The sequence below is a fragment of the Chiloscyllium punctatum genome, chromosome 18 (assembly GCF_047496795.1).
Source record: "Chiloscyllium punctatum isolate Juve2018m chromosome 18, sChiPun1.3, whole genome shotgun sequence".
Taxonomy (NCBI): Eukaryota; Metazoa; Chordata; class Chondrichthyes; order Orectolobiformes; family Hemiscylliidae; genus Chiloscyllium; species Chiloscyllium punctatum.
Window position 1 is genome coordinate 61,730,684 of NC_092756.1, and position 72,089 is coordinate 61,802,772.

A 72,089-nucleotide genomic window follows, 5' to 3' on the forward strand; every position below is an offset into this window, starting at 1 on the left:
TCTTTACCGCCCTTTCTACACGTGACGCCTCTTCCCGTGAAATATGGACTTGTGATCCGAGGTCCCTCTGTTCCACAACACTCCTCAGAACCTAACCATTTACTATATAAGTCATATCTTTGTTTTACTTTCCAAAGTGTAACACCTCCGACTTATCTGTATTTAATTGCAGTTGCCATTCCTCAGCTCACTTCCCCATCAGATTAAAATCCCTCTATTATTTCTGATAATGTTCATCGCTATCAACGATACCTCCTATTTGTATCATCCATGAATGTAGTAACCTTCTTGGGAGTACTTGGAGTATGTTGTGCAGTTTTGGGCCCCTTATCTCAGAAGAGATGTACTGGCCTTGGAATGTGCTCAGAGGAGTTTCACGAGACTGGTCCCAGGAATGAAAAGCTTGACATATGAGGAAACTTTAAGGACTCTGGATCTTTACCCAATGGATTTTAGAAGGATGAGAGGAGATTTAATTGAAATATACTGAATAGTCTGGACAGAATGGATGTTGTGAAGATGTTTCCATTGGTAAAATAGGGTAGTACCCGAGGGCACAGCCTTAAAGTAAATGGAACAGCTTTTAGAACGGAGATAAAGAGAAACTTCTTCAGCCAGAGAGTGGTGAATCCATGGAATTCAATGCCACAGAAGGCTGTGGAGGCCAGGTTATTGATTATATATAAGACTGAGATAGACAGGTTCTTGATTGTCAAGAGGATCAAGGATTATGGCGAGAAATCAGAAGAATGGAGTTAAGAAACTTATGAACCATGACTGAATAGTGGAGCAGAATCGATGGGCTGAATATTTCAATTTCTGTTCCTATGTCTTATGGCCCTCATCATGCCTTGTATATTCACATTCCGAACATTTATGTAAATAACAAATAACAAAGGTCTCAGCACTGACACCTGTGGCACTAGTTATAGACCTCCAGTCTGAGAAACAATCTTCAACCATTATCCTCTGCTTCTTACCATTGAGCCAATTTTGAATCCAATTAGCTAGCTCTCTCTGGATCGCATGTCACCTAAACTCACTGACCAACCTGCCGTATGGGACCTTGTCAATCGTCTTACTAAAGTCCATATACAGATAATCCATTGTCCTACCCATATCTATTCTCGCGGTTATCTCTTTGAAACAATTTAAAAGATTTGTCAGACATGATTTCCCGCACACTAATCCATGCTGACTATTTCTAATCAGACCTTGGATTTCCAAATGTTGATTCATCCTGTCTCTCATTATCGTCTCCAACAACTTACCTAACACTGCTGTTCCACTCACTGACTAAGAGCTCCCTGGTTTGTCTTTGCTACCTTTCTTAAACAATGGAACCACTCCAGTGACAAACGATGAAGCAAATATCTGTGCAAGGGCCTGTGCAATTTCTTCCCTAGCCTCCCATAACATCAGACGATGGATATGTTCTTGCCCAGGGGATTTATTCACCTTATTGTGCTTTAAGGTAGCAAATGCCTCCACTCTGGTAATATGCATGCAGATCAAAACATTCCCACTTGTTTTCTTTATTTCTTTAGTATGTATCATTTGCTCTTGATTAAACATGGAGGAGAAATATTTATTAAACAATTTCCCCCCAACCTCTTGGTGACTCCACACAAGGACAGCCATGCTCTTCAGTAAGGGGACCTAATCTATCCTGAGTCACGCTTCTACTCTTAATATGGTTAGAGAACCTCATGGGATTATCTTTCACCTTTTCTGAGCGGTCCATGTCATGTCCTTTTTTTAGGCTTCGGATTCCCCTCTTAAGGCTGCTTCTACACTTTGTGTAGTCATCTAAGGATTGACTTAAGCCCGATATCTTATACCCAATGAATGCCTTCTTTAATGTCCTTACCAGATCCTCAATATCCGTCGCCATCCAAGGATCAGGTTCCCCCTCAACCACCGTCTATCTAATGAAAATAATCCTTATTTGTTCAATCTCTCTTCATGGCTGGCACCATACGTACCAGGCAACAATCTGGTGAACCTCCTCTGCATCCTCTCAAAAGCATCCACATCGTTTTGCTAGTGTGGCGACCAGACTGCATGCAGTATTCCAAATGTGGCTGAACTAAAGTCTTATACAACTGTAACACGACCTGCAAACTCTTATATTCAGTACCCGGTCCAATGAAGGAAACCATGCCGTACACCTTCTTCACCACTCTACTGATCTGCCGAGCCACCCTCAGGGAACAATGGACCTGAACATATAGATGTCTCTCTACATCAATTTTCCCCAATACTTTCGATTTACTGTGTATTTCGCTCTTGGATTGGATCATACAAATTGCATCGCCTCACATTTGTCCAAATTGAACTCCATCTGTCATTTCTCTGCCCATCTCCCCAATCTATCTATATTCTGCTGTATTCTCTGACAGTCTCCTTCACTGTTTGCTACTCCACCAATCTTAGTGTCATCTGCAAACTTGCTAATGAAACAAGCTACACCTTCCTCCAAATCATTTATGTATACCACAAAAACCAATGTCGAAGCAAGGGCCCCTGTGGGACACTACTTGTCACAGATCTCCATTTTGAGAACCTCCCTTCCATTATTACTCTCTGTCTCCTGTTGCCGAACCGCTTTTCTATCCATCCATCTAGAACACCCATGCAATTTCACCTTCTTCATCAACTTACCATGGGGAAATTTATCGAACGCCTTACTAAAGTCCATCTGTATGACATCTATATCCCTTCCCTCATCAATCAACATTGTCACCTCTTCAAACAATTCTATTAAGTTTGTAAGCCATTACCATACCTGCAGAAAACCATGCTACCTCGCACGGAGAAGTCATTGCATTCTAAATGGGTATATATCCCATCCCTCAGTATCTTCTCCAGTAGCTTCCCTACCACTGACGTCAGGATCACAGGTCTGTAATTTCCTGGATTATTCCTTAAACAAGGAGACAACATTAGCAATTGACCATTCCCCAGGGACCTCCGCCGTTTTCAAGGACGCTGCAATAATATCTGTCAAAACCTCAGTTATTTCCTCTTTCACTTCCCTCAGTAACCTTGGGAAGATCCCATCCAGACCTGGGGACTTGTCCTTCTTGATGTCTTTTGGAAATCGCACCACTTCCTCCCTCTTTCTGCAGACTTGACGAAGAGTAATCAAAGATCTATCCCTAACCTCAAATTCCAGCCTGCCCCTCTCCTTGGTGAATATCGATGCAAAGTACGCATTAAGAATCTCTCCCGATTTCTCTGCCTCCAAGCATATCTTTCCTGCTTTGTCCTTGAGTGGGCCCTTTCTCTAGCTACCCGCTTTCAAGTTATATGTAACCAAAAAGCTTTGAGGTTTTCCTTAATCCTGCTGGCTAAGGATATCTCATGACCCCTTTTCGCCCTCTTAATTCCTCACTTCAGATTGGTCCTACTTTCACAATATTCTTCCAAGGCTCCTATATCTTTCATTCACCTAGATATAATGCACAAATTCTTTTATGTCACAATATCACTTGTCATCCATGGATTCCTAACCTTGCCATTTCTATCCGTAATCTTCACAGGAACATATCTCTCCTGAACACTAATTAACCTCTCCTCAAAAGCCTTCCACATTTCCTTTGCGGATTTCCCTTCAAACAGCTGGTCCCAATCCTCGTTCCTCAGCTCTTGCCGAATTTTGCTATAGTTGGCCTTCCACCAGTTAAGCACTCTTCCTTTCGGACCACTCTCATCTTCCTCCATGTCTATTGTAAAACTAAAAGAATTGTGATCATTATTCCCAAAGTAATCCCCCACTGTAACTTCCACCGCCTGGGCGGGCCCAGTTCCCAACATCAGGTCTGGTATGGCCGCTTCCCGTGTTGAACTATTTCTACACTGCTCTAGAAAATGCTCCTGAATAGTCCTACAAATTCTGCTCCATCTAGACCTCTAACACTAAGTGAATCCCAGTCAATGTTGGGAAAATTAAAATCTCCTTTCACCCTGTTGCTCCCACATTTTTCTGTGATCTATCTACATATTTGTACTTCGATCGGTGTCAGGAGGCCTGTAGTACAATCCCAGCATTGTTACTGCACCCTTTCTCTTTCTGAGCTCTGCCCATATTGCCTCACTGCTCGAATCTTCAATGGGGCACTCTGTCAGCACTGCTGTGATATCTTCTTTGACCAGTGACGTTTGTCATCCACCCCTTTTACCTTCTTCTCTACCCCACCTGAAGCATTCATGTCCTGGGATATTTAGTTGTCAATCACGCCATTCCCTCAACCAAGTCTAAGTAACAACAAAAACATAATATTCCCAGCTACTATTCCAAGCCCTAAGTTCACCTGCCTTACCTACTATACTTCTTATATTAAAACGACAAGTCCCTCTGTGTTCATCCTCCGGTTCCCGCCTCCTCTTCCCCTCAGTCATGCTGATTTCATTAACTAGTTACTTCGGCTTTAGTTACTACCTCCTTTCTTTTCATTAAACAGATTTCTTACCCAATCCCCTGCCACATTAGTTTAAACCCTTCCCAACAGCGTTAGTAAATGCACTCCATCAAACATTGGCTCCAGTCCTACCCAGATGTAGACCGTCCAATTTGAAATAATCTCACATCCCCCAGAACCGGTCCCAATATCCCAAAAATCGGAACCCCTCCCTCCTGCACCATCTCTCAAGCCACACATTCTTCCTGATTATTCAATCATTCCTCTGCTGACTAGCACTTGACAATGATAGCAATCCTCCGAGGTCCTACTTTGTTAAGTTGGTTCCTAACTCCCTAACATTTTCTTGTAGGACCTCATGCCGATGGCACATTAATGTGGGGAGATATCATTCAGGCACATAAAGTATCAGGGATGCGATATTAGACTGATGAATGGACTCTGTAACTCCAAATTATAATGATCTTGTTCATGTTGATCATGTTTTTTGAATGTTCTGCGCATTGTAAACTGCACGCCTTACTATGTCCAAATTTATTTTTCACCCTATGATCTGTGCGTCCTTGCTTACTGTCATCTGCCTGTACTGCTCACAAATAAATCTTTCACTGGACTTAGGCACATGTGACAATAAATCTAATAAATTAATCATTTCTCACCCGAACAGTGTCTCTTTCAGAAATATGTGATCGTCGCTAATCCCCACGTTTCAGCGCAATCATCCCTCTTTGACTCCTAGCACGACAGAGTAAATACTCAGTTCCATCACTATCTCCTCATGGAGTCATCATCGCATGGATTAGACTGCTAATACTTGCTTGAGTTGTGCCTGTGTTAATGAGAAAGTGCCTTCCAAAGAAGATCATACCTCTTCACAGTGCCCCAAATACTCTCTCTCATCAAGGCCCTACAAAAACGGGAAGACGGCTTTAGTCATGCACTTTAATCATATTACAATGAAGGGCAGCATACAATATAAGATGCCAATACTTACGGCCTTGGATGTGCTATTTTTGGTGACTCATGATCAAGGACATTCAGGTCCTTTTGAGAAACAACACTTCTCAACCTTGTACTATTTAATCAATACAAAATGAGATGCATGCTGTTTATTTCTCATATCCAAATCATTTATATGCCTTGAAAATTGTTGTGCTTCAAACACTGAAACTTGTGATATCCCATGAGTAACTGCCTTCAGTCCATAAAAGTGCAAGAAGCACTGTATTGCTTCCACTGACCAATTCTCAATCCATGTGGTATATCCAGATCACCCCGACTGCAAGTTACCAATGTTCTCCAACTTCCTTTGCTCACTTGTTAGCAACAATGTAAAAACAGTATTCTGCAAATTCAAATACACCACTCGCACTCTTTCTCTCTTGTGGATGTATCAACTAACACAAACTCCACAGGTTTCTCAACGATGATTTCCGGTTTAATGTCTAAGCTGACTGTACCAAGTCACATCATGATTTCCCAAGTGTCGAGTTATAAAATTTCTCATAAAAGGTTCTAATATTTTCCTCAGACCTAACATCATGGTACCCATTCTTTTTTTCGTATCCCTCCCACTCCGGTTTTAAATATTTAGAATTACAATAATTTCTTTCCAGTCTGCAGGAACGATAAATTCCAGAGTCTAAAGAAATTTGGAGGGTAATCAATACTTCTTTCTTGTCGTTACAACGTTTAAAAGACATTTGGATAAGGACTTGAATAGTAAAGGTTTGTACGGATATGGGCCAAGCGCGGGATTAAGTTAGTTTGGAATTAGAATAGTCAGTATGGATTGGTTGGACGGAAGCGTCTGTTTCTGTCCTGTATGTCTCGATAACCCATTCACTAGCTGCAATGCCACTTCCCTGAAAACTCGGATAGAACTCATTTGGCGCAGTAACTTGCCAACTTTCAATTCAATTAGTTTTTGAGAAAGTTCACTTTATTAATTCTAATCATGTTCTTATTTTCACCAGTCAATCTGTCCCATATCATTTCCAGAAGATTTTCGGTACCTTCCATTATGGAGACAGGACGAAGGTATTACCCTCAGCAGCAGGCAGAGATTGATTCTGTCACTGTGTGAATACATCGGAGCACTGCAATTGGGAGATGATGGACGTGACACCCACTCCTGCTCAGAAAGTTCTAGAATCAAGTCAGTTCAATGGAACACTCACTTTCTGGTCACTGATAGCATAGTCCTCTCCCTCGTTTGAGGTTACAGGTTATAATGAAAGTCATGTTAGAATCAAACTGTCTTCAATCGTTGCACCTGGGATCGGTCCAAGTCGAGGTAAGAAAAAGTTTGTGATCAAAATATGTGTAACGAGAAGAGTTGCCAGAAGAAAATTGTAACTGGAAACATGTGGATGATGGTTTATTCAGAAACAGTGTTGAGGCAGAAGTGAAGACTGGGGATATCGTGAAGGTGGGAGTGGGATTGGGCAGGTTTTCTTGTAGACAGAATATTGAGATATAAATAAGTTCAGGATAAAATGGGGTAATCGTGGTTATGAACACTTCAGTTTCTCCTCAGATGCCTGTAAGCAAAGGATATGAAATTCATGGTAGAGAAATGGAAATTGTGATTGAAAGCGAAGACAATATTTTGGATCTTTGCCAAATATACACTACAGAGAAAATGATAACATTCACAACGGATTAGAGAATTAGTAAATGGGCAGAGATCGACTCACCAGGAATACCAACATTAGCGAGGATGTGGTAGTAAACTGCCTGAATAGACATCATTACACAGCATCAATCGAGATGTTGTTACTACACTGAAGTATCCTCCACCATAACAACTTCCAACATAAAATCTGCTTCTGGGCACAACTGCCCCGAACATACACAAGAAATGCGGATTTCCCTGAATATTACTCTCACAGCTCTTACCAGTTAATTGTTTGTCTTTTACATAAGGCAATTCTATAATCTGTTTGTAAAGATGCAAACATCTTATTGCACAATTTGTATGCATTTTCCTTTTGAGATGTTTTGTAGCCTTAGCGCAAAACTAAGTGTTATGTTTAAAATTGGCCTGTTTATTGGGATTCAAGGGTCAGACACAGTACGTATTTTTCATGGGTTAATAAACAGAAAGGAATAGAAGACAGTGGCTGTGGAGACCAATGAGGAGCAAAGTGACATCCCCACCAGTCCCCAATGTCTTCTTGACAGACAGAATAAAATAAAATGCAGTGAAAGAAACAGAATTTATTCGGAAGAAGGAACGGCAAGTGACAGTGCAAACAAAACAGAATCATTTCAAATGGAATGGCTGAACAGTGATTGGTGTATGTATGTGTCTGTGTTTGTGTCTGTGTCTGTGTGCGTGTGTGTGTGTGTGTGTGTCTCTGTGTGTGTGTGTCTGTGTGTGTGTGAGTATGCAGATAGATAAGATTGTTCATATGTGTGCAACATATTCAGAATGAACAAGAGAGGCATACTTAACAAACATGATGCATGTGATGTACAAAATTTATAAAATATTAATATGTTATTTACTCTTCAGCAGAGATATTTTGTTTCCCTTCTCTCAACGTCCCGTCTGCCTCCTGCCCCTTTCTGGCATTCCCTGATCTAATGTTTCATTCTTATCGAATGGCTGTTATAAATTCCTATTTCTGGTGTTCAACTTGTTTCAGTTAATCCATTTCCTAATAGGAAATATATGCTGTGTTCTGTCAACAGTTGGTGCCTGTCATATTGATGGAGATAAAAGTTCTGGCATCAAATCCAGGATTTCAACAGATTAATCTGTTGCACATATACGGCATAAAGGACCAATGCACACAGGAATTATCAAAACAAATAGGGAAGCATATCTAATTCTATCAATCATGTAGACGTCTCTATTTTTACATCTTCATGTCTATATTCTCTCTCTGTGTCTTTGTCTTTCCATCTAGTTAATAAATCCTCCAATTGTTCTTCGTGTCCCATGTCTCAAACATCCCACTTTCAGTTTACACCTATTGCTCACTTTTGGATGAGATGGCTTATAATTGAGTAATGTAACGAAAAAGACATGAGGGTGGCGTTGGCCAGAGTTAGTTGGGAGGGGAGCTGAATACGGAAATATGGTGAAGCAGCAATGACAGGACTTTCTGGAGATAATTCAGCAGCACATCAGAAATTCATCCCAAGTAAGAATAAAGATATTCAGCGGAAGACAAGGCAGCCGTGCGTGATAACGAACTCAGGGACAGCATAAAAGTAAAAGAAAATGCGCACAGTGTGGTGAAGATTATTGGAATTCTAGACGATTACGAAGCCTATAAATTCCAGCACGGATAACTAAGAACAGCAAATGGCAGCGGAGGGTGAAATATGATATTATGCTTCTTAATCATGTAAAAGAACATTGAAACAGATTTTTAGACAGATAACAAGGAAGACAGGGAGTAAAGAACAAACAAAGGAATGTTGGAAAATAAAGCTTGTATAGTTGTGGGAAGCAATGGAATGGCTGAGGAATTGAATTCATTGCAACAGTCCTCACGGTGGAAGACACCAGCAAAATGTCAGAACTTCAAGAGAGTCAGAGGGTAGAGGTGAGTATAGGGACCACCAGTAAGGAGAAGGAGCTGGGGAAGGTGAAGTTGGATCAATCAGGGAGACCAGTTGGAGAACACCCCGTAGTTCTGAAGAGATGCCGAAGGTGATTGTGGAGGCACTGCTGGTGAGCTTTCTGGAAATTTTGGAGAGCGGGGGGGGACTGGCAAATGTAAGGAGAGAGGGACACAGAAGACAGGACATTACAAATGTCCAGGCAAGTTGAAACTGTTGTATAGAACCTCTGAATGGATCCTTACGTTTATGAATAGATGTGTGGAGTATAAGAACAAGGAAGTTCTGAAGTATATTGGACATAGTGTCATTAAGCTTCAACATAACAAGAGTTCCATTTACAATGCTATTGCGAACAGCAGACTTGAAAGTACGGTGAAAACAAAGGAAATCATTTCGAAGCAGACAGGAGCATTCGTGACAAAGAGACTGTTTCCTTGACCCTGTAGTGAGACTGTTGACATACGCTTGTCAGTAAACAGCTAAAATAAAACAAAATGTATAAAATGCACAACAAAATATGTTGCTGCGGATATAGCAATCATATGAAGCTGAAAAAGCAGAGCAGGTCAGACAGCATCCTAGGAACAGGAAAGTAAACGTTTCAGGCTGAAAGCCTTCATCAGGACTGGGCCGGGGAAGGGGAGCCGGGAAGCAAATAGAGGGAGGGGCGTGGGGCTGAAGGAAGCGTAGATGGGATGACGAAAAGGGATGCAAGTAGGGGGATAATGTGATTGGTCAGTGGGAAGAGTATAGTGGATATGCGAATAGGAAGATGGACAGCTTAGGTCAGGTCAGGGAAGGGGAACATGAAATAAGGCTGTGGGTGGAGAGATTTTGAAGCCAGTGAAGTCAATATTGAGACCAGTGAACTGTAAGCTCTCAAGCTGAAAGATCAGGTTGTGTTCCCTAGTTTCTATTTGGCCTCACTCTGACAGTGGAGGAAGCCAAGGATGGACCTGTCACTGGATGAACAAGGGGGGTGGGGTGGGGCGGTGTGAGCGAGTAATTGAAATGAATGGCAACTGCAATGTAGGGTTGGTTAAAGCGTGCAGAGAGCAGATGCTCCATGACTAGGTCCCCGAAACTCCCTTTGGTCTCCCTGATAGAGAGGAGACCACATCGCGAGTTGGAGACGTGCTTGGTGGGGCAGGACCAGGCTCTGTATGGAGCACCAGTGCTCTGAACACAACAACCAACCCGATTTTCATTTACCTTCCATTTTCATTCCCCCTCCAACTCATCTGGGGACATGCTCATCCTTAAGGAGAAAGTGAGGACTGCAGATGCTGGAGATCAGAGCTGAAAATGTGTTGCTGAAAAGGTGAAGCAGGTCAGGCAGCATCCAAGGAACAGGAGAGTCGACGTTCCGGGCATCAGCCCTTCTTCAGGAATTCCTGAAGAAGGCCTTATGCCCGAAACGTCGATTCTCCTGACCTGCTGCGCTTTTCCAGCAACACATTTTCAGCACATGCTCATCCTTAGCCTGTCCACTGTCAGAGGAACACCACCTGAGAGTTTACCTTTGAAGCTGATAGCCCAATGGCCTGAATATCGACTCCAGAAGCTTCAAAATCCCTTCACACGCAGCCTTATCCCATGTCCCTTCTCCCTGACTGGAACCACCTGTCCATCTTCTCACTCATATATCCGCTCCACCTTTTCACTGACCAATCACAGTAACCTCATACCTGCATGCATACACCACCATCATGCCAACCATTCGCCCTTCCATATCCCATCACTCCATTTCTGGGCTCCCCTCCACCTCAACAGTCCTGACGAAAGGTCCAATATCAAAATATTGCTTTTTTGCTCCTCTGATTCTGTCTGGTCTTCTGTGTTTCTCCAGCTCCAAGTTTATTAACTCTGGCCTCTCGCACCTGTAGTACTTACTCTCTCCAAGTTGTGGAACTATGTAGTCTTCATATAAGAGGAAATACACTTGGACATTTGAAAAGATCGTTAACTTTTTCCTCATTTCTTAACAACCCTACACATACCTTCCAGAAGAAGCAGCATTTCACTTGTAGTCTTTCAATCCAGTCTCCTGTCATTGCTGCTCACAATTCAGTCTCCTTTACATTGGGGAGACCAAACAGAGACTGCACTGAGGAACACTCCCATTCTGTCTGCAGGAAGATCCCTGACCGTCTCATTGTTTCTCATTTCAATAACCTACCTTGCTCTCATGCTAACATTTCAATCCTGGGCAGCTGCAATGTTCCAATGAAGCACAACCCAGGCTCGAGTAACACCTCATATTTCAATTTGGTACGTTACAGCCTGTCGGAGTAGGTATTCAATTCCATAACTTCACAGCATGACGCCTTTATAGCTGTTCTCAAGTCTTCATACATTCCTTCTCTTGGTCTCCCAATGAACTTGCCCTGTTTATGAATCGTTTGTCTTGCACTCAATTAAGGAACCCAATGCCCCCCTTTACAATCTAATGTATACTTATTTTACATTTGATTCTCTTTTACCACAAACAAAAGTCCATTCGTCAGTGGCATTGCGCCTCCACACTGTTTCCCGTCACCCCTCCACTACCTCTAGCAAGGGATTAAAAAGCCTTTTTCCAATCCTTTTCTGTTCTGAAGAAGTGTCACACTGGACTTGAAACGCTAACTCTGTTTCTCTGTCTCTGTAGATGCTGTAGATCTGCTGTGTTTCTCCAGAAATGAACAAAACACATTTTCAATTTAACAAATAACTGTTGATACCGGAAATCTGAAACCAGAACAAAAAGAGAATCTGTGAGCCTTGAAGAATGATCACTGGAACCAATCATTAACTCTACTTTCACTCCACAGGTGCTGCCAGACCTGCTGAACTTCCCCAGCAATTTCTGTTTTTCAAAGATGAGTGTCAACGTTGCTCAAACCCTCTGTCCAACCTGGAGCGCCATATACCGGGAAGTGCAAGAGAACAAAAGATGCACAAATTCATTGGTTCTGAAACTATGTAAGGCTGGCATCACTGACACTACAGAGCTTTTACTCTTAGGGAGAGAAACAGCGGGATATGTATTCACTCTAAACACAGAAGGTCGCACATACTGGAAGGGAAATGATTCAGATGAATATATTAAAGCGTGTTAAGGAATGTGAAAAACTATAAGTGTGACACCCTGGAGAATATAATGAGAATATAAAATTGGACGTGTACCACATCAGAAAGCAGAGTAGGTCACTGAGTACATGGCTGTTGGATGAATGGGTCTCGGTGTGAACTGGGAGACAGGCAGCAGAACTGTATGAGAGATATTGCAGCTCAAACCGTGTATTCCATGTGGTGCTGTAAACCATAGCAACAACAGAAGCAGAATTATATAAAACTATAATCTAACTTTTGGCCCTGGATAATCCCTCAGTCTACAATTACCATCAAGCTGAAGTATGGTTCAGTGACGCATGTGGGTAAACATGTCAGGGTCAGAACAATGTGCTTCTAAAACTGATAAGAACCTGATAAAGCGACCACACTTGACTGGTTACATTCCAAACAGCAGAACTAATATGTGATAGAGAGGACGCAATGATCCCAAGACGAACAGATCAGATCGAAGCTCAGCAGCCCTGCCACACCCAGTCATAAATGGATTAATCAACTCGCTGCAGGACAGGGTCATACACATGTCCCTATACTAAATAATGGAACAGCCCTGCACATCAGGACAATAGACAAGGATTCCTACCTACACCATACTCAGCCACAAGTGTTGAGTATATGATTCAATTCACCTTGTCAGAATACCCACAGAATCACAGATGACAGTTTTCAAACAATTTGATTCGCTCTATGTGACATGAAGAAACAACTGAACACAGTAGGTACGACTTCGACAATGTACGACAAGCCGTGTACCTGTGGAAGCTATTTCATTCCATTTCCAAGTCTGACATCTATGTGACAATGTCGAAAATTATTATGACAAGTCTTTTAAGAGGAAAATAATTACAGTATGACCAATATGACCCCCTCAACTCCATTACGACAGTCAAATGGGTGGGAGGTCTTTTTGACAGAGCCGTGAAGCAGCACAAAAATTACCTGCTCAGTTTGGTTTCCGATAGGTCCCCATGTGGAACTGATGCTGTTGTGGAAATGTCACTGGATTACTAACCCAGACCAATCAAAAGCTCAAGCAGCTGGTGGAAGTTAAAAGCAATTAATAAAATGTCGAGGTCTAAAATCTGGTGTCAGTAACAATGACCGTGAAGCCAATGTTGATTGTAACCACCAATTGCTTCTCCAATATACTTTCAGGAAGTGAATCTCCCGTGCTTTCTCGGTCTGGCCTAAAAGTGACTCCAGACACACAGACATGTGATAAACAATGGTCTCTGAAACAGCCAAGTAAGACACTGAATTGTATAAAACTGCTCCGAGGTCTTAAAGGATAACCCGAACAGAACACCCGGCACCAGCCTCAATATCGGAAAAGGGAATGGGAAACACAGTCCTGTCGACCCTGCAGAGGCCTCCTTCCTAACATCTGTGAGCTTGTGACAATATTTACAGAGCATTCCCACAGATTACACAGAAACCTCAGGAAAGGAGTATGTCATTCAACACAGTGAGCCTCCACGTTCTCATTATGGCCGAGGATCTCCTCAATGCGTTTCTCCGACAGCAGACTGAGATATATTGCAATTGATTCATTCAACCAAGTGTTTGAGATGTTTGCAAATAGCATGAACCAAGGACATATTCCTGAGATACCCCACGAGCCTTCGTCTCCAATAAAATGATCCTTTTAATCCAGTGTTTCCGGTCCAAGGGCTGCTTTGCTGGAGCTTGTGTACTTTTACATGCTTCCTTTTTCTTATTTTCTCCCCCACTTTTCTTTCTGTAACTTACTGACCTCAAGCTGGGCCCAGGGTTTGGACCTCAAGCTGAGCGCAGTGCGGAGGAGAGTGTGTCCTTACTTACTTTTCAGGAGCAAGCACAGGACCTGGAATTGACAGCTGCGACATCAGCAGAGGCAACGTGGGTGAGATAGGACCCAGCAGCAAAAGGTGATGCCTGAGGATTAGAGACTTGTTGCTGATTGGGTCCTACACTGGTGGTGATGAAGCGGATAGTGGAAGGCCATCATGGTAACATCAATGATGTGGGTCTAGCAGTAAGAGACATGTCTCTGATATTGGGGCGGTGTGGCACAGGGGGCAACGAGCCGGTGATGGAGGAGTATCTGCCCAGTGGCAAAGATGATGCCTGAGGATCAGCATCTTCAATGTTGCTGGGGTCTGGTGTAGATGGTGATGTAGCTGTCATGGAGGAATTGGTTTGCAGCGGTGGTCGATGGTGAGGGGCTGGCTCACAATGCATCAGGTCTCTTCAAACTGAATCCTTTTTAAATTCCATTTTCCTCAATTATTCAAAATGGCACCACTTTGTGGCAACACATGGACGCTTTTCGCTGTATTTTATTATATTTATCATGTAAAATACACCTGGTCATAAAATCAAAATCAAAAAACTTTGACTCACTCTTTCCTGCCAGCTGTTCCTTTCTGAAACCATGTCCAAATATTCGCCACAATCCCATAAGATTTGATTTTGCACACTGGGCTTGGGACTTCAGCAAAAATCTTTCTGAAAATCGCCTTCGTAATCTTACCCTTCCCAATCACCTCTCCCTCAGTCTTCTGTGATCCAAAGTAAACAACCCGAGCTTACCCAGCCTCGCTCCATAGCTGATATGCTCCATCCCAGGGAACATCCTGGTGAATCTCCTCTGCACCCCTCCAATACAATTACATCCTTCCTGTAATAAGGTTTCTGGAACTACACACAATTCATCTTGGCCTAACCATAGACTTTATAGCTCTGACAATGTATATGTTGATGAATGAAGGCTGTGCCTACTGTTCCCGCTGCCTTCTTAACTAATCTATTAACCTCAGTCAAAAAGTGTTTTGCTGGAAAAGCACAGCAGATCAGCCAGCATCCGAGAAGCAGGAAAGTCGATGTTTCGAGAATAAGCTCTTCACCAGGAATGTGACCCATCATTCCTGATGAAAACTTTTATTCGAAGCGTCGGCTCTCCTGCTGCTTGGATGCTGCCCGACCGACTGCTTTTCCAGAACTACACTTCGTGATTCTGATCTGAAACATCTGCAGTCCTCACTTTTTCCCTAACTTGTTAACCTGTGCAGTCACATTCAGGGATCTGTGGAGAAACACCCTCTGAGCTTCCGAGTGAGCTGCCATTCACTGGATACTCCGATTTTTGGTTCCTTCTTCCAAAGTACATCACCTCATATGTATCAGGGTTACTATCCATCTGACCATCTGACCATTCCATGTGTATCTTCTTGTAACATAAGGCCTTCCTCCTCACTGCCAACCATCCGGCTAATCTTTGTATCAAATACAAACTTAATTATCACACTCTCCCATCCCCCTACACATTCACTTCTGGATCATTTATGAATGCCATAAATAGTAATGGACCCAGCATTGATCCCTGTGGTACACCAGGGGACACTGGTCTCCAGTCACACAAACAGCCTTTTGCATCCACCCTCTGTCTCCTGCCAATAAGACAATGTTTGATGTCACTCACTAAGGTACCCTTGATATCATGACTTTTTAAAAAAAAATCAGTTTCCCATATGGCCTTTGTCAAAGGCCTTACTGAAAAACCATATAAACAATAAGCTCGAAAATATACAATAACATTCATTTGGTATAACTTCCCTCTGATGATGTCATGCAGTCTATCCTTAATTAAACCTTGCATCCCCAAGTACAGATCAATTTTCTCCTTTCCTATTTTCTCCAGTACTTGCCCTAACACTGATATAATACTTACTGGTTTACAGTTCTCCGTTCTATTTCCACCATCCTTCCTGTAATGTGGGACCACATCTGTTGTTCTCCAATCATCTGGCAGCTTCAACTTCCCTGTGGCCAGATTCGATTTAAAAATTTGAGTCAGGGCCTTTCGTCCTTTGTCTCTAACGGCAGCCTGTGATGCAACTCATCCAGACCTGGCAATCAGTGCAATTTTGTACCAGCAATAGCCTCCGATCTCTGCTCACATCTTATATCAGTCTGTTTAAGAGCTTCCCAATCCATCTTCTTGAATTCTGTTCCTGCAATCTCCTTTTTCGAAGTAAAACAGATATAGAGCTCTCATGTAGCAATCGATCAATGTTCTCCAGCTTCACACACAGAGTGCTCCCTTGGTCTCTAATGGGCCCTAGTTTTTTTCTGGTTATTCTGTTCTGATTGATGTACGTGGAGAACATCTTGGGATTCTCCCTAACCTTGCCTGGCAACACATCTCCCTGCCCCTGTGTCAGTCCGTCTCTCCGTGTGAACTTTCTAAGCTTCACTGCGTTCTCCTTTCATTTTGGCAATCACTGGAGAACACAAACTGAGATTCTCCATCAGTTAATCTTGTCTCTAATAAGATAGGCATGAAAGCAACTGTTTAGTTTCTCTGAAATTTCCTAGTTCTCTGCAAGGAATTATCTTGTGTGGATATTCCCCATTCCACACGTGTCCTTGCCTTCACATTCCCATCAAGTATCGAGAGAAGCGTTTGATCATCCTTATGCTTCTTGTTCGTTTGCATTCTTTTTAAAATTTCCTTATCAGTTCATTGGCCCTCAAATGTCTCTGAACCCATGGCTTACAACAATATCTGGCATTTTTCTGAGCTGCTTCGTTTGATCTAATGCAACCTTTAACTTCTTTTGTTAACTATTGTTAAGTCACCTTACCCCCTTTGCTGTTTGAACTGTGGTGGAAATGTGTATATTGTACATTTTAAGGTGTTTATTTAAACAACAACCATTGCCTGTCTTCCAGTAAATCTTTTTCATGTACTTCTCCAATTCAATGAAGCTAATTTGCGCCTCATAGTTTCCTGATTTGCATGACTCAGGTTTATGACCACAATTATAAAAAAAACTGTTTTGTATTCAGACATCATATAAAATTAAATAAATTATAATTACTATTCCCGAAACCTCCTTTTCAGCAGGGTTTTCAATGAGATCTTCCGATCACATTACATCAATGTCAAAACAGCCTGACCTCCACATCAGTGTTCAACATACTGTTAAATAAAACCATCTCAAATACGCTCACGAAATCCCTTTACCCTGCATTATTATTCACGTGGGTTAACACAGTTTAGCTGTAGCTTGAAATTGTTCATTATTACTGTGGTACGCATAGACCTGGGTATCTAATTTCCTGTTTTATAACATACCCAACTTTTGTATTGCAACTTTCACTTTCATATATAACTCCCATCAATCTTTGCTTCTCCTTGCTGTTTCTAAGCTTCACCTTACCAGAGTCTGTGGAATCTGACTGATGCGGTCTCTGGGGAGATTAATGGTAGGTTCATATGAGATATTTGGTGAAACCTATTTGGACGTTGAGATCATCTCGTCACGTTATTCATTCTTCCCAAGTGTTATTATGACATTTTCACCAGCTCTCCCGTTATGCTGGTGGAGTAGAGAAGTACAATGATCTTTCAACAATTCTATGCATTCCCCCAGACAGCTGAGAGTGCTTTAAACTGGGTGGGAACTTTATATCAGGTTGGTAAATTGTTGCTGATGTTGTACACGATCATAATCAGATCACATCTGGAGTAGTATGTACAGACTTCATCTCCTCATTGAAGAAAGGATATTGTTTTGTTGGAAGCAGCTCAGAGATGCTTCGCTCAACTGATTCCTGCAATCAAGTGTTTACCTTATTAGGAAAGGATGATCAGTCTGATCCAATATGCATTAGAGTTTACAAAATGAAAGATGATTTTTTTTTGCATAGAACACCGGAAAGAGTCTGCAACAGAAACCAATTACACAGCCAATTCCATTTCTCCAGCCTGTTACACAGGAACAGCAGAAGGATATTCAGGCCTTCGAACCTGTTACACCAGAACAGGACAAAATAATTCAGCCGCTAGTGCCTATACAGTTACATGAGGAGGTCAGTCAGCTCCTTAAGTCGATAACGCTGCACGCAGAATAGGCCATGAGGCATCAGTATCCTGTTATGCAGTAACAGGATCAGTCCATTCAGGCTCCTCAAGTCTATAACACAGGAACTGGAAGAGATTGGTACACTAGAATAGCATGAGGCTATTCAGCACGAGAATTAAAGAAGGAGATAAAATTATTTGAGACTTGTTATGGAAAGGTGGAGGTAATTCACCCATGTGTCTGTTGTGTGGGAACAGGAGGAGACAAATCACTCGTTCGAGCCCATTTCAGGGATGCAGGAGGATATTGTTCAGTATCTCGAGCCTGTTGTGAAGGAATATGAAGAGACCCTTCAGCCCCTCAAATTGTTATACAGTAACAGGAAGATTCCATAATCCCACAGGCTTCTGACATATTATCCGGAGGAGAAGCAGATCTTGAATCTGTAAATCAGGACATTCCAGCCATCGAGACTAAAATGTAGGAACACCATGGGGAGATTCAGCCCATTGAGCGTAGAAACCAGGAAATGAGTGAATCCATTCAGACACTCATGACTATTACACAACGATTGGAGCAAATCTTTTAAAGCTTTGTGCCTGTTACACAGGAACATGGGAAAGGGAACGTAGAGTTTACAAAAAGGGTAGGAATTAGGATAATCACCTTCACTTGTCAATAAAAGGTTGTGAACATAGTGTTGGGAATTAAAGGAAATTGTGAGAATCCATTATTAATTTTTAATAACAGAGGATTTGCAAAGTTAAACCAAATACATCAAAATCAGCATTATTTTTAAAGAATTTGTTTGCTCGAGTTCTTAAAAGATGTGAAAAGCAAAGTAGACAATTGCGATCCTGGAGAAGGAAAGTACCTGAGCATTGCAAAGGGACTGATTAAACGCTGCCCAAAATATTAAGCTGTAAAATAAGAGGACATGGGTTTGGGAAGAGGTCATTCGCCTGCATAGAGGGCTGGTGAGCCAACAAAATGCAGAGAGATTGAATAGTTGTTTCGTTAATGGTTGGCAACTTTTGGGATTGCATAGAGTTCAGACCACATGACCCGAAAATTTACCATTTCTTGTATCATTTGGATGAGAGTTGAAAAGTGTGGTGCTGGAAAGGCGCAGCAGGCCAGGCATCATCCGAGAGGCAGGAGAATTGACGTTTCGGGAATGTAGATTTCTCCAGCTTCCTCATTTCCCCTCCTCCCACCTTTTCTCAGTCCCAACCCCCGGATGCAGCACCGCCTTCTTGACCTGCAATCCTCTTCCCGACCTCTCCGCCCCCACCAGCTCCCCGGCCTATCACTCTCACCCTCACCTCCTTCCACCTATAGTATTCCCAGCGCCCCTGCCCTAAACTCCCCCCATTTACCTTTGATCTCAGCCCGCTTGGCACAGCAGCCTCATTCCTTAAGAAGGGCTTATGCCCGAAAAGCCGATTCTCCTGCTCCTCGGATGCTGCCTGACCTGCTGCGCCTTTCCAGCACCACACTTTTCAACCCTTGTCTCAAGCAGCTGCAGTCCTCAATTGCTCACTTGGATGAGAGGAGAGAAAACACTAAAACCACATTTTTAGCTGACACTAAAACAAGTGGAAAAGTAGGGTGATGTAATGAAGATGTAGAACATTTACAAATGGATATGAACAGTTTAGATGAGTGTGCCACATCTGGCAACTAAAATTTTATGTGGATAATATGGGATTAACCATTTTGGTCAGAGGAATCGAGCATGTTATGGACACGGAGAGCAACTTCAGAGTGCTTATGTGCAGAGGCAACTGGGTGTCCTTTTGCAAACCACAGAAAACTCACATGGAGGTACAGCAGGGAATGAGAAAGCAAGTGCAATTTTAGCATTTACTTGTAAAAGTATAGAGTATAAAGGGAGGGAGGAATTACTGCAATTCTGCAAGTTATTAGGGAGACTGTAACTGACATACTGTGTTCAGGTTTGGTGCCCTGATTGCAGAAGGTATGTAGTTACAATGAAGTTACTGATAAATTAATTAGATTGATTGCAGAGATGATTTTTTTTTCTTTTAAAGAGCATTTGAGCTGTTCAGACCGATACTCTCTGGTGTTTAGAAGACTGAGAGGAGACCTCATTGCGGTCTGGAGCATGTTAAAGGTGATTGACCATGTCGGTGTCGAATGGACATTTCCTATTATGGGGCAAACGAAAACAAGAGATCATAGTTTTAGGATAAGGCAGAGTAGATTTAAAACAGGCGTGAGGAAAACTTACTTATCTCAAAGGGTTGTGACTCTGTGTAATTCACTACCCCAGAATGCAGGGGATGCTGGGACATTGAGTAAATAAAGGGGTATGAGAGTGGGCAGGAACGTTGGACTGAGACCGCGGTGATGTCAATCATGATTGTATTCAATGGTGGAACAGACTCAAGGGGCTGGATTGCTGACTGATGCACCTCGTTCTTATTCAGCCCTTCGACGTTATTACACGAGAATGGGGGAGGACTCGTTATCAGACAGGAAGCAGGCACTACGGATAAATCTGTCTTCATCAGTTCCACAGAACGTGACCAGTGTTGACACACAGTGACCAGTGCAGTGTCCTCAACTGTTTATAATAGATATCAATGATCAAGATGATAGAACCGAGGTGCTGCTACTAAGTTTGGTGATGACACTAAGATAAGCAAGACATTAAGTTATCAAGAGAATGTGGAGAGTCTGCAAATTGATATGAAAGGTAAAATCAATGACTAATACTTTGTCAAGTGGAATACAAAATAATATATAACCTGTCAGCTTTTATTAGGAAGAATGGAAGGCAATATGTTTCTGAAATGGAGAGGGATTACACGACATAGTGATACAATGTGTACTGGAGAGTTCACTCTGACCCATTCAGACATGGGAAGTGTTGCTCCATCTCCCTGATGGTCTGCTCCCTGGCATTCCCGGTGGACCCATTGCTCTCAGTACATACGGGATAGTTTGATGTGGTTAGTTGGCGGTGGGGAGTGGTCAGGGGGAGGCTGTTTTGCGCTGTGTACCAAGGGGACAGCCGTTATCAGAAAGGCTATCCTTTCTTTCCGAATGGAGACTCAAAGACGATGAGAATGGCTGACTGTTTCTGAATGAAGAGGCAGTAGCTGCCACCAGGACAGTGGGTATTCACCAACATGCTGTACTGTGCATGGGCACACTGTAACATTAATGAGGTTAGAGTTCCTTCAGTTCCTGTAGCTCTTCTCATTAACATGGGGACCCCACAGAGCCATGTACATCATCGGGAATCCTGCTATACTGAGAAAACACGGATACACTCAGCAATTCTCTGCTGAGAGAGAAAACACTCACCTCATTCAGCATATATATCCTCTGTCATCAAATGGTGACATTGATGCTGAGATATTGGGAGATGATGGATATGTCCCAGTATGCCTGGAAAGTTCTGGATCATAGAAGCTGACTGAAACTGTGACCCTAACAGCCCCTGGCAGCACCATCCTCCCCCTGATGTGAAGCTGCAGGTCGTGTTGAAGGAGGCTCTGTGCCCAGCTCCTTGTTCAGTCAGGGACCCCTCACACTCTGCTCCAGAGTTAAGTGGAGCATGGAAAGCTGTTCCGGGAAAACACCTGGTGGATTCAGCAGACCCCTTTCCCCACACACACTAACTCCGTAGTTTCTGAGCTTCCCCTCTCTGCAGCCTCTGCTTCATTTGTTGTTCATGTTACACACCCAGATGTTGTAGCTACCGTCTCCAGGCTCCACACAGAGTTGGTTCACCAAATCCTCATGTCTCCCTGATTATCTGAGAACAGCTCCAGCAAACCATTCCCAACCCCTCCACTAACTTTTCAATAACAGGAGACAATCAGAAGCCCCGCAGCTACAAGTGTTATGGACCAGGCCAGACCACCTCAAAATATTTTAAACTGGCAGCCTCGATCTTAACTTTTCCTTATTTTAAGTGTCGGTGTGAACTGTGTGTTCCAGATGTGTTGCAACTGGTCACTCACTCAATGTGAAGCAAAATGCAATCCATTCAAAGATTCCTATTAAGACACAATCAAAGAGAAGAAAAATATGGGATAGCTTCTCTACTGGAATAACTATGTAAACAATAAATACAGTGCCTTCTACTAAGTAACTGTGCTAATACAGGAACATCCCATAACCAAACCCCCGGCATAAAGGTAAATTCAAACACAAAATCGTATGGGCAGTTTTCCAATCCAGGACGAAGCAACTATAAGAGAGTTTTCAGAGAGAATAGCAGCTGGTGATTAAGTTTTGAAACTTCCACCCCTTCTGGGATCCTAACCAGTTACTGAATGCTGCAGCTAAAAACAAAACGAGAAGACCTGGTCTGGGAGAGCTGGCCACTGCCTTACCATTGTTTCCAATGTTTTAATAAAACCTAAACACCATCTCAGTTGTTTACTTAAGCTGTTTTCAGGCGGAAGTTCGACATCTCTGCCTTTAAGACCTCTTTTCAAAAAAACATATCCCAGAGAAAATAACTTTTTTAAAGTGGTCACAACTAACCGTTTGAAAAAAACCCAACAATGTACAAATATGGCCTCATTTTACACCCATTATTCTGATTGGTTCAGTAGACTACTATATATATATTGATTGACACGAAGCATGCAAACATTCACAACTCCATTCTATTTTTGTTAGTTTACTTCTGCCACAGAACGCTTCTGTTTTTCTTCATCCAAGTCTCGACAACTTGTTAGCAAGTACACTTTCTCGTCCTGTTAATTGTATAACTTCCAAATTGAATGGCAAAAATAATAACTCTATCTGAACAGATTGGAAGTTTTCTCCCTATATTTCTCGAAAAACCTTCAGGCGTTATGATCACTATATGTATACTCGTCTCAGACACGTTATTGGCAATGTAAATGCTGAAATGTTGTAACGCCAACACCAAGCTCAAGGCATCCTTCCTAGTTGTGAAATATTTCTGTTGATGGTTCCACTGGACACTCCAACCACACGTTACATAATGGAGCACTTCTCATCTCCCTCATAGTCCTTCTCAATGACATATCTCCTCATATCTCAGCTTAAAAGATTTACATGTTTCTGTTCCTCGTAATGCTGTAACGCCTTTACCTGCTACTCCTGGCATATGCCACGAAACCTTACGCACAGGTATACATTTTAAGATCTTGCACATTCTTCTCAAGCCCTCCCAGAAGCCAAACTTTGATTTATGGACCAACTGAAAGCCATTAGCCATTTCAGATTCTAATCATGCCATTTCAACTCTCTGCTCTTCCATATGAGTTCTCACGACTACAGGAAGTGAGTTTTTCTAACTCCTCCAAAGTAAGAATCTCTCTAAGAGTGTAATAATTGCTCTGTTATTAATACCCTGACTCACCTTTCAAAATTACTTTGTTTGATCCTTTCAAAATCAATGTACGTTTAACTAGGGACACAATTTTACATTCTAAAACACTGTCTGTCGGCTTCTGGCACAAGCTCATATTCACTTCAGATGGCTTTCTTCACTTCCTCATACTGGCTAGATACCTCTTTCGATAGGAATGCTAATATCCCACTCCTTATACCTACCAGCTTTATTTGGATCAAATAAATCGACATGGTCAGTGGCCATTGCATTCGTGTAGCCACTTTCTCAAATGAAGTTGAAAAGACTTCTACATCATTCTCATCAAATTTAGACAATGCCTGTACATATTTAAACAGATCCCCATCAGGCCGTTGGCTGCCGTAGAGTTGCTCATCCTCACTATCCTCCTCATTCAACCCACCGTCTACCTACATCTCCACCCTGCTAAGTCGACTTTCCTTTCAAGTTGCTAACTTTTGAAGTTGAACCTCTTTCACTTTATTCTTTTCTGCTTTCTTTTTTTGTCTTTCTTCTTCCTCCCCTCTTCTTTTAATTCTACTTTTAATCTTATTTCAAACTGTCTCAATTCCTTTTTGTGTTCAAGCTACCTCATCTGCAATTGAATTCTAGCCATTTCCAAAGATTCTGATGGTGTTTCCACCAAACTTTAAATGACAAGCTACAGCTGCAATTGTCACTCCTTTTCTCACAGAAAAACACAAACCCAACTCCAGCTTCTCTGCCAATTCTAAAAGCATTCATTTGCTCACCTTTAGTAAAATCTCCAACATTACTTCTTCCAAACCCAGAGTACTCTTCGAGACAGAAATACACATTACTACACAAATCACTGTACAAGCCAAAAGAATTCAACACCCAGACCAAAAGACACTAACAACTGTAAGACGCTGCCTTTGAGTCCAACAATCTCCCTGTGCACATTCTCTCCGTCCCCACGTCCGTTTTCTCCAGGTAGAACAGGCCTTATGGCCCAACATGTCCACTCTGACCCACCGAAGACCAAACCACCCAACCCCAATCGCCTACCCAATATTTTCGCCTAACTAATGCACCTAACACTATGGGAAATTTAGCATGACCAATTCACCTGACCTGTACATCTTTGGATTGTGGGAGGAAACCAGAGCACCCAGTGGAAACCATGCAGACACAGGAAGAATGTGCACACTGCACACAGTTATAAGCGGGAATTACACCCGGGTCCCTGGTGCTGTGAGGCAGCAGTGCTAACCACTGAGCAACCATGTTGGTCCATTACCTTATAGTAAATGTAGATGTGAAATGGGTATTCCAGATGTGATGCGGCTGGTCAAACAACTCAACTGTAAGCAAAACACAATTCATATAAACACTCAAATAAAAATGCATACAAAAAGAAGAGGTGTTTAGAATAACTTAACCACCGGAAACCTTAAGTGAATAATAGATACAGTACCGTCTTCTAATGAAATATTCCCATGTACTAACATTCCATAAACTCATCCCTTGGCAGAAAGACACATCCAAGGCCAATCAGTCGTGCATGCAGTTCTCCAATCCACGAGGACACAGCATCAAGACAGATTTCAGAGACAATAGCAGCGAGAGATCAGTTATTGAAGCATCCAACCTACCTCCTACTCCAAGCACCTGGTGACAGTTATAGCTCAGAAAAACTGGAAAGCCTGGTCTATGAGAACTGGCCATTGTAATCAATATTTATATAAAAGAAAATCTAAACGCCTCCTATGTTATTTCCTTCTGCCAGTTGCAGTAGGCAGTTCGGCCTTTAAGATCTCTCTTTAAAGAAAAGGCGACAATAATCTTTTTTTTAAAGTGACAACATTGTCAGTGATGTTAGATACCTAGTCCTTTACAATAATTCTCAATGGGACTCTCCATGTTACTGACCACACGATCAACTCAGAGGGACAGGCACAAAAGTCAGACATTCAGTGGACAGGCACAGACTATCTTCCAAAGACGTGAGTCAAACCCGCTGAAATCCCTATCCAACATGGTGCACCACATGGGATACACCGGGAAGTGAACAACAGCCCGAAACACACGCCCTTGAACATGGAACACCGCATGGGACACACCGAGAAGTAAACATCCGCCCGACACACACCCTCACTTCCGACATGGAACATCACATTGGACACACTGGGAAGTTACCAACACCCCAAGACACACGATTTCACTGTTTCTGAGCTTCACACTGTCAGCACTCGATACACTAGGGAGACGAAAACCAAGGCCATGTAAAGATACAGAGGGACAGAGAGATTCACATTAAATACAGAAACAGACAGTTAAATAACTGAGAACATGTTGTGGAAATATGGTGAAAAAGACTGGATAGTGGGACTAACTGGACCCCTTAGAGAGCAAAATTACAAGAATGAGAACATTGAATAAGGGTATTTTCAGAACAGCTGAAATGGTTTGTTACATCAAATTCTGAATTATTTTCACAGAACACTTCAAACAACATAAGCTGGGAAAAGGTGACAGACCAACATGGAGCGCTCTGCGACTATGCTAGTGCATTGCACAATAAACTGGTTTGTCTGCCCAGTATGGGGAGTATTGCAAACCTTTACTATCACATGGGAACGATACACAGATCAAATACACACCGCAGGGGAAGATTCCTATCTCCATTGGACTAGCATTGTGTGTGTGTGTATGTGTGTGTGTTGGGGTATTGAATGTGAAAAATCATTGTTTGAGAGAAAATACACTTGAAGGAAACCAGGTTAAATATGAATCACTGGGTGGGATTTGGATAATCGACACAGAGAGACTGAGGGAACCTTCATGGACAGATGAGTTAAAGTGTTTGAGAATATTAAAATAAAGGCATTGCCAGAATCAATAGCGATATAGATCAACGTGCGCAGGAATGTCTGATGGATGGGATTTTGGGATGAGTTCGAAGTAGATTTGCTTCTGCAGGTTTCAATCCAAGAGTGACAGCAGCAGATTGTTGTCATCATTAAGTCAGTGAAGTATATTCTGTCGCAGTGAGTAGTTAAAGTTAATAATGGTCAAGGCATGGTGTTAGAGATAAGCTCATGGCCAAACGGATCACCAAAGTTGTGATTCATCTGTATAAACCACCACCTACAAGTTCCCCTTCAAGCCACTCACTACCCTGACATGGAAATATACAGGAGTTGAGTCAAACTCCTGGAATTCCCTTCGTACCGGCATTATAGGTCAACCGACAACAAGTAGATTGTAGCAATTCAAGAAGGCAGCTCGTCATCACCGTCTCATGGTCAAATAAGGATGGGCTATCAATGCGGGCCAGCCAGCAGTGCCCATTTCCCACAAGTGAATGAAAAAAAGAATTTGCCAAGGATGAGATGGAGTCCCAGGAAGGAAATGGAGTTTGTAAACATAATAGAGGTCAATGACCTCCACGGTCCCAATATTTAACTAACAAGGACAGTGAGACAATGGTTCACATCTGAAACTGAGTAGGTCAACATAGAGACCCATCAGTAACACTACCAGAAGCAAGGAGGGAGACAGTAATTGAACAAGTTCACTGATGCAGGTAGTCATGATCTACAGAGTGAATATCTGGATTCAGAGTCTCAACATGAACAGTAATAGTGGCAAGAAGTGAAGTATATATGAAGGAACAGTAATGCAGTCATAACTATATAAGAAATATGTGGACGGTGAGACTTACCAGGCACACCAACGATAGACAGATGAGGATAATAAAAACATTGAATATTGCGAAGAGTATAATCGATCCGTGAATATAATGACAACCTATCATAATATGTAGAAAGAAACCAAACATAATAGGATAAAATCCTGTCCATTGTTGGAACATTCCAGTTCAACCTTCTCAGATTTGGTTCCATTGTTGGAACATCCCAGTCTAATGGTCTCAGATTCTTATCCATTGTTGTTACATTCAATTCTAATATTCTCAGATTCTGATCTTTCCTCCACCCCCTCTCTGGAGCTGCTGATCCCTGTCAGTGCAGTGGGTAATGCTCCTACTCATACTATTGCATAACATATTGAATGGAGCCCATTTATCATTAGTGGATGGAAAACATACACCGGGATTATTATTATCCATGGAGACTGACTTTAATCACAGTCACTGAACAAACAGGTTCAGCTAACCCTTTCCTTACCGAACATTTTATATCACAATAAAAGGGAATATTTAATGAGACTGGATGGAATAGATGAGGGTTACTGACCGACGGACTATAAACCTTTCTTTTTTTTTTACCTTTTCCTTGTATGTGAGAGTATTGCCAGAGCACTGCAGGGCTGTATATGTCCCACTCTATCTATAAAGGAGACAAGGATATAATAACAGACCAGCTACACAAGATGTCTGGTGGGAGCTTTTCTGGATACATTAGCTAATGGGTGAAAGTGAGGATTGCAGAACTTGGAGATCAAAGTCGAGAATGTGGTGCTGCAAAAGCACAGGTCAAGCATCAGAGGAGCATCGACATTTCTTGTGTTAAGCCCTTCATCAGGAATGAGGCTTGTGGCCCAAGGGTACTCAGAAACAAATGGAAATGGGGTGGATTGGGGGAAGGTAGCTGAGAATTTGACAAGTAAATAAAGTTGGGTTTGATTGTGATATGTTGGAGAGGAGGATGGAGCGGCTAGGTGGGAATGAAAATGGACAGGTAGGACACTTCATGGGGGCAGTGCTGAGTTGGAAGGTTGGATCTGGGATAACATGTGGGGAAGGAAAATGAGGAAACTGGTGAAATCCACACGGATCCCATGTGAGTTCAGGGTCCCAAGGCAGAAGATGAGTCTATCTTCCTCCAGGCGGCGGGTGGTTAAGGTTTGGGGATGGAGGAGACCAAGGACCTGCATGTCTATGGCGAAGTGGGAGGGGGAATTCAAAGTGTTCAGCCACAGGGTGGTGGGGTTGGTTGGTGCAGGTACACCAGCAAAGTTCTCTGAGGTGTTCCACACATTGGCATCCTGTCTCCCCAAGGTAGAGGAGACAACATCTGGAGCAGCCGATGCAGTAGGTGACTTATGTAAGTGCAGGTAAAAGTCTGATGGATGTGGAAGGATCCTTTGGGGATCGGATGGAAATGAGGGGGAGGTGAGTGTGCAGGTTTTCCCTTCTTGTGGTGGCAGGGGAAGGTGCCAGGCATGGAGGATGGGCTGGTGGGTGGAGTGGACCTGACAAGGGAGTCGTGCTGGGGGAATATTCTTTACAGAATACAGGTAAGGGCAGGGAGGGAAATATATCCCTGTTGGTGGAGTCTGATTGTAGGTGGTGCAAAGGGCGGAAGGTAATGCCTTGTACCTGGAGGTTTGGTGGGGTGGAAGATGAGGAAGAGGGGTGTTCTTTCCCTGTTGCGTTTGGAGGGGTGGGAGTCGAATGCAAAGGTGTGGGAAGTGGATGAGATGCTCTGGATGGCATCATCGACTATATGGGAGGGGAAATTGCTGTCCTGAAGAAGGAGGTCATCTGGGATATACACTGCGTTCAGAGTGTGGTGCTGGAAAAGCACTGCAGGACAGCCAGCATCCGAGAAGCAGGAAAATTCGACATTTCGGGCAAAAGCCCTTTATCAGGAATCAGGCTTTTGCCTGATGCATCGATTTTCCTGCTCCTCGGATGCTGCCTGACCTGCTGTGCTTTTCCAGCACGACACTCTTGACATTAATCTCCAGCATCTGAAATGCTCACTGTCGCCTACATGCTATGTTCAGCCATTTCTGCAATAGAGTCATTAATTCTGCTCTCAATGCTATAGGAAAGAAATGTTGTTGTATTACAGGCTGGGCAAGGATGGTCAACATGGCTTTGTGCATGGGAAATGATTTCTAATAAAGTTGATTGCTTTTTGTAGAGGTGACAAGGACGATGGTGATGGCAGTGTGGTAGATGCTGTCCATATAGACTTCAGCAAAGCATTCGACAGGATTCCGCATGGCAGAAAGTTAGTAAGGTTGGGTCATTAATAGATCCAAGATAAGCTAGCCAATTCACTACAAAATTAGAGTGAAGGTAGGAGATAGAGAGTAGTAGAGGACTGCTTTTCAGACTGGAAGCCTATGACCAGCGTTGTGCCACAAGGAGCAGTGCTGAATACACTGGTTTTCATTATTTATATCAATTATTTGAATGTGAATATTTGCCTGTTTATTGTTTACAGATTACATTAAAATTGGAGGAGCAGTGGTCTGCAAAATTTACCTCATAATGCAATGGGACCTTGACCAGATGGGCCAAGGAGTGGCAGATGAAGTTAAATTTAGATAAATGTGAGGTGTTGCATTTTGGTAGGGTAAAACATGGCAGGACTTATGCAATTAATGGTGGGGCAATGGGGAGTATTATTGAACAAAAGTGTGCAGGCTCACAGTCCCTTAAAAGTGGAGTCACAGGTAGACAGGTTGGTGAAGAAGGGTTTGGTCTGCTTGCTTTTAATAATCAGTGCATTGAATATGCGAGTTGGGAGATCATGTTACGACTGGGCAGGATTTTAGTGCGGACCCATTTAGAACACGGTGTTTAATTCAGTTCCCTCTGTTTCATGAAGGATGTTACACTTGAGAGGGTGCAGAAAAGCTTTACAAGGATATTGCCGGGCATGGAGGTGTTGAGATACAAGAAGAGGCTGGATAGACTGGGGAATGTTTGCTCTGGAGTAGCGGAGGCCGAGGACTGACATTATAGAGGTTTATAAAATCATGAGGAACATGGATAATCTGAATGGCCAAAGTTTTTCCCCAGGGTAGGGGATTCCAAAACTATCGGACAAAGGCTTTAGGTGAGAGGAGGAAGTTAGTAAACTGACAAAATTTTCACACGGTTTGTAATGTGTATATGGAATGAGCTGTCAGAGAAGGTGATGGAGGCTGGTACAGTTACGTCATTTAAGAGGAATGTGGAGTTGAGTATTAATAGGAAGAGTTCAGAGGGATATGGGCCTAATGCTGGCAAATGTGTTGAGATCAGATTGGGGTGTCTGGTTTATGTGAACAGGGTTCTCTGCTCTACGACACTGTAAGACAGATGGGGAGAAATTCTGAATGGGCCTTTTGAGTGGGAATTCTCTTCCTCAGAGATGTGTGGTGCCTTTTTGTTCACATTTATTCAAATTGAGTACGTTAAATAATTGACCAAGATTGAATCATGGACAATGGGAAACAGACAGGAGAGTGGAGCTGAGACCACTAGCTCATCATCCACAAACTTAGTGCCTGGTGTAGAAGGTTCATAGCGTCTAATGATCTAACCCTGCTCCTGAGTCCGATGTTCTGATGTTTCATTCAGACCCTCCAACTTGCTAGATAGAAGCAGTTGGAGGCCACTTACTGCTATAGCTCCTATGACTCTGGAATAGAGAATTACTGACATTCACTACCTTCTGTTTGAAGAACGGGTCTGCTCCTACACCATGACACATTGATATGAGCGACAGAGGTGAATAAAAGAGCTTAGTAAAGAGCGACTGGCCCTGATATCAAGGCTGTATTTAACTGAGGATGACATCAAGAAGCCTAAGCAAAATTGCACTTCATCAGAATCCATCGCAATCTCTCTGCTGTTTGGAGTCATTCACAGCACAAGGGAACGTGTTTATCATTGGAGGGCATCAATCATCTCAGCCGTAGGACACATCTGCAAGAGATCCTCAGGGTAGCTCCCTCAGCCCAGGCATCCCAGTTTATCAATCGGAAATCCCTGCTGTGAAGGCGCACGCCATTCATCCCATTGAGTCCACATCGGTCAGAAGTGGAAATATTTACTATATGTTACACAATATTCTGCAAGCTTCATCATCGCTGACCTCCTAATGCAGCCTGTGTCCATGTGCAACAAGACTGAGGCAACGTTCATGCCCGTGCAGTTAAACTGTCGGTAACATTCTTGAAATAGTTCTGCACATTTCCACAGTAAACGGAGGAGTTCACTCAGTACCTCAATCTGGCTTCACAGGAATATGGGAAAGTCATTCAGCCCATCAAAACTACTGGACAAGAAGAGGGTCAGCCATTCAATTTCCCCGGCCGTTCACAGGAAGACAAGGAATCAGCTCACTCCCACATGTCACTTACACAGGATCAGAAAGAGACCATTTCCCACCCCAATGAATTACAAAGGAACAGGAAAAGGTCCTTCAGCTTCTCAAATCACTAACACTGGAAGAGGAAGATGTCAGAGATGCTCCAACGTCGCAAACAAATGGAGCAGGGACTGCACAGATGGACTGTTCCATGTTATTCCTCGTGGCTTCATTATTTATAATCCATCCGTGTTATGCTAGCATGCCTTTCTGGCAGTGGGAATGAAGCCATCGTTTATAATGAGTCTCAAAGGCATCTTCCATCGCTGAGAGAGCAGACCTACTTCTCTCTGGAATTCAGAAGCTGGTGGGGAATGGCTAACTCTTTCAGAATAAAGGTATTGTGGCTGCTGACAGGATTATGGACAATGTAACTACGAGTGGAGGGCCACACAATAACTGCACATTACAGTGTTCAGAGTTCATTCGGAGACTGTACCTCTCTGTAAATCGAAATGAGGTCTATGCACTGGCACGTAAACTATTGGGAATCGAGCATCCTATGGAAAGTACGAAATTTCTCACCTTAACAATGGCTGCTTGGGACAAAATGAGTGTCTGTCCGTAACCGTCAAGTTTCACCCTCGTATTCTCTCACAGTGCTACAGGTTAACAACATACTTACCGCTCTCTCTCCTGATGGTACCATCATGCTAGGGTTCAGTCTGGTGAAACTCCTTTGCACTGTCTCGGTGACGTGGTGATCATTATTTATGAAGTAGACTCATCCTGTACATAATACCCAAAATTCTCTTTCAACAGGATGGCATGGTGGCACAGTGGTTAGCACTGCTGCCTTCCAGCGCCAGAGAACTAGGTTCAATTCTCGTCTCAGGTGACTGCCTGTGTGGAGTTTGCACGTTCTCCCCGTGTCTGCGTGGTTTTCCTCCAGGTGCTCCGGTTTCCTCTCACAGTCACAATGTTGTGCTGGTCAGGTGAACTGGCAATGCTAAATTGCCTGCAGTCTTAAGTAAGAGGTGGCAGGTCGGTGTGGACTTGTTGAGCCGAAGGGCCTGTTGCCACACTGTAAGTAGTCTAACACAACACTACCACTGCGTAAGGTATATTTACTTTGGTACTTCAAGTATTTTGCATGAAAGGCTAGATGTGATTTTCAGGTATAAGTACTTACTGTCCCATCTGAATTCTGTTAGTGACTTATAACCAAGGACATCCAGGTCCTTTTCAACAACAGAACTTCCCAACCTTTCACCATTTAATAAACTTAAAAGAGAATCATTATATTTGTTGTTCCCATTCAATCATGTTATGCCTTGCGAACAGCTATTGCCCAAACACTGATCCTTCTGTTACCCACAAGTCTTCCACCCAGAGTAAAACACTACTCTCTTTATTTTGCCCATTATCCAATTTTTGATCCATTCTGTGTGTTCCACCCCTACCTACCCATGGACTCTAACATTCCCCACTCACCAGTATTCAACCGTGTCAAACGCTTCCTGAAAAATCTAATCCTCTTCTCCCAGTGGTTGTCAATTTTCGATGTCACAGTGGACAATCTCCACAAACTACATCAGGTTTATCAAAGATCCTTTCCCTTTCCTGAATCTAGGTTGACTCTACCAAATCATACCATTATTTTCCAAGTGTCCAGTTGTCATATTCCTTATAAAAGGGGGTTACAATGTTTTTTCTCACAGCTGACATCAAGCTATTTAGTTTTCTCTGTTTGCCCTCTCCGTCCTGTTTTAACTGTTTAGGTTTACAATAGTTGTTTTCAAGTCTGCAGGATCCTTTCCAGGATCTAACCAGCTTTGATGAATAGTCAGAAATTCTTTCACTCGCTCTGTTGCCACCTTCTCAATACTCGGGGATGTAGCTCATCCGTTCCAGCAACATACTAATCTTCAATTCGATTAGGTTTTCAAATGATATACTCTTCATTATTTCTAATTTCGTGCAGATCCTCATTTTCACCAGGGCGCCTGTTCCTTAGTATTTCTGGAAGTTCGTTTCTGCACCTTCTCTTGTGGAGACAAAACCAATGTGTTCCTCTCAGCAGGCAGGTGACCCCTGTCAGCTAGTGGTATATCGGAGGACTGCACTCCAGATATGTCGCTCACACCTGCCTGGAAAGGTCGAGACTCAATCCAATACACTTCGTGGTGATGGATATGTCACCCACACTGCCTGGAAAGTTCCAGAATCATTCCAGTTCACTTCATGGTAAATGTCAGCACAGTCCTGTCCCTGCTGTGAGTTTGAAGGACGGTACACAGCTCAGTGACCACCTCATCTTTGAAAGACGCTGGTTTCACATTTTACACTTGGAATGGGTCCGGTTTAGCCAAATGGTTCTGGAAATTCCTGGTAGGAAAATGCAGTGCCCTGGTTCTCCCTGTATACAGAGCTTCCCTTCTGTGTAGCCACGATTCCATGTGTTTATCATGAACCCAGAACACTCTGTAAATGCAGTGCTCATATCTCGTCCAGAGTGGGGTCACCATACCCTTGGGTCTCTCTGAGCTGATAACACAAACCAGTGAAAAGTATCTACAGAACGTCTCTTTACTGTGTAATTACTGGACCAAGCCAAATCCCCCCACACACGGTGCACCCAATCAGTGTTGAAAATGTTTCTGTTCTTAGCAGGAAAAAGCAGTTACATCTCTGCACAGCCCTACAGTTACAGTTCCGTTCTCCAAAAAAATCAGTTGACAATGTGACATTCCGTTCCTTTGTATCCAGCAACTATAAGGGCGGCACCAGTATTACCGATGGAGTTGATCATCACACTCAGAGAAGAAAGACAGAGGGAATATAACTCAATGTAAACAGGGACACATCTAAATTCACATGATATGCAGGAATATGGGAAAAGGGGAAATGTTAGAATAAGGTCCCATGTTATTTTCCTTCTGGTTCTTCATCAGCAGTTCCTATGTTTGCTTTTCATTTCTCTCTCTCTCTCTTTCTCGCCGGCCATTTCGATATCCATTCAACTAACTTCCCCCTCACACATCCGACCGTCCCTGTTATAAATAACATTACTTCCCAGTTGCTTTCAGTTGTGGTATAGGGTCACTAGATTCGGAACTTTATCTGTTTTTTTCCTGACCGAGGCTGCCATACTTGCTGAGATTCTCCAATATGTTCTGACGCAGGGGTATTTTATTTCAGATCTCCATCATCCACAGTTCCCTGGTTTAATTCAACTTTATTTCTGTTGTTTCACGAGATGTCTGCATGACTGGCAAAGGCAGCATTTGTCATCCATCACTAATTGTGGTTGACCGCGAGACCATTTGTCAAGATAATATGGACCCAACCTTTTTTTTGTCACACTTGGTTTCTTTACAAAGGTTATCAGTGAAATAACAAAACAAATCCTGATGGTTTATCGTTGCCGTTTGTAAAATGAGGTTTCTTTCCAATTGTTGCCATTTGAATTTAAGTTCTATCGTTGGTTCTGGTAGAATTTGAAACAATGCTTTTAGAGTCATAACACGGCAAGTGACATTATTATTCAGATTTGAGGTCCCTATTATGAAATAACTGGAGAGACAAGTACAAGATTTTAGTAAAAATATTTGTAACTGGAAGAGTGGTCAGAAAAGCCATGAAATCTGAAGTTAACAAGAGGGCAGTTGATAGCTTATTTTGCAACAGCACTGAGGCACAGCTGGAGACTGGGGATATTATAGTGGTGGGTGTAGGCAGGGTTGATAACAGAGACAATATAGAGACATAAAACAGTTCAGGGCAAAAGGAAAACTCAAGGGTCTGAACAGACTTGCTCCTTCTTCGATGTTTATGAGTGAGGATTCGGAAATCGATAAAAATGCAGTGGAATTTGTGACTGAAGATAACAGGTTATGTATTTGTTAAATATAAATAACAGAAATAGCAATAACCTTCACCATCGCTAATAGAATTGACAGAGATACGCTTAACAGGAACATCAATAGTAGCGAGGATAGGATGGCAACCTGCCTGAATAATCATCAGTACGGCTCGTATCCGCAACTCTAACCATGCCCAATCCTAAGAAAGCAAGTATAGACCCAAGGACTAACTACTGTCCATTGGTGGAACATTCCAGTCAAATGCTCTCAGATTCTGATCCATTGTTGGAACATTCCAGTCTGTTGTTCTAAGATTTTCTTCGTCTCCCTCTCCCTGTAGCTGCTGAGTCCAATCATCTTGAGGATGACGCTGCCGCTGATACTATGGAAAACAGGTTGAAGGAAGCCCCTTACTAAAAGAAGAGGGAAACCCTTCAATGACACAGTTAATATCCACGGTGACTGACATCAATCACAGTCACTGTACAAACAGCTTCAGTTAACCCTTTCACTACAATCCTTATAAGTCACAATAATACTTTGTCTAGTTGGGATATAGACATCGCTGACTATTGGGCTAATAGCATCATCTCCACTTGTAAGGTTATAGGTGAGGCAGAGAGCTGACGCTTTCTATCCACTAGCTCGATGATCCTAATATGTTTTGGCAGGGTCGGAATTGTTGGGCTCCCAGGGCCGGCTGTGTCTGTTCACCAGGCCTGCTGTATCCTTTCGATTTAGTTATTTATATTTAATTTTGACATTTATCTTACCATCATTTAACGGCTTAGGTGGGGTTAGACATTTCTGAGAGGCTCATACAGTTCCATAAACAGCGTAGATACAGTCCATTCCTTGCGGTCCTTGCAGCTGCAGCCTAGTCCTTTGGAGTGACGGTCAAGCTGTCACAGAACCAGGATTCTTCATTTTACCTTCCCCCAGTTATTGCTGGGGTCTCAGCAGGAGTGGAAGGCTGGAAATCTCTCCCAGCTGCTACACTCTCTCTGAGATTTCTCTCAGAATTGTCTTTTGATGTTCTTTCCTCCTGGATTGGAGAACTGCATGTGAGACAATCTGTTTCCTGAATTTGCTCTTTGACAAGTGTGTGCTTATAGGATGTTACCATGTAGTAACAGTTATTGTTTAGTAGGTAAACAATCTATTACTCCGATTTTTTTGTCTTTTGTTGACAGTGGTTGAATGAATTGTGTTTTGCTCCATGTCGAATATTTTAACCAAGTGAATTGCATCTAAAACACAGCACCTCACATTTTTATTTAAAATAAGAAAATGTTCTGGTCAAGACTACCTTCAGCATATATTTTGAGATGTGTCTGTTTAGTTGCATAACAAAAAAGACAGATATTCACGTTTTAATTTTCTAATTACTTAATGAACAACATGTTGCAGAAACACGGGATTGGACAGCGGAATTCGCCATGCTGGAAGAGTGATAATTCTATCAAGAATTATATCGAATAGTGAATCCACCTCACAGATTCAGCCCAGACCGTATAAGGCGAGATGAGATATCTACTCAACATGGAGCACTGTGCAGACCAGGTTGAGTACAACCCAGCAATCAGTCCAGGATGGAATATAGCACAGGTCTCTCCAGTCCACTAGCTATCTGTTCAACACTTGGAGCAGTACAGTACACACCGATGCACTGATTCAGAAACACTGATGAAACGGTCTGTCCAGTATGGGGTGATATGCAGCCCACACCAGCGTCTTGCTTTATAGACGTGGAAAAGGCATCTGTACAGTATGGAGAACTTTGCAGTGAATGGATCTGAAACCTGGAACAGTTACCGTCAAAGCAGCTGTTTTCACCACCCCAGTACATTGCTCAGTAACACTGTGTTATATCACTGCCCAGAGTCAGAAAACTTGCAGCCCATGCTGGAATTGACAGGATGTGCAGCGTCCATGCATTTACAGCCCCATATATCCATTGTGCCATGACAAGGGGGTGCTGTGGGTGTGAACATCACTGCCAGAGAGAGATGGCGGGGGAAGCAATTTAAATATCAACAAACAAAATAATTTTGGGGAAAAAAGGGGAAAGGGAAATTGAGGGACAATTTCATGGAAGATCATAGGTTTTAGAAGGCTGAAATGAAGATATTTTGACAGCATTCTGCAACGTGAGCCAGTATTCCCAGGAATTGGTGTGAGTTCGGATTATGGAAAGTTTTGGGTGATCATTTGTTCTTCAGCTTTGTAACTGGGAGTGGAGTCAGCAGATTCTTCAACTCATTGGGCAGAAACGAATAATAATTTATCTCAGTGCCATTTTCATTGAGTGTGACCTGTACGAGGCCGAGTTCGTTTCCTGGTGCTACCTTATCGAACTCACTCATTAACTACCCACCCAACCCCACGGTGTCCCTATAATTTTACCACCCTTCATGGCTAGAGGTAAATACCATCGCTTGGATGCCCCATGGATAGTATGTGATCCCTGGCACTGGTACCATCTTTAAAAGGCCAATTGTCAAACGGTTGAGCTTTCTCAGTTTGGAGCTGCCCTGCACAGTGGTGGAAGCTCACCACCCAGCTCAGTGCAGGATCTGCGGTCTGAAGAAATGCCCAACAGTACAGGACAGGCATCAATAACTTTCCCCATTCTGCCAGGATAAGGGTCACCGTCTTCTCCCTGTTCCCACACACTATTGAAATGTGTTATAGCATCTACCCCCGAACAAGGCTCATGCTCCACCACTCTCACTGCTGCACGCAGCGCCTTTTCTCTTTCTCTCTTGCCTTTCCAATACACTCACTCGGTGATAGAACATTGTGGAGAATGTCGATTATGGGATGATCCAGAAAATGTTCCAAGTAATTTCCGGTTTCAGGAAAATGTCAATGCACCAGTATGTAACATATAATGGGAAGGAGTAGAGATGTATGTTATTCAAATCACATCCAATTAAAATCCATCATGAGGCCAATCAACCCTTCAAATGTGCTCTAGCATATAATAAGATTGCGGCTTATTTGATGTTTTTCTCAGCTCCATGTCGTAGGAACTTTCAGTTATTCAACCCCCTCGTTTCCTGTCACTGACCAGACGACATTCAGGCATTTTTACCCCGTTTTCTTCAGGCGCCTTTCGAGGGCATTTCCCACGGGGACGGACATTCTGAACAATATATTCCATCAGTTGTATACTTTTATGTAATGATAACCTCATTTTACACTGACTGACCAATATCTACACTTATTTTATGGTTATCGGTAAGCAATAACAAATAGTATTCTGGTTATTTCACTTGTCTCACCTTATTTTATTCAGTCAAAGACAGCTTCTAAACACTTGTCTCATTATAAAATACAATTTCGAGCCGAGAATATTTTTGTCCTCCGCCGTTATCTTGACCGTTATCTGAATTGTATCTTTTTCCGTTGTTATGAAAGTTTCTATTGTCCTTTGTCTGTGGCTGTTTCTGTCTGTAACAATTACACAGTCTCCCACTCATTTGGCTGGATGGCTGGTTTGTGATGCAGAGGGAGGACACCAGTGCAGGTTCAATTTCCCACACTGACAGAGGCTACTATGAAGAGGACGCTCTCTCAACCTCACCCTGACACCTTAGGTGTGCTGACCCTCATGTTGAACCACCACGAGTGGTCTCTCTCTCTCATGACAGAGCAGCCCCATGGTCCTTTGGAACTACATTCTATCACTTTTGCATTTTTAAAATATACGTTAAAATTTGTTTTGCATTATGTTCCTGGATGTTTTGAGTATGTATCATTTTGTACTACTGCCATCATTTCCCCCACACTGCACATTCCTGCCCCATAATCCTTGACTCCATTATTATCTAAGAAACTTCCGTCTGTGCCTCCAAAATATTCAATATCTCTGCCTCTAATCCTCTGCAGGAATAGATTTCCAAAGTCTCACAACACTGAGAAAATAATAAATGACCTCATCTGGGGTGTGAGGTTGTTATTTTGTCTCCTTACCTGAGAAAAGATATAATTCTATTGGAAGCAGTTCAGAGATGTTTCACTTCACGTATTCCAGGGATGAAGGGCTTATATTATAGCTATGATTTGGAGATGCCGGTGTTGGGCTGGGGTGTACAAAGTTAAAAATCACACAACACCAGGTTATAGTCCAACAGGTTTAATTGGAAGCAATCTAGCTTTCGGAGCGACGCTCCTTCATCAGGTGACATTGGAGGGCTCGATCGTAACACAGAATTTATAGCAGAAATTTCCTGTGGGATGTAACTGAAATGATACATTGAAACATTGATTGTCTGTTAAGCATTTCATCTATTAGAATACAGTGATATTTTCACTTTTTTTCCTGGGTAAATCGCAAAACCTTTTTTTTGAAGGTGCAGTCTCAGGTTAGCTGTTAACAATGGTGAAAACTAGACAATATGTTGAAGGTGATGTCTAGCTACCACCATTGTTAACAGCTAACCCGAGACTGCAACTTCAAAAAAAAACGGTTTTTGCGATTTACACATGAAAGAAGTGAAACTATCACTGTATTCTAATAGATGAACGGCTAAACAGACAATCAATGTTTGAATGTAAAAATTTCAGTGATATCACACTGTAAATTTCTGCTATAAATTCTGTGTTACGATCGAGCCCTCCACTATTACTTGATGAAGGAGCGTCGCTCCGAAAGCTAGATTGCTTTCAATTAAACCTGTTGGACTATAAGCTGGTGTTGTGTGTTTTGTAACTTTATATTATAGAGGCTTTAACAGATTATTCTTGAAATGAGAGGTGATCTTATTGAAATATGCAAGACCTTGAGGAGCATGGATCAGGTAGATACCCACTGGGTGTTTGTCTAGTCCAAACTTGTCATTGTCACAGAACGTCTACAGTGTCGAAGCAGGACATTCTGTCCATTGAGTCCATACTGGCCAACTGAACTGCATCCCACCCAGACCTATCCCCCTCCCCTAACCATGTAATCCTGCATTTTCCATGACTAAACGACCTAACGTACACATCCCTGAGCATTATGGGCAATTGAGCATGGCCAATTAACTCTAACCTGCGCATCTTTGGATTGTGGGAGGAAACTGGATCAAATGGAGGAAACACACATAGACACGGGGAGAATTGAAGGTTGCAATTGAACCCAGCTCCTTGGTGATATGAGGCAGCAGTGCTAACCGCAGATCCACCATGCTCATCCATTATTTCTATTAGTTATATGTGGCTGACTGAAGAAGTCTGCCTGACTTGTTCCTATCACTGAACCTGACCCAGTCTGAGACCTTTATAATTGGCCATATCTCCAACCTGGTTACATTTAAATTTGTTGCGAACAGTGGAGGAGTGGTACTAGAAAAGGAAACAGTGGTATCCTCCAAACACAGTCAAAACCAGAGTAAGGAGAATTCACAAAGTGGGCATTTATTTAAGTGGGAATTGTCTTTCCCAGAAGTTTGTGATGGCTGAATCTTTGTATTATATTGAGGCTTGGTTCATCTGATTTTCTATAGACATGTGTATCAGGGATAATGGTGCATGGAAAGAAAAGTGCTGCTGAGAGCACAGTGAGATGAACCATAACCTACTTCACTGGTGTCGTAGTGTCAAAGGGTCGAATGGCCCCCTCGTGTCCCTCAGCCCTGTGTTCTGATGTTCCATTAAGCCCTTCAAATCTGCTACACAGGAGCAGATCGAGGTCACTCCGATGGTTAGGTCTTGTTTCGAAAATGTACTTGTAGATTCCAGGCTGGCTCAAGTCCACTTTCCTGCTACCCCTCGTAACTCTCAACTCGCATATATGTCAGAAACCAATCCACCCCGTCTGTAAATATATGCAGTGATCCACCTTCCACAACTCTCTGGGTTCGGGAAATCCAGACATTTACTACCTTCTGAAAGATGACATTTCTTTACATCTCAGTTTGAAATCGATATCCCTTATTCTGTATCAGTGTCCCGGAGTGAGACACTCTGCCCAGATGTGGAATCACATTCTCAACAAATACCTTGTCAAGCCCCGTCTGTATCTTGTCCATTTCAGTAATGTCACAGTCATTCATTTCAAGCACAATGAATAATTGCCTCATCATTTTAGAAATACTAAAAAATTCAACCCTTTCATCCCAGAAACCCGTTTAATGTACCAATCTAGTTACTTTCTACATCAGCATGCTGACTTTATGTTTCATGCACAGGAACACTCCAATCGCTTTGTACAGCTCCTTTGTTAGGACTCCCCTTCATTAAATAACAGCCTGCCTTTTGGTTGTCAGTGCCATCCTCAAACTCGGATGTGTATTGCACTCAGCTCTCTCCTTCAGCCTCGCAGTATAGAAGCAAATAACTGAAGCCATTGGACTGATATTGGTGCTACTACAGTATATATGACTTTATTTTAAAGATCGATGAATCCTGACTCTCCAATTTCTCTGAGCTAACCATCCGTCATCCCATGCTAATATAGTATCCATCATACTATGAGTTTCTGTCTGGTGGAAGAACATTTACTTTGTGATTCCTTGTGGAAAATCGCTGGAAAGCCTCATGTCTACTAGTTCCCCTTTATTAAGTCCGCTTGTTACATTCTCAGGATCTCCAGAAAAGCTTTGCATGATTTTACAAGGCAAAATATAATTTCCCTTTAACAAAACCATGCTGACTCTGCCTGACGCTTTTCTAAATGCCCTGCAATTCCTTCCTTAATAACAGACTGTCGTTTATTTCCAGCAATAATGGCTAGGCTAAATGGTTCCTGCTTTGTGTCTTGCTCCAGCCTTGAAAACAGGCGCCATATTGGAGCTTCACGAGTTTCGCTGGAACACTTCTGTAATCCAGAGTGTTATGGAATATTTCACACAGTGGCACCAGTCACTCTGTAGCCACTTCTTTTAAAACCAATTATGAATTACTGCTGACCTGCCTATCCTTAGTTTTATCCGTTGTTAAAATCCTTGTACCTTTTGTTAGAGACAGTTCAAGAACACTCCTATTTACATTTTCTTGATGATTTTGAAATACTTACAACGCTTTCTCCTGTGAGGATTGATGTAAAATACTGGTGTAAATTATCTCCCAGTTCCCTATAGCCACTTGCCCCGTCACACCCTCTGAATGTCCTCAATTTACTTTCCTGACTTTCTTTCGACCAAAAATCATACACTCATCTTCAACATTTTATATAAACACATAAAAAACTTGCGATGCTTGTTTTTATATTTCTTGCCAATTTATTTACATCATAGGTTTTCATCCTTTTTCCATCTATTTCTTGCTTTCTCCCTCGCTTTCTAGATTCATGCAGTCATATTGCGCACAAACATTTTAGAACATAGAACATAGAACACACAACAATACAGCACAGAACAGGCCCTTCGGCCCACGATGTTGTGCCGAACTTCTATCCTAGATTAAGCACCCATCCATGTACCTATCCAAATGCCGCTTAAAGGTCGCCAATGATTCTGACTCTACCACTCCCATGGGCAGCGTATTCCATGCCCCCACCACTCTCTGGGTAAAGAACCCACCCCTGACATCTCCCCTATACCTTCCACCCTTCACCTTAAATTTATGTCCCCTTGTAACACTCTGTTGTAACCAGGGAAAAGGTTTCTGACTGTCTACTCTATCTATTCCCCGATCATCTTATAAACCTCTATCAAGTCACCCCTCATCCTTCGCCGTTCCAATGGGAAAAGGCCTAGAACTCTCAACCTATCATTGTACGACCTATTGTCCATTCCAGGCAACATCCTGGTAAATCTCTGCACCCTCTCCAAAGCTTCCGCATCTTTCCTAAAGTGAGGCGAACAGAACTGCACACAGTACTCCAACTGTGGACTAACCAAAGTCCTGTACAGCTGCAACATCACTTCACGACTCTTGAATTCAATCCCTCTGCTAATGAACGATAATACACCATAGGCCTTCTTACAAACTCTATCCACCTGAGTGGCAACTTTCAAAGATCTATGTACATAGACCCCAAGATCCCTCTGTTCCTCCACCTGTCTAAGAACCCTACCATTAACCCTGTATTCCGCATTCTTATTTGTTCTTCCAAAATGGACAACCTCACACTTGGCAGGGTTGAACTCCATCTGCCACTCCTCAGCCCAGCTCTGCATCATATCTAAGTCCCTTTGCAAACGACAAATGTCCTCCTCACTGTCCACAACTCCACCTATCTTCGTATCATCTGCAAATTTACTGACCCACCCTTCGACTCCCTCATCCAAGTCATTAATACAAATTACAAACAGCAGAGGACCCAGAACTGATCCCTGCGGAACTCCACTTGTAACTGGGCTCCAGGCTGAATATTTACCATCTACCACCACTCTCTGACTTCGACCGGTTAGCCAGTTTTCTATCCAATTGGCCAAATTTCCCTCTATCCCATGACTCCTGACTTTCCACATCAACCTGCCCATGCTGACCAGGTTTTCCAAACTAAACTAGTCTCATCTGATTGCATTTGGTCCACATGCCTCTAAATGCTTCCCATTCATATGTTTGTCCAACTGTCATTTAATTTTTGTCACTGTACTTGCATCGCACAGCTCATCTGGCAGCTCAATCCATACACACACCTCCTCTGCATCAAAAAGTTGCCGTTTTGTCCCTGTTAAATCTTCCCCTTTTCGCATTAAAGCTGTATCCTATATATTTCGTCTCCCCTATCGTGTGGAAAAGACCTTGGCAATTCATCCTATCCAAGCTTCCCATGATTTTATTAACTTCCAGAACGTCACCTCTCAAAATCTTGCATTCCATTTGATACTAACTTCAAGAACAAGCATTCACTAACAGCATTGCAAATTTGAAACAATACTTTAAAAAAAATGAAAGGTAAAGAACACTCAGCCCAGACTTCATAATGTGATTTGTTTTTTCTCCTTGTTACATTACTAAGGCAGCGTGAAACTCTTACTAGTGTCAATATGACGTCAAGAAAATAAATTCCTTTGTCTAAAGGGGGTGATGATCTCTACCGTGAAAACGTTTCTCTGGCCAGAGCTACGTAAGAAAGGGAATTGTTATACCACACAGTCAGCGTGCAGTTGCCTTTAGCACATTGAGATGAAGGCTGAGAATACTTTTTGAATTTTGGATTATTCAGTGCAAAGGGGAAGAAGTGTTTACAATAAAGTTTACTCCAAGAAGGAAACTTTCCGGAGTGAGATGTGAGTAAGAGCTGTAAAACAGCATGAACAGAGAGGCCGAACCATACTGAGACCAGAGGCAATGTAGCAGCAAAAACGGAGCTTGATGCTACTGCAGGGAAGGTCGACATGTTCAAAGAACTTCACTTGTAGTGGGTATGGACCATAATGTGAGCGAATGTGCTCTGTAATTGGAGAGGGAAAACATGGAATCAGAAAGGGGAGACAAGAACGGAAGAGGATGGAGCAGTAATGGCACGGGATTCAAGGCGTAATTTAGGAAGCAGAATTGAAATTCATGCCTTGCATATGCTTCTGGTCCTTGAAATGAATGTCCTAAATCTGGGCACACACTAATGCTCGTTAATTTGTGATTGAATAGTATCCTTGAAAGCCTTTGTGAAGCACGAGTGGTTCATCTTCTTTCGAGTCCTTCTTTTCGAACACAAATAATAATTCTGAATAGTATGGGATATCTGCTTGAATGTCTGCCCATGTGTACCCACTGACCTTCCTCTGGGTGTAATTCTACATCATGCTCAGACCAGATGTAAGACAGAAATCCTTAATTTCGATGTCTGGTTCAATTCAATCATTAGGCAGAACTTCTGCATGTGGCTGAACATATGATCACACTCAATCACACCTCCCAAGTGAAGCAACATTTCACTTGTACTCTTTCAATCCAGTCTCCTGTCATTGCTGCTCACAATGCAGTCTCCTTTACATTGGTGAGTCCAAACAGAGACTGCACCGAGGAACATTCCCACTCTGTCTGGAAGAATAACCTTACCTTCTCACTGCTTCCAATTTCACTAAGCTTCCTTGCTCTCATGCTGAAATTTCGGTCCTGAGCTGCTGCAATGTTCCAATGAAGCACAACCCAAGCTCGAGTCACACCTCACTGTACGGATTGTACGTTACAGCCTGTAGGAGTTAACATTCATTTCCATATCTTCACAGTCTGAACTCATTATAGTTTCTCTCCATTTTACATATATTCTGCTTCCTGGTTTCCCTATGACGTTGTCTATGTCTTGTTTATGTTGCACTCAGAAGAGAGAAACCATTTTTCCCATTCACGCTTTAATATTCACTCAATCTACATCTGCTTCTCTTTCAGCACAATCAAAAGCCCCTCCTCTGTGTCATTGTATCTCCACATGCTCTGTTTTGCATCATCCCTCGTCCACTTTTTTAAGGGATTAAAACGTCATTTTCTGTTCTGAACAAGGGTCAAGCTGGACTTGAAATACTACCTCTGTTTCGTTTCTCTGTCGCCACAGATGATGCCAGATCTGCTGAGTTTCTCCAGCAATTTCTGGTTTTGAACAGCTTGAAAGACGTGTGTCAAAGTTGCTCAATCGCCCTGTCCAACATGGAGCACCATACACTGGGAAGTGAACAACAATGCAAGATGCACAAATTCATTTGTTCTGAAATTACATAAGATTGACACTACAAAGTTCTTTATCAAAGCCATGGAGACAAACAGAGATAAAGAGTTACAATGTTAAAACCGAAAGTGGCACGACGGGATGGAATTGGAATCGTTACCGTGTGGAAACAGGCCCTTCGGCCCAACAAGTCCACACTGATCCTCTGAAGACTAAACCAACCAGACCGATTCCCCTATCCTAATGGACATAACCTGCGCATTCCTGAACACTATAGGCAGTTCATCAGGCCAGTAACCTGCACATTTTTGGATTGTGGGTGGGAACCGGAGCTTGTGGAAAAAAAAAATCACACAGACACAGGGAGAATGTGCAAGATGGTCGCCAGAGGATGGAATCGGACCTGGGTCCCAGCGCTGTGAGGCAGCAACACGAATCACTGAGCCACGGTGTTGCCCCACGGAAAATACTCGGAGTTTTCTAAAATATGACAAGTAAAAAGTGCGACACCATGGACAAAAACTCAGAGGAATGAGAATATAAAAATGGAATTGTTACCACATTAGTAAACAGGACAGGTCACGGGCTGATGGGTAAATGGGACTCCGTGTGAACTGGGGAATAGACAGCAGAATTGCACTACAGGACAGTTCAAACCTGGACATTCATTTGGTATTGTAGATCACAGTTGGATAGAAGGAGAATTGTATTCAGTTACTACCGGTAACGTTTTGCCAAGTCTAGTCTTTCCCATTATCGCATCAATGTTCCATTGAATAGAATATACCAATGTCAGAAATATGTGTACCTATAACTGATGACACGTTAAAGCTATCACACCGGCTACTGTACTTACATTCCAAACAGCAGGACTAATATCTGATAGAGAGGGCAACATGATTACAAAGCAAACATATCAGATCGAAGCTCTGCAGTCCTGCCATATCCAGTCAGAAATATGGTCGAACCATGGAACAACTAACGAGAGAAAAGTACTCCACGAATATTATTTGAAAATAATGTTCATTGGGATTAGGGCGTCGCTGACTAGGTCAGCATTTATTGCCCAGAGGATTGTTAAGAGTCAATGACATTGCTGTGTGTCTGGAGTTACATGTGGGCCAGAGCAGGTTTGGATGGCAGTTTCCTTCCCTAAAGGACATCAATAAACCAAATCGATTTTTCCCACAATCAGCAATTGATTGCATATCAACATTCGACACTTAATCCCAAACATTTATTGGATTTGAATTCCATCGTGTACTGTAACAGGATTCGAACTCAGGTCACCCGAATATTACTGTGGTTGTGAGACTAACACATCAGCAGCAACAACACTCGGCTATTGCTTTACCATTCTGCGAAAACAATGAACCTTCCTGCTCATCAGTGTAAAAGACAATGATGCAGTGTATACCCCATCCCCAGGCCAGAAGTGTTGGTAGGGTCATCCCCACAGAATCACAGATGCCAGACTTCAAACAATCCGATTCGCTGCACGTAACATGGACAAACAGCTGAACACAGTAGATATGACAAAGGAAATGGGCCCTGACACCATTCCTGCAATAGAACAAAAGACTTGTGCTGCACAACAAGCCGTGTCTCTGTGGAAGCTGTTTCATTCCAGCTCCAACTCTGACATTTCCCTGGCAATGCGGATAATTACACAAAAGTGTTCCGTCCCCTAAGAGGAAAATAATTACAATCTGATCAATTGCCACCCCCTCGGTCCCTTCACGATAAGGTGGTAATTCCTTTGACAGAGCTGTCGACCAGCACAGAAATAATGTGCACAGGCCCCCATGTGGAGACGGTGTTGCTGTGGAAATGTCACTGGATTACTAATCCAGACCAGAATAATGCTCTGGCAGTTGGTGGAAGTTAGATATAATTAATAAAATATCGAGATCTACAATCTGGTGTCAGTAATATTGACCTTGAAGCACATGTCCATTGTCCACGTAAATTTCCTTCCCCAATGTACATTCAGGAAGTGAATCTCCAGTGCTTTCCTGGTCGAGCCAAAAAGTGACTCCAGACGTACAGACTTGGGGTAAACTCTTCAATGGTCTCTGAAGTGGCCATGCAAGGCCGTTATATCAAACTTCTCCGAGGTCTTAAAGGATAAAAATGAGATAACACCCGGCACTAGCCTCTGCTTCGGAAAAGGGAATAAGAAGCACAATCCTGTCGACACTGCAGTTACCTCCTTCCTTACATCTGAGACCTTATGGCAAAATTAACAGAGCTTTCCCACAAACTGCACAGAAACATCGCGAAATGATTCGGCCTTTCAACACACTGGGCCTTCCCCACTCTCGGTTTTGGCCAAACAACTTTTCTATTAACTTTTCCCCAACACTAGGTGCAGAAAATCCTTTGAAGTGATCATATATCAGAAAAATATGAAGTAGGAACATTGGTCAATTTTGCTCGCCCATTCAATATAACAATGGCTGATCGTGTACCTCCACACCAAAAGCCTGCTGCAACTTTACCCCTTTAGTGTCTAGAAATCCTTATTTATATTCAGTGCCTTAGTGTACGCAGTGTTATGTGGGACAGAATTCCCTAGGTTCACCAGTCTGCGAATGTAGACACTTATTCTCATCTCATTTCAGAGTGGCTTGTCTGTACCTAATACTGTGACCCTTGTTTTAGACGTCCCAGCCAGTGGAATTATCATCCCTGCTGACAATCATTTGCACCCTGTCAGAGTTTTAAACATTTCACTGAGATCTCCACCCATTTTCCTAAACTCCACGGGATACAGGCCCAGTCACATCAAACTCTGCTCCCACAACAAGCCTATCATCCCCGAGATCAGTCTGGTCATCCTTTGCTGCTCTCCCTCAATATCAGGTTTGTCCCTTGTTAGGTAAGGAGACCAAAACTACACAGAATAAAGCACAATGTTCGAGATGGGAGCTCACCAAGGCACTGTGCAGCTGCAATAAGACACAACTGGACTCAAATCCCCGGAAATGAAGGTCAACACATCATTTATCTTCCTGCCTGCTTTCTTTTGCAGCAGTGTTGCTTTCTGTGAATGATGTACAAGGAGATCTAGATCCTTTTCAATGACACAGCTCAGCACTTGTTGGTTTATGTATACTGGTAAGTGTGCCATTATAAGTCCCAGTATTGACTTCTGGCTTCAGAACTCACTGCCCTGCAGGGAAATTGGAGTTTGGCGAAGATGTCAACAAAAGTATACACATAAGTATCTTCATGCAGCAACTTCTTTACATTAATTTGAAATGCTACCCTGTTCGTCTACTTTTCCAACCGAATTGCTCAATTCAACATCTATCCACATTGTTCTGCAGCTGACACATATATTGCCATTTAGTCCACTTGTCTCAACCACCTTGAAACCTTTTTATATCCTCCCTACCCACTCACAATCTCAGTTTGGTACCATCAGCAGATTTGGAAAGATTACATTTAATACCCATGAACAAATGTTTTATCTGTTTTCTAAATAGATGAGGCCCAAATATCAATTCCTGGATTATCCCTCTAGTCATTGCTTTCCACTGCAAAATATATGGAAAGGTTTGTGCGGATTCCCGTTTTCCTGTCAGCTCTCCTATTCTCAACCCATGCTATTATATTAGGTCTGGCTGTTACACTCTGTTGAAGGCCAGGACAGACCCCCTCAAATCATTTCAAGGAAGTAGTGCAGACCAATCTTTTGCTCATTTTCTTAAGCAAGTGTAAGGTGGATATTCCAGGAGTGACGCAGCTGGTCAAATCACTTAGTTTTAAATAAAATAGAATGTCTTTGCAAGATTGCTGAGTGAGACGCAAACAAAAGAGGATACAATACACAATAACTTAACCTATCCGAAAACCGAACAGATTATACCAATTTAATGATGATGTTCCAAGTACTTGATAAAATCCCTATAAAAACCCCATGGCAAAACTGAAAGGAAAAAAAAAATCAAACCCAGTTTCTAACAGGAGAGATGTCAGAGAGAGGGAGGAACAACATGGACCTGCTTCTTTGGGTTTAGTAGCTTCACAACTGGCTGCCCGCTTTAAGTAAACAGCCAGACTGCGGAAAATCAGACCAAACAAACCAAAGCAGAGGAGCTGAACTGGGATAACTGGCCACTCCCCTTTCATAAGAACACAAAAACAGAAGAACTCAGAGCCGGAGTTGGCCGTCTGGTCCCCTGCCATTCACTAAGATTATGACTGATCTACTTGTGGACTCTGATCTACTTTCCCGCGCTCTCACCATATCCCCTATTTACTTCATTGTTCAAAAAGTATCTACCTTAGTTTTAAATACTTTTACTGAAGTAGTACCAATTACTTAACTGGGCAGAGAATTCCAGAGATTACAAACCTCTGGGTGAAGAGGTTCCTTCTTAATTCAATCCTCAATCTACTCCCACTAATATTGATGCCATTCCATCTTCTCCTAGCTTCACCTGCCAGTGGAAACATCCTCTCTACATCTGTCTTATCTACTCCCTGCATAACTTTATATGTTTCTATGAGATCATCCCCTCATTCTTCTAAATTCCAACAAATATAGTTCCAGTCTGCTATGTCACACCTCATAAGCCAACCCCCTCACCTCTGGAATAATCCGAATAAACTACCTGTGCACCCCCTCCAGTGCCAGTATACCCTTCCTGAAGTAACGAGACCAACACTGCATGCACTACTCCAGGTGTGGCCTCACCAGCACCCTGGACAGATGCAACATATCCTCCCTGCTTATAACTTCAATCCTTTTAGCAATGAAGGGCAACATTCCATTTGCCTTCCTCAGTAATTGCTGTAGCTGCAGACCAACCGTCTGTGATTCATGCACATGGACACGCAGGTCCCTCTGTTCACCAGCATGCTGCAACGTTTTACCATTCAAGTAATAATCCTTTTACTGGCACTCCCAACAAAATGGATGACATCACATTTATCAACATTGTATTCCATCTGCCAGACCTTCACCCACTCACTCAAAGTATCTATATTCATCCACGATGTCTCAGAGTCCTCTGCATGCTTTGCTATGAAATGCATCTTCGTGTCATCCACAAACCTTGACACATTACACGTTCTCACCAACTGCAAATCATCTATATAAATTGTGAATAATTGTGGTCCCAACACCAATCTCTGAAGCACACCACTAGGTATTGATTGCCAGCCAGAATATCACTCACTTACAATCACAATTTGCTTCCTGTTAGTCAAGCAATCCTCGATGCTGATACTTTACCCGTAACGCCGTGCACATTTTTCTTATGCAGCAGTTTCTTGTGCGGCAACTTCTTGAAGACCTTTTGCAAATCTAGGTACACCATACCTTGCTCGTATTGTCTCCATAGATTTCCAAACGACTCGTTAAACATGACCTGTTTTTCATGAATCCATGCTGCGTCTATCGAAATGCCTTGCTATTTCTTCCTTGATAATACACTCAAGCAGTTTCCCAACTACGCAGGAAAAGCTAACTGGTCTATATTTCCCCATATTTTGTTTACATCCCTTTTTAAACAGTGGCGTCACATTTGCTGTTTTCCAATCTGCTGGGACTGCCCTGGAGTTCAGCAGGTATTATCAAATTGCCACAATTGCATTTACTATTTTTCCTGCTTACTCTTCTAGAACCCGAAGATGCATTCCATCACGGACAAGAGACTTTCCTACCCTCAGCTCCATTAGCTTGCCCAACACTATCTCTTCCATAATAATGATTGTTTCCAAGGTCCTCACCGATCTCCGTCTCTTTGGCAATTACTGGCATGCTATTAGTGTCCTCCACTATGATGACAGATACGAAACACCTGTTCAATGCCTCGGCCATTTCATCATATACTATGACTAAATGACCATTCCCATCCTCTGAAGGACCAACATTTACGTGAGGCCTGATTTTTCATTTTATGCATTTATGGGATATACCATCATCTATCTATCTTTATATTCTGTACTTCTTTTCTTTTTTCTCTCGTGTTCTATCATACTTTTCGTTATAGTTTGTTTTGTGGCTTTCTGTTGACCTTTAAGGTTTTCCCCAATCTTTTCGCTTTCTGCTGTTCATGGCCACTTCACATTGCTTCTCTTTCAATTTGGTGGCATCCCTTATTTTCATAGACACAATTGACAGATTACCCATTCTCTTAGAGTCTTTCCTTTTCACTAGAATGTACTTTTGCCACGGAAACTAAAAATCTCCTTTGAAAATTCTCCACTGATTGTCAACTCTCCCATCATGCAGCATTTGTTTCGAGGCGATTTTCGCCAACTCCTCCCTCATTCTATTGTAGTTTCCATTGCTGAAGCACAGGAACCTGTTATTGGATTTTACCTTCACACTCTCCATCTGGATTCTAAATTCAACCATTCTGTGATCACTCCTTCACTATGATGTGAATAATTATTCTTGTCTCATTGTACATGACCAGACCTATGATACCTTGCTCCTCATTATGCATGCTTTTATTTTAGACTTGAAAGCATTTCCTAGTATTCAAACCCAGACATTTTGGATTCGCTGCTTTTACGACATCCATGAAAAATAAAACAAGGCCAGAATAAACTTGTTAAAGGAGTAGCATTGTCACAACACTAGACTTGGGACGTCATCAAAAATGTTTCTGATAATCCAAAATCACTGCATCCATTGCTGCGCCATAATTTATTTCCCAATCAGTTTATCAAGTATAATTGGCCTTTAATAAATTGGCTAAATTAATAAATTAATAAATTTATCTATGTTCATTACTTTATCATTAATGTAATTTTCAAAGTTCCCTGAAAATGCGTCCTTTCTAATACACTCTTGTATTGTCCTGATTGCTTTTTTGGTGCAAGGCAGACTGTGATTCCCTGCCTCCTTCAGAAATACTGGGGATACATTTGCTGCGGTCAAATCCGTGAATTCAGTTCCAGAATCATCAAGCATTTGGAAGAGGACAAACAGAATATTCATTATTAACTTGACCACCTCCCTTCGTAATCAACGAGAAGATTAACAGGTCATGGGGATTTACCAGATTTCAGTTAAAATAATTTCTCCAAAACTGTTAATGTACAGATTTGATTCTATTTACTTTTTCTCAGTAGACTGAGAAGTGCTTGGAATTTACTTTTTGAAATGTTTTCTTTTGTGAAGACAGAGCAGAAGTGGTTGCTCCATAGGCCTGCCATTTTCCTGTTCTCTGGTTTCAGCCTGTAAGGAAGGTACAATGATCTTCTGTAACATTTCACCTTGGTATACTGTATGTTGAGAAGCTTTTACATTTCACTCTTGTTAATGTACGCTTCATGCACCCATCATTTCCTGTCTTAAGCTGCTCAGTGATTGACCTTCCACAGCCATACAATCACAGAAGCAATCTCTGTACAGTCAGAAATATGGTACAATCTACTTTCGTCCCACTTTCATACATCAGGCCCATAGACGTGAGTGTTATGACACTTCAAGTGCTTGTCCACGTACCTTTTAACGGCTGTGCGATGACTCACAACAACTTCCCTCTCAAGAAGTGCATTCCAGACACCAACATCCTCTGGGTGAAAAACAATTCTGAAATCCTCTCTAAACCTCAAACCCTTCACTTGAAAAGCGTGCTCCTTTTTTTTGACCCACTGACTTAAAGGAATCGCAGCTGACTATCCACCCTTTCCACGTCCTTTGTAATCTTACCCTTCTGAATCACGTTCCCTTCAGTCTTCTCTGCTCCAAAGTAAACAACACGAGCTCATCCAGCCTGTCTCTCTTGCTGATATGCTCCATTCCAGGGAACATCCTGGTGAATCTCTTCTGCGCCACTTTCAGTGCAATCGCATCTTTCCTGGAATGTGGATCCCTGAACTGCACACAGTATTCCATCTTGGCCTAACCAAAGTGCTATATAGCTCTTGTAATCTATGTCTCGATTCGTAAAGGCTATGTCTACTATCTTCAATTAATTCTAAACTAATCTATCACCCAGTCCCGTCACATTCAGGGATGCGTGGAGACACACCCTCTGAACTTGCGAGTCTGCTGCCATTTATTGAGTCCTCCCCTGTCTGGTTCCTTCTTCCAAAGTGCACCACCTCATATTTATCATGGTTACATTCCATCTGCCATTGATATACTCATATGACCATTCTATCTGCATCTTCCTGTAACGTATGACCTTCCTCCTCACTGCTAACCACCCGAGTAATCTATGTGTCGGACACAAACCTAATTATTACACTCACCCCATGCCCCTTCACATTCACATCTATATCATTTATGAATACCACAAATAATAAGTGACACAGCACTTACATACAAACAGTCTTCGACAACCACCTATTTTCTGCAGTAGTTTCTCGAACATTGATCTGCTACTCACTGGTCTGTAGTTCCTTGGTCAATCTCTACAGCCCTTCCCATAAAGGGTGTTCTCCAGTCCTCGGTACATTACCTGTGACCAGATTGTATTTAAACATTTTCATCAGCGCCTTTCATCCCTTGTCTCCAGCAGCAGCCTGAAAGAGAACTGATCTGGACCGAGGGACGTTTCCAATTTTATACCACCCAAAACTAACAATCCCTGTACACATCTTACATCAATCTGTTCAAGAGCTTCTCAGTCCATCTTCTCGAATTTTGTCCCTACATTCTCCTTATCCTAAGTAAAACAGACATGAAGCTCTCATATATCAATCTATCAATGTTCACCAGCTTCAAAAACAGAATTCCGCCTTGATCTCAGGTCAAGTGTCGCCAGCAGAACACCTTGCTATCTGAGTGATGAATCTGAGAATTTCCATTCAGTATATGGGATCAGTATATTTTATTTAGATCAAGACATCAAAATTGTATACAGTGCTCCAGGTACAGTCTCACCAGCACTCTGTAACTAGTGCAGAATATGTTTCTTGCTCTTCTGAACAAATTATTGCAAAAGCTGGAATCTGTACTGAAACTAACACATGGTAGACATCACAGTGAGTCAGACAGCATCCGTAAAGAGAGAGTAAGTTAATGCTTTGAGTCTAGGTGACCCTTCATCGTCTGTATTTAAATTAAGGCAAACTTAACTTTTACCTTACCTGTTTGTATATGTTTCTCCCAATACCCTTTTCTTTAATGTTTATGCTAACATACTGTATGTGATGATTAAATATCCTCCTGAATATCTGACTGTATCACATCCATTGTTTCTCTATGATTAGGGCTACAAGATATATCTTCAAACAAAACGTTTGTAAATTATAACTTCCCTTTCATAAATGCAGACCAATTCTCTTGAAATTTGCTATTACTTTCTCAGTGTCCAATATCACATTCGTTATGATAGATTGCAAAAGATCACTTCCTGCGGATGACAAGTAAACTGGTCTGTAGTTTTCCACTGTCCCTCTTCTTCCATTCCTAAATCGTTGGAATGCATTTATATCCTTTTAAATTGAATACGGATGAATACAGTCATTCACAATACAATCCATCTGTGTATTGCTGCTTTCTCTGATATTGCAGTATGAAGTACATCTGGTCTGTCAGACTTATCAATCCTCAATCCAGGTATGTTGTCATATACTACCAGGTCACCAGTATGAAGGATTTTAGTGTTCAGTTACAAAAGTTCGATGGTATTTCTGGGATATTATCTGGATCGTCTTCCGTGAAGGCAGACATAATGTAACATTTTCGTCTCCCTGTCAATTTTCTGTTCTCTAAAAAAAATTATCCTGTCCACACATTCACTGTGCCACATTTGGCCTTGTTTTAATTTTCCTTTCAAATATGGACAGACATTTTGTGCCAGTATTTACCAAGAACAAAAAAAACCAGCACAGGAACAGCCCTTAGGGCCTTCCAAGCCTGCACCGATCCAGATCCTCTGTCTAAACATGTCACCTATTTTCGATGAATCTGTATCCCCCTGCTGTAGAATCGAAGAATCTGTACCCATTAATGTATCTGTCTAGATACATATTAAATGTCGCTGTCGAGACCACGTCTAACATCCCCGCTGGTATTGTGTTTCAAGCATCTGCCAGACACTGTGTAATTAACTTTCTGAACATATCTCCCAAAAACCTTTTCCCTCTCATCTTGAATTCCTGATCACTAGAAATTGAGTACCCCACTCTGGGAATAAGCATCTTGCTATCCATCTTTTCTATACCACTTAAGATTTTGTAGAACTCAATCAGGACCCCGAACTTCCGTCAGTCTAATGAAAATTATCCTAAACTACCAAACCTCTCTTTATAGCCAGTTCTGTCCAATACCAGGAAACTTCCTGATGAAACTCCTCTGAACCCTCAGCAAAGCATCCACAGCCTTTTGGTAAGGTGGCGATCAGAACTGTACGAACTATTTGAAATGTTGTCGAACCAAAGCTGTACGCAACTGTAACATGACCTGTCATCTCTTGTACACAATAGATTCCAACAGATTCCCTCCTGTGGATGACAAGCTAACTGGTCTGTACTTCGCCACCTTCTCTTTTCTGCCCTTCTTAAAATGGTGGAAGCAAAGTATGTTGTATGCCTTCTGGACCACTCTATCGACCTGCCCCTCTAAGAAACAATGGATCTGAACACCCAGATCTCTCTGTACATCAATTTTGCCCAGGGCTTTTTCCATTTACCCTATAGTTCATTCTTGAATTGGATCTTCCAAAATGCATCATCTCACATTTGTCCAGATTGAACTCTATTTGCCATTTCTCTGCACAACTCTCCAATCGATCTATATTCTGCTGCATTCTCTGACAGTCCCCTTCACTTTCTGCTACTCTACCAATCCTAGTGCCATCCGCAAACTTATTAATCAGACCAACTTTACCTTCCTTTTGTTCATTTATGTGTATCATAAATAATAGCGATCCAAGTCTAAACCCTGTGAGGCACCACCTAGAACAGTTCTTCATTTTGAGAAAGTCCCTTCCACTGCTACTCACTGTCCGCTGCTGCCCAGCCTGTTCTCCATTCATTTAGCTAGTAGAGCCGGGACCCCTTGCAACTTCACCTTCTCCATCAGCTTACCTCAACAAATACCTTACCGAAGTCCGTTGTATAACATCTACAGCCTTTTCCTCACTATCAATTTTCACTTCCACAAAGAAATCTATTATGTTTGCGAAGATGTGACCTCCCTGGAACAAAACCAGGGAAGGTCTTGTTTGAAGTCTGTCTGTGTTGTACTCTGGAATCAGACAGGTTTTATTTCCAAGGCAGAACATTATAAAATGCCACATTGACTAACTGCCTACAAAGTGCATGTTTTTTTTAAACAAAATGGAATGCGTTTGCACATACAGGGCTACAAATTCAAATTCACCCCACAGATTTATGAGGAATACGGATTGTGTGTGCACGGGGGTGGGGGAAGTGTGTGAGAGAGAGCGCGTTTGTATGTGTTTGTGTGAGAGAAATAGCGTGTGTGTGTGTGTGTGTGTGTGTGTGTGTGTGTGTGTGTGTGTGTGTGTGTGTGTGTGTGTGTGTGTATACATGTGTGTGCAAGGGTGGCAGGTGTGTGTGTCCTCGTTAAGACACAGACAGATTTGGCAGATGCCTTTCCCCACACAGACTAACACCCTGCATTCAGAGCTTCTACACTCTGCAGCCTCTGCTCCATTTGTTGTTCATGTTATAGACTCAGATACTGTAACTACAGTCCCTATGCTCCATCCAGAGTTGGATCACAAAATCCTCAGGTCTCCCTGAATATCTGGGGCAGCTCACAGCACAACTTCCAGCAAACCATCCCCAACAGTTCCACTCAATTTTGAATAACAGGAGACAGTCAGAAGATTTTCATAGAGTCACAGAGATGTACAGCATAGAAACAGACCTTTTGGTCCAACCCATCCTGGCGGACCAGAGATCCCAACCCATCAAGTGCTACCTGCCAGCACCCAGCCGATTATCGCTCCAAACCCTTCCTATTCATATACCCATCCAAATGCCTTTTAAATGTTGCAATTTTACCAGCCTCCACCACTCTCCCCGGCTGCTCATTCCATACACGGACTACACTATGTGAAAAAGTTGCCTCTTAGGTCTCTTTCCCCTCTCACCCTAAACCTATGCCCTCTATTTCTGGACTTCCCGACCCTAGGGAAAATACTTGTCTATTTACTCTATCAATACCACTATAATTTTGCAAACATTTATAAGGGCACCCCTCAGCATCCGACGCAAGTTCGATTCCTTCCCCTTTACAATAATACTCGAGGGCTTCCTCGTGTTACTGGCCACACGATCAGCTGAGAGGGGCAAACACAGGCGTTCAGTGGACAGGCACAGACTAAGTTTCAAAGACGTGAGTCAAAACTGCTGAATCCCTCCTGTCCAACATGATTATTAAACTGTCAACCATTTTTCTTTCTTCCATGTGTGTGGGAGTCGTGCAAGAGCACTGCAGGATTGCATATATAACATGGAACATGGGACACACAGGGAAGTGAACAACAGCCCCCACACCCCATTTCATTGTTTCCGAGTTTCACAATGTCAGCACTCGATACATTAGGGAGCCAAAACTCAAAGCCATGGAAAGATACTGAGTGACAGAAAAATGAACATTAAAGATAGAACCAGATAATTAAGACAGTAATAGGCCATATTGGTGAAATATGTGGAAAAAGACAGGGCAGTGGGACACACTGGGGAGCTGTGCAGACTATGCCAATGTAAAATGAATGTCACTAAACAAACAGGCTCAGTTAACGCCTAACTTCGTAAAATGAACTTTTTGCCCAGCATGGAGAGCTGTGCAGACTGTACCAATGTATTGTTCCGTAAGCTGAACTATCTACCCAGTAAAGGGAGCTGTGCAGACCGTGCCAGTGTATTGCTCAGTAAGGTGGACTATCTGCCCAGCATGGGGAGCTGTGCAGACCGTGCCAGTGTATTGCTCAGTAAGGTGGACTATCTGCCCAGCATGGGGAGCTCTGCAGACCGTGCCAGTGTATTGCTCAGTAAGGTGGACTATCTGCCCAGCATGGGGAGCTGTGCAGACCGTGCCAGTGTATTGCTCAGTAAGGTGGACTATCTGCCCAGCATGGGGAGCTGTGCAGACCATGCCAGTGTATTGCTCAGTAAGCTGGACTGTCTGCCCAGCATGGGAAGCTGTGTAGACTATGCCAGTGTATTTCAGCCTCAGTATTGGCCGGGGATCGGAGGTAGTCAGAGGAACGAAATTCAATCTGTAACCAGAACAGAACACAGTGACCTCAATGCTTTAAATATTTAAACAGCAAGGGCAGTGATACAATGAATCACGTTTCACAATTGAAACTGGACATGTCAACGTAGAGACCCATGAGTAACACTGCCAGAAGCAAGGAGCGAGAGAGTGAATTAACAAGTTCATTGCTGCAGTTAGTAGTGGTTTGGAAAGTGAACATCTCGATTTAGTCTCAGCACGAACAATAACAGCGACAATGATAATAGAGTCAATGAAAGGACAGTATTACAGTCAAACATGATTTATAAAATTAATGACTGAATATTGAGACTTACCAGGGACACCAACGAAAGCCAGGATTGGATAATAAAATTATTGAATAATGTAAAGTGCATATTTGATCCGCCACGATAATGGGCTTCGATCATAATTTGTAGAAAGAATCCAAACATCCTTGTATAAACTCCTGTCCATTCTTGAGATATTCCAGTCTAATGTTCTCAGATTCTGATTCATTGTTAGAATATTCCAGACACTTGTGCTCAGATTCTGATCTCTCCCCACTGCAACTCTTGAGCTGCCGTTCCCTGTTAATGCTGTCGGTGGTGCTCCCACTTATACTGTGGAATAGCACATTCAACGGAACCCATTTATCATTAAAAGATGGAACCCCTCCACTGGGATAATTACAATCCGTGGAGACTGGCATTAATCACAGTCACTAAACAAACAGGCTCAGTTAACCCCTAACTTACGGAACTTTTGGAATAGATGGGCGTTCCTTAGGGATGGACCATAAATCTTTCAGTCTTCTTATTCTTTCTTCCGTGTATGTGGGAGTAGTGCAAGAACACTGCAGGACTGTTTATATTACATACTGTTTATAAAGGGCGATAGATAAATAAACAGACCAGCTGCATAAGGTGACCAGTGGGGACACTTCCATAGACAATAAAACAGTGTACACTATTTATTGCCCATTGGCGTTGTGCAGTGCTGCTCCTTGTGACATCATTCAGAGCATTGAGACTGCTGCTCAGGAACAGGAGAAGGTCATTCTGTCCCTATGAGTCTGTCACAGAGGGACAGGAGGAGACCATTCAGCGTCTTGACCCTGTTACAGATGGACAGTAAGAGGCCATAAAGCCTATCGGGTCTGTTGCAGAGGGAGAGGAGACCATTCAGCCTCGCGGGTCTGTTGCAGAGGGTCAGGAGGAGGCCATTCAGCCTATTTAATCTGTTCCAGAGGGACAGCAGGAGACCATTCTGCTTCTTGAGCCTGTTATTCAGTAACTACCAGTTTTAAAATACTTATGTAGAAGAACAGTCCTGACATAAATGGTAAAGTTCTAGATTGAATCAGGCCAACTTTGAACGTTTTGTATTGGCAATTTCAAGAGCTGCTTGGGAGAAGCTCGTGGCAGGAAAGTGGGAGGCCTTCACAAATGAGATTACAGAGTCTAGATAGAGTATGTTTGGGTTCATGAGCAATGCAAGGCTGGTCGGGAATGCTGGATGGCGAGTGGAATTGCGGTTTTGTTCAAGAAAAAAACGGAAGTATATGATAGGTACAGTGAGTAGGGATCGAGTGAATCCATTGAGGAGTACCAGGGCTGAAGGCTAATACTCAAGAGGGAAATCAGGAGGTAAATTGGGGGCATAAGACATCTTTCGAAAATAAGGTAAGGGACAATCAAAAGAGAATCTACGAATACATTGAGGTCAAAAGAGTAACTAGGCAGAGGACAGGGTCCTTTAAAGATAAGCAAAGTGACCTATGTGTGGAATTACAGGAGATTGGTGAGATGCTACATAAATATTTTGCATCAGTATTTACTGTGGAGTACGATATGGAAGGGAGCAAACTTGGGGAAATGAATGGTGATATCGTGAAAAGTGTCTATGTTACAGATGATGAGGAGCTGGCCGTCTTAAAATGCATTAAGGTGCATAACTCACTCTGACCTTTTATGTGACTCTTCGATAGGCACTTGGAAGTTAGTACAATAAAGGGCACATAGGTTAGTCTGATCTTAGAGTAGGAGAAACTGCCGGCACAACACCAACAGCTCAAGGCCCTCTACTGTGCTGCACTGATCTGTGTTCTATGACCTGATCAGGTGTACCCCAGAATCTGATGGGAATCTAGGGAAGCCATTGTTTTATATCTGGCTGAGATATTTTTATCATGGACAGCCACAGGTAAGATTTCGCAATTGTTTAAGAACAGTTGGTAAGGAAAAGTGAGGAAACTATAGACCGGTGGGCTTGATGCCATTGATGGGTAAGTTGTTGGAGCGGATTTTGAGGGACAGGATTTACTTGTGTTTGGAAAGGTAAATTCCGATTAGCGATAGTCAACATGACTTTGCATGTGGGAAATCTTGTCTCATTAATTTGATTTAGTTTATTGAAGAAGTGATGAATAAGATTGATAAAGGCACAAAAATATAACTGTGGAATACAATATGGACTTTATTAAGGCATTCAAAAAGGTTCCGCATGGTAAACTGTTAAACATGGTTAGATCACATGGAATACAGGGAGAGTTGTATGTAATTCCCTCAAAGGTTAGAGATGAAAGTAATGCTGGTGCGGCATATTTTTTTTGGACTGGAGGCCTGTAACCAGCAATGTACCACAACGATCTAATGGATTTTGTCTTTTATGTAAATGATTTGGATGTGAATATTAGTAGAGAATGGTTAGTGAGTTTACAGATAACACCAAAATTGTGAGGTAGTGGACAGTAAAGATGAATAACTCAGAGTAAAATGGGACCCTGATGAGATGTGGTAAAGGGCCGAGGAGTGGCTGATGGAGTTCATGTAAGACAAACGGATGGTGTAACATTTTTGTGAACCAAATTGGGTCAGCACTTGTAGGCAGGACACTGGGAAGTGTTTCAAACACAGACAGCTAAATAGAAACTATGGAAACCCTGCAGTGTGGAAACAGGCCATTTGGCCCATCGAGTGCACACTGACCCTACAGATAACATGCTGACCAACACACCCATACTCTACAATTGTACCCCAGTAATTCTACAATTCCCTTAAACAATTCACCTAACCTGCATATCTCTGGATACTGTGGGACAGTTTAATGAGACCACTGAACCTATCCTGTGAATTTTTAGACTGTGGGAGGAAAACCAAGCTCCCGAAGAAAACCCACACAAACACGGGGAGAAATGGCAAACACTGCACATCTTCTGAAGGACCAACATTTACCTTAGCCACACTTATTCATTTGAAGTTTTCATAGAAACTTTTGCTATCTGTCGTAAAATTCTGGGATGCATCTTTTGTCTCCTGTTCTTTCCTACGGTTCATTATCGCTCTTGTTGTGGCTTTCTTTTGACCTTTAATGCTTTCCCAATATTCCAGTTTCATGTTGTATTTGAACACTTTGTATGCCTCATCTTTCAATGTGAGAGATGGGGAGGGAGAGGGTGAGGGTAGGTAGAGGAGAGGGGGAGGATGGAGAGGGAGAGGAGAGAGAGGCAGAGGAGAGAGGGAGTGGAAGAGCGGGGCGGAAAACAGAGAGGGAGAGGAGAGAGGTGGAGGAGTGAGCGTGGGAGGAGAGAGGGGCAGAGAGAGGGAGCAGGAGACAGGGGGAAGGATGAGGCAGAGAGCAGCGGGGGCAAAGGAGGGTGTCAGAGAGGGGGAGGAGGAGAGTGGGTGAGGTGTGGCGGCGAGGAGGAGGAGAGCAGGGGTGGATATTAGCGGGGAGAGAAGAGGTGAGGGGGAGGAGGTGGTGGCATGGAGAGAGAGAGTAGACAGCAGGACGGTTGGGAGCAGTAGGAGGTAGCGAGGAGAGTTTGGGAGGACAGAGCGGTTGGAGGTGGGGAGGAAGAGATTGGCTGAAAGACAGAAGGGCAGATGGGTAGGACGGTGAAAGTGGGGGAAGAAAGTGAGGAGAGAATCACGAAGAAGGGTGAGGGCAGGTTGGCAGAGGAGAGGGGAGTAGGAGACTGGGGGAAAGAGAGGGGTGGAAAGATGGATAGGAGAGTAACCCATTTATATCTTTCTCCATCTGAACAGTCCACTTAACCCTTTGGGCAACTCCCCCATGATCAGTCCACCCTGACCTGCACATCATTGGACCGGGTGAGGAAACCCATGTAGACACTGGGGAGAATGTGCACACTCCACATAGACAGTCGCCTGGGGAAGGATTTGAACAGGGTCCGTGGCACTGTGAGGCAGCAGTGTTAACTACTGAGCCACAGTGCAACCCTAACGAGAGAGAGAGAGATGAAGAGAGATTGGTGGAGAGAGAGGAGAGAGGGAAGAGAGAAGAGAGAGGGGAGAGAGAAAGAGATGGGAGAGAGAGAAGAGAGACGGGGAGGAGAGAGAGGGAGAAGAGGGAAGGGGAGTACAGAGGTGAAGAAGAGGTGGAGAAGAGAGAGCAGGAAAATGAGAGTGTGAGAGAGAAAACGAGAGAGGGAGAGAGAGAGGAGAGTGAACAGAAAGAGAGAGGGAGAGAGAGAGATAGAAAAGGCAAAAAGGGAACAAGTAACCCCCCAGCCCACATTCTGTCACAGACACTCAGAGACAGTAATTGGTCATCACTCCCCCGGTCAGCCCACATGGCGTGAATGTAATGGCTGACTGAACTAGGTTCAAATACTCCCAAAGTCTGTCACTCAAACCCCATTTCCTCCCCAACCCAGTTCATCCTGTCAGCTCCCAGCTTCCTCTACCTGGAACACACCTCCACCCCCGCCCCCCACCTCCCCCCCACCACCAGGTATGGGACCCGCCCACAATCACCTAAGACTTTTTACAGATCGTCAGGGAGGATACGATGGAGGACTGAGGATGGAACACTCAAATACCAATTGTTTTCAGTTTCTGATGATCAATTGATCATGTAAGATTTTGATTAAATGTTTCCTTGGCGTTTTCTATCTGTAAATCCTCTTCAAATATTCAAAGGCGTTTAATAAAGGCAGTGTCAGACCAGGTGAGAAATCAGACAGACAAATAATTCCCTCTGTTTGATGTTTTTTGTGTGTATACCCTTCCTTGCAATCCTCAGAGAAAGAAGTTTCCAAGAACCATCACTATTAGGGCAGAGAGAAAAGAATAATCATAATAAAGTAATAAATTCTCTCTAAACATGATCATTATTTCTCTCTCCCAAAAGGTGCCAGTCCTATTGGGTTCCTCCTGCAAACTTTCTTTTTATTTCAGAAATTCACATTATCCCTCCTCCTGGCCGAGGGTGATCAGTATACTCACAACAGAGAAGATCACACATTGTGAAGGATGGGAGGGTCCTGAGAGGGGATAGGCTCATTCATTTACCAGAAAGTTTCAGTCGTGATTTATGATGCGTTGGAGCAACTAGAGTTGAAGTGAGATGCGACAGAGCTAATTGGCTTATAAGTGGTGTAGATCATTTCGGGTGACTGTGTGGAGTTTGCACATTCTCCCTGTGTCTGCATGGGTTTCTTTTGGATGCTCCGGTTTCCTCCCACAGTCCAACGATGTGCAGGGTAGGTGAATTCGCCATGATAAATTGCCCATAGTGTTATGTTCTTTAGTCAGAGGGAAATGGGTCTGCGTGTTTTACTCTTCGGAGAGTGGGTGTGGACTTGTTGGGCTGAAGGGCCTGTTTCCACACTGTAGGAAATCTAATCTAATCAAATAAGGAAAATGAAAACAAGATGTTCACATTAACTGGGGAAAATGGCCGATGATATACAAAAATTAAGATTTTGGATACATTGACAGGGAGGATTTGATGAAGTGGTTATATGGAAAGGATTCAATACCTCCTGTATCTTAATGGTATACAGTTGGACTGAACAGCCTGAAGCGCTGTATTTAATCTCCAGTTTCTGTCAAGCCGTGGGCTTGAATTATCCCAGTACCAGAGCCAAAGTGATGTTGCTCAGGCAGTCACATTGAAGGGCCTGGGTATCTTCCAGTTTGTGATGGTTCCTTTTCCTCTCGGTGTTTGCAGACCCTTCAAGCTCTCTGACATTCTCGGTGAAGAAAGCAGGAAAATTAGTGACAGACTGTGAAAACAGTGAGAGATCCTAATGTTCCACCGCCCTTCAGATCCCCCCTAACCTTCCTGCTTGAGGGAAATCGGCACACGGTTGGTGACAGGCTGTGTGCTTCAAATAGTCAGCAGCGGGCTGCAAGATAAAGGTTGGTAGTTTGAGACCATCCAGGTATGGAACTTTCGTTGTTCCAGATCAGACGATGGGAATACCACGCTCTCTCTATTTAAACCGGAAACTCCATGCCAAGGTTGAATTACAGCCCAAAGCAGTGATGATTCTGTGTTCCCTGACCCCACACGGAGTTTGATAGGGTCAAACACTGCTCTCTCCAGACCCCCGCTGTCAACAGAGAGTGTCCACTGCAGCTCCCTGCACAGTCCTGGGACACAGCTTATAGAAACTCCCCCCTCATAAACGGCGCTTCCTGTGTGAAAACGTTACATTTGAAGCGGTAACGGCTGCAATCCAACTCCTGTCCCCAAGATTAGAAGCTGCAGGATTTTGTGATGAGAACACTGTTATGAAGTTGAAGACCTGCCGTCCACCTTTAAATGAGAGTGAATGCCTGTTCAGAACTGAGAGCTGACAAATACCTGTGATGACCAGCGAGCAGTTTCAGCGTGTATTGGAAAATTGGAAGGATGTAACGTTTGGCTGTGAAACAAACCTGAGTTGGTTGCTAATTAGGAAACAATTCCGATTTTACCAATCAATTTAAGTTATGCCTCAGAACACTAAAATCCAACCCGCTTGAATTTAGAGTTTAGAAACACTGCAGAACCGAGGACTTCCATAATGTTGCCCCTACTGACCGTTCCCAATGAATCATGCCCATGTCCGCAGTTGAGGATTTTTGCTGGGAACCTTTGCTCCTTGGCTTTGAACCAGGCCGCCTGCCCAAGGAAAGCAAATGTGGTCCTGCATTTAGTGGAAGGATCAGAGCACGGTGACTCCACTCTGAAACAGAATGGCCATCAATGCTGTGCACATCTGTGCATTTTCAGAACCAGGTTGGAGAAAACCGTAACAATGTTTCACACAGTAATGAAACGGGATTACATTCCTTTTCACCAGTCGAACATGTATGAGCGAGTAAATTCAAAGCTAGGTTTGCTGATGTGAGCAGCAATTTACAAAGCTCAGCTCATGTCAGTCTGAAAGGCTGCCATCGGGAATAAGGCTATTCTTGCCGGATTTTGAAGTGGGGAGTTTTCGTATATGAGGTGACTCCAACAGCCACTACACTACAGGAAGCATCGCCGCGAGCAGCTGGTGTTCAGAGTCGGCCAGCACTAAAATTTATAGCCGTTGAACGCTTCACCTTTCTGTTTCCAGGAGCTGGTTATTCTCCAGCGTAATTGGCATCATTGAAAAATTAAGAAAATCACGTGAAATTGCTCACAAAATATAGACAAGGATGCTGTCTGGGGTGCACAGTTTGGAATGTAGGGCGAGTATGATCACACTGGGACAACTTGCCCTTCATCGTTGGGCATGACCTGAAGGAAGGCTTGCGAACTGATTATTTAAGTTTTTGTTTTCCGCAATATGGGGCGAGTTGAAAACTGGACAGCATAGGTTTAAGGTGAGTTGGGTAAAATATAAAAGGGACTTGAGGCAGCTTTCCCACGCAAAAGGTTGTGCGTGTATGGAATCAGCTACCAGAGGAAGTGGGTGGAGGCTAGTACACTCAGAAGATTTCAAAGGCAACCGGATTGGTTTCTGGACGGGAAGGGTTCAGTGAGATAGCGGCTAAATGCTGGGAAATGGGAGTTTGTTTAAAATGTATTTTCAGAGACATTGAAGCATGAATGCTGCTCTGGGGACAGTCTAAGGGCAATCAGCCATAAACGACTCCCAGATCCTCCAGAGCAATTCCAAACAGCACTCCCAAAATGTATTGGAAACTTAGTGCACCACCACCTCCCTAAAAGCTCCGAAATGAAGGAAAAGAAAGAACTGAACATGAATGGACCATGAAAAGTGAAGAGTCGCAAACACAGTCTTGTTTAGATTAGTTTTCCCAACCGATCAACAATGCGGCTGTGCCTGCTGCCCACGTCTCCAGGACAGAAGTGAAGGAAGTAAAAGAAATTCACGACCATATGATATCACAATTAACTGGAATTATTTTCCAATTCGCCGGAACACCAAATAAAGAGGAATAAAGTCACTGCATGATTTCGTTTCACAACAGTGATGAAATACCAATCTCCATTAGGTTTCATTGAAAACCGTGAACAACACAATTTGGCCGGAACATGATGCAGCAGCGGAGCCACTTGACACCGGAACATTTCATGTGGGACGCAAAAGTGATCATAATAGCATCAATATTGACAGGATTGTGTGTGCAATCTCCCAAATCACAGGTACATTTCCAAGAAGCAAAACCACATGGCTGTGTTGGAATTTAAACACAGCAGCATTGAACACGATACAGTAAAACAGACAACGCACACGGATTGAACACACACAACCTTAGAGTGGGAAAACGATGCCTTCGAGCACTCGGCCACGAAACCAGCCACAGATGCAGCATATTTTCTTACACCTTCCATGGTACTCCTGCGAAACTTAGAAGCAAAGTCACAGGGAAACAGTTCTGCGATCCCTCTCCTGCTCGCACAGCTGTAGGGATATGCCCGACTGCAATATCAATTTCACAACAAACTTTCAATCCAGAGAAACATCATTGGAAGGCTGAATCAAACTTCTGAGATTCACTTAAGCCACAAATGTAATGTCTGTATGAGAGAATCTATATATCTTTATGATTCGACAAAGAAACCATGAGCTGCATGACATAACTGGAATTTCGATTCCTGCTTTGCTAAATGATTTCACCCATTGCTCGAAACAGGACAACGTTCACGTTTACACGGAACATGAAACACACCGGACTACAGGGAAAATGCACAAAGCTGAGCAGGCGTGTTCCACATCATACCGTGCAGCATACTTACATTTACTACGTCTGTTTGCAGAATAACCGTCCCAAAGGATGTTCTCTACCTGAAAAGCGGAGGTAGCGGGACAATCCGAGAAGGACAGATCACATTGTGAGCTTGCTCCAACCTCGGTGCCAGTAAAAGTTTCCACTTTCCTTGTCTTTTTACCTTAACCATGCGGCTTGCTGTAGAATGTTCACACCAGGACATGAGTGACATGGCTGCCATCTGACGTGGAACCCTGTGTGGGAATCGATGAGTGGCGATTCAGTTAGTATTACTAAATTCGATGGTGGTTATTAGAGATGCAGTTTCTGATCAGGTCAATGTAAAAGGCAGTTTCTGAACATATTAACAGAAGTCAAAACGTGATTACCCCACCCCCCACTCCAGAATGTCAAAGAGGTGCTAACTGTACTTGAGTGCTCTTTGTTCTCGATGTGAGGAGCTGTTCCGCCTCAGTCACCTTCACGTCTCTGGTTGTTGAGTGAATCACAAAGAAGGGGTTTCACCAGAGCTGCAACTACCTCACTTTGATATTCCCCTTGCCCACTCCCTCTTCCCGCTTTACATTTTCCTGCTCATCTGTGATTTAAAGAAAACCAAATGGATGCAATGTCATTCAGTAGTCTGTCTGTCGTTACCGAAATTTCATTTCCAACATGGCTTAGATCTCACGGCACATCTTAATAAAGGTGACGCTTTGACAGCACAAGTCCAGTGGTTCATCTGAGACTGTAAATTCCTTCATTGCTGTTGCTCATTGAATGAGCCACTAACGACCGAAATGATGCAAAAGATGATTCAGGATTTCTGGTGCCAATTCTTGCACGTTGAATAACGACAGCCAGCCTCCAAATGATGCCTTTCAAAGACTATTTTGGGATACACTTGACAGTGAGGATACTTTAGGAAGCCTTGATGCACATCACCTTCTTCCTTGGCTTTGAAGCGGCTTTGATCCTGCGCAAGGAATGCAAATATTGTGCTGCTTTTCGTTGAAGGATCATAATATGGAAGCTGCACGCTTCAACAGAATGGCGTATGTTCACAACCAGGTTGGAGAAGATCTTAGAGGAGAAAGTGAGGACTGCAGATCCTGGAGATCAGAGCTCAAAATGTGTTGCTGGAAAAGCGCAGCAGGTCAGGCAGCATCTAAGGAGCAGGCAAATCGACATTTCGGGCATGACCCCTTCTTCAGGAATGAGGAAAGTGTGTCCAGCAGGCTAAGATAAAAGGTAGGGAGGAGGGACTTGGGGGAGGGGCTTTGGAAATGCAATAGGTGGAAGGAGGTCAAGGTGAGGGTGATAGGCTGGAGTGGGGGTGGGGGCGGAGAGGTCAGAAAGAAGATTGCAGGTTAGGAAGGCTGTGCTGAGTTCGAGGGATTTGACTGGGACAAGGTGGAGGGAGGGGAAATGAGGAAACTGGAGAAATCTGAGTTCATCCCTTGTGGTTGGAGGGTTCCGAGGCGGAATATGAGGCGTTCTTCCTCCAACCGTCGTGTTGCTATGGTCTGGCGAGGGAGGAGTCCAAGGATCCTGCATGTCCTTGATGGAGTGGGAGGGGGAGTTGAAGTGTTGAGCCACGGGGTGGTTGGGTTGGTTGGTCCGGGTGTCCCAGAGGTGTTCTCTGAAACGTTCCGCAAGTAGGCGGCCTGTCTCCCCAATAGACAGGAGGCCACACTGTGTGCAGAGGTTGCAATAAATGATGCAATAAACAGGCTGCACCTTGGGAACAGGGCTGTTTCTGCCCAGTTTTGAACTGGGGGCCTTTCGCGTGTGAGGCGAATGTGATAACTACAAAACTACAGAAACAAGCCCCGCCGGGGTCCGGTGCTGCTCAGAAGTGCCAAAACTGACATTTGCAGCAGTTCTATGCTTCACCTTTCTGTTTCCAATAGCCCGTTGTTGTCCAGCGTAATTGGCATCATCAAAAAGGGAGGAAAATTATGTGAAAATGCTTACAAATTATAGACAAGGATGTCGTCAATGTTTGGACTGTAGGGCGAGGCAGATTTGGCTGGGACAACTGTCCCTGCAACATAGCGGCTGGGATATGATGTTATGTAAGGTTTGTAAACGGAGTATTTACGTTTCTTACCCAAGCTGGCGCGACTCGAAAACTGGAGAGCATTGGTTTAAGGTGAGAGGGCTAAAATTTAAAAGGGACCTGAGGCATACTTCCCACACATAAGGCTGTGCATGTATGGAATAGGCTACCAGAGGAAGTGGAAGAGGCTAGTACACACAGAAGATTGCAAAAGTAACCGGATGAGTTAGTTCCTTTCTGGATAGTAAGGGTTCAGAGGGATAGGGGCCAAATGCTGGAAAATGGGATTTGTTTAATTTTGGCTTTGGATATACCGAAGACTCTGTTTCCATGCTGTGTACCCCAATAACGTTGTGTTGCTTACATGGGCTTTAAAGGATTACTTTTAGCGGGGCCTGCCATCGCACTCTGTGGCTGTTCACAGGAAAGGTGGTATTGTGAAACACTGCAGAAACGAAAGGCTTCCTTACTTTTGCCCTGACTGACCATGCTCCATCAAATATTCTCGGATCCTCAGTTGAGGATTTTTGCTGCTGGAAATTACCTCACAAATCGTGTTATCTCGTTATGTATTTATAGAATGGCAAAGCAGAAAGCATTCAACACGGAACTCAAACAAAACTGGCAAAGCAAATGCATTTTCAGACACAGCGAAGCATGAATGCTGAATGTGAGACAGTCCGAGGGCATGAGCCTAATCTCACAACTAACAGCAGTGAAATTCCAAACTAATCTTTCAAACATACTGCAGCCTGAGTGCACCACCACTTCCCAGAAAGTTATGAAAAGAGAAAGAAGGAACACAATAAGAATGGGCCATAAAAAGTGAATTTCACCAATCACAGTCTCGATGAGATTACCTTTCTCTTCCGATTTCTCCAGGATGGAAATGAAGGCAATAGGAGAAATTTAATAACATATCACATCGAAATTTATTGGAATCATTTTCCCATTCGCAAGAACACCAAATGACGACGAGGAGAGTCACTGCAGGACTTTGTTTCACAACAGCAATGAAACAACAGTCTGTCTTCGGTCCCAGTGAAAACTCAACTTGCCTGGAACAAAGTTGCAGTAGTCGGGCTGCTTGAGCCGAAGGTTGATCGTGTGGGAGGCAAACACGATCATGGCAACATGGACACTAACACCTTTGAGAGAGCCCACAATATAGTCCGTTCTCCAAGAAGTACGCTCACGGTTCTGATCTTTGGGGGTCTTTAAATCCGTTGCAGTCACAGGAATTGCAGCGGTGGAATGCGAACCTACACCGCTTTTGAGGCTGGAATCGGAATTAGGTCACTTTGCCACCCAACAGAGCACTGAATTTATTGCAATAGTGAAGTGTGCTGTGTCTGATCCGCAGGACACCCTTCAGGATTTTCAGACAGCGCCATCCTCCCTGTGACATGTACGTATTGGCTAATATTCTGTTGTGTGGATGTGTCCCGGCTTTGCCAATATCACCATTGTTAACTCACTGCATTCCATTGGTCGAACTGTGATTCAAGTCAGAATCACAAATGTGTAACAAAGCACCTTAGCTGTGCTGGCTGTCAACAGAGAAAAATGTGGTTCTCTTTTGGTATCATTCTCTTGCCTTCTCCCTGTAACTTTGCACATTTTTACTTTCAACATAAACAACGACTTAATTTTTAAAACAACTCAATTGAAACTACGTCTTTGTCAATGTCAGGCAGTGGTTTACACATCCTAACTACTTCCAATGTGAAAACGTTTCTCCTCATGTACATTTTTATTCTTTTATTAATGACTTTAAAAATCTGCTGAATCGTTCTCGATCCTTTCAGGCGTAGTGAGCATTCTCCCTTCCTTATTTCCTCTGTCTAACCAACTCATATCTTGGAAAGGTTTAACAAGGCCTGCTTTCGGCCTTCTGCTCTCCAAGGAGATCTGTCGCAACTTTCCAAATGACATTTATTGTTGATATTCCTCGTACATCACAGCATTCCCATCAACCTTTTCTGCCCTGTTTCCAATTATTTCACGTCCCCATTTCCTAAAGTTTCCCACACAGCAGTGTGCGAATATCCAGATGGTGGATTTATTCAGAGTGGGATTCTATGGGTGAACATCCTCGAACACTTGTTTCACTTTCAGCGCATTTGGTACTGTGCCATCCCCACTACAATG